Source organism: Coregonus clupeaformis, unplaced genomic scaffold (genome assembly GCF_020615455.1).
Source record: "Coregonus clupeaformis isolate EN_2021a unplaced genomic scaffold, ASM2061545v1 scaf2099, whole genome shotgun sequence".
NCBI lineage: Eukaryota > Metazoa > Chordata > Actinopteri > Salmoniformes > Salmonidae > Coregonus > Coregonus clupeaformis.
The window spans coordinates 16,198-88,286 of NW_025535553.1; the positions used below are offsets into that span (position 1 = coordinate 16,198).

A 72,089-nucleotide genomic window follows, 5' to 3' on the forward strand; every position below is an offset into this window, starting at 1 on the left:
CAGCATCAAAACACTGAGGCCGCCACAATGATGCTGCTGAGCTCTAGCTAGCTCCATGTGCAGAGCCAACCCACCCTTCCACAAGCGTTGCCAGGATAATGCCTCCACAGCCGCCTCCACCTCTGACTGTTCCTGATGGTCTTGGAACAGAGGAGCCAGTCCAGGTTATCCTAGAATCCTACCCTAGCTGCAGGTTTTCTGTCCAAACATTTTCATTTAATAGCAACTGCTTCATAGGAAGAGAGTGGTTGGAATACTCTGTTACTGCAGATGCTGTTATGGTTTTCTTGGTAGACTATTGGTTTCCGTTGCTGTAAATGAAACTGTACGTATTGGAAACTTGTTTATGCTATGCTGGCATTGCTTAATTGATTAGGTGGGTCGAATTTGATTCACAGAAGTGTATTGTGCCATATCACAACGTGTTGCTGAACTCATGAGCGAGTGGCATGATTTTCCATGTTTGAAGCGGGCCTGTATAGGCCTATTTATTTGGCATGACAACTGTACATGGCTCCATCTTACTGTAGTAGGCTGTGTTTTGGTTATTTGGATCTCCATTCAAATCAAATTTTATTTGCCACATGCGCCGAATACAACAGGTGTAGACATTACAGTGAAATGATTACTTACAAGCCCTTAACCAACAATGCCTTTTTTCCCTTCTTTTTTGAAGTGTTAAGTAAAAAAAAATAAAAGCAAATAACTAAAGAGCAGGAGTAAAATAAAATAACAGTAGGGAGGCTATATACGGTGGGGTACCGGTGCAGAGTCAATGTGCGGGGGCACCGGCTAGTCGAGGTAATTGAGGTAATATGTACATGTGGGTAGAATTAAAGTGACTATGCATAAATAATAGAGTAGCAGCAGCGTAAAATAGGGGGGGGCAGTGCAAATAGTCCAGGTAGCAATGAATAGCTGTTCAGGAGTCTTATGGTTCGGGGGTAGAAGCTGTTGAGAAGCTTTTTGGACCTAGACTTGGCACTCCGGTACAGCTTGCCGTGCGGTAGCAGAGAGAACAGTCTATGACTAGGGTGGCTGGAGTCTTTGATAATTTTTAGGACCTTCCTCTGACACCACCTGGTATAGAGGTCCTGGATGGCAGGAAGCTTGGCCCCAGTGATGTACTGGGCCGTACGCATTACCCTCTGTAGTGCCTTGCGGTTGGAGGCCGAGCAGTTGCCATACCAGGTGGTGATGCAACCAGTCAGGATGCTCTCGATGGTGCATCTGTATAACTTTTTGAGGATCTGTCTGAGGACCCATGCCAAATCTTTTCAGTCTCCTGAGGGGGAATAGGCTTTGTCGTGCCCTCTTCACGACTGTCTTGGTGTGTTTGGACCATGATAGTTCGTTGGTGATGTGGACACCAAGGAACTTGAAGCTCTCAACCTGTTCCACTACAGCCCCGTCGATGAGAATGGGGGCGTGCTCAGTCCTCTTTTTTTTCCTGTAGTCCACAATCATCTCCTTTGTCTTGATCACGTTGAGGGAGAGGTTAACCTGGCACCACACGGCCAGGTCTCTGACCTTAATGATGGTGTTGGAGTTGTGCCTGGCCATGCAGTCATGGGTGAACAGGGAGTACAGGAGGGGACTGAGCACGCACCCCTGAGAGGCCCCTGTGTTGAGGATCCGCGTGGCAGTTGTGTTGTTACCTACCCTTACCACCTGGGGGTGGTCCGTCAGGAAGTCCAGGATCCAGTTGCAGAGGGAGGTGTTTAGTCCCAGGATCCTTAGCTTAGTGATGAGCTTTGAGGGCACTATGGTGTTGAACGCTGAGCTGTAGTCAATGAACAGCATTCTCACTTAGGTGTTCCTCTTGTCCAGGTGGGAAAGGGCAGTGTGGAGTGCAATAGAGATTGCATAATCTGTGGATCTGTTGGGGCGGTATGCAAATTGGAGTGGGTCTAGGGTTTCTGGGATAATGTTGTTGATGTGAGCCATGACCAGCCTTTCAAAGCACTTCATGGCTACAGACGTGAGTGCTACGGGTCGGTAGTCATTTAGACAGGTTATCTTAGTGTCCTTGGGCACAGGGACTATGGTGGTCTGCTTGAAATTCACCTTTTGTTTACTGCATTTGTTTACTGTTAATGTAACTAGCCTAAATATAGATTGTGTCATGCCTTTATCGATCTGATATTTTGTTTTCTAGGCCTACTACTTGGTACCACTATTTTGTTCTGTTCGCATTCGCAGTTTTGTCGGTATTCTACACTCTTAGAAAAAAAGGTTCCTTATAGAACCAAAAATAAATATATTGCTTGCTTCGTATATGAGACCCCTAAAAGTTCGATATAGATCCCTTTTATAGGGCTCTTTGATCAGAACCCTAGAGGTTCTTCTTCACTGAACCAAAATGGTTATATATAGAAGCTGGCATAGTGCAATTTATGAAGCATGGCTACTACTATTAAATAGTAATATTTTTAGCTAAGATAATAATTTAATAAGCTATTAAATAATGGACAAAAGAATACCTGCATAGTTTTTAATATATGCACTGGTGGCCAAGGAGGCATCTCTTTGTCTGAATGATGGCCCACGTCAACTCTGGCTGACTTCTTTACAATACAATAGAACTTTGTCCATTACGGTGAACAACAAAAATGTGTCTTCTGCTTCGTCCACAACCCCCCCGAACACAAGACCTCACACATACAGTTGAGACGAGCACAGGTTCAAGCTGCAGTGCAGCACCCCTGGATGGAGAGCATGTTGTGGGGTTAAGGGCCTTGCTCAAGGGCCCAACAGTAGGGGAATGTTTTGAGGACGTGAACCCAGCAGCCCTCCAGTTGTCAGATCAATTCCGCCTATCTTTTTCAGCGCCCTGCCCAGGATTCGAACTGGCCACATTTCGGCCACAGGTCCAACTCCTGCCACAGGTCCAACTCCTTAGCCGCTGGGCTACCTACCGCCAGTACAGCATGAGTTGTTGTGTGACTGGTTCCAGAGAATAAGAAAAAAGGAGCAAAAACATGAGTTAATCTTCAGAAATAATCTGCCAAAATGAATACAAAATGCAATGCAGACATATAATTATTATTATGTAGAAGAACAACTTACATGCAGTTGTCAGCAGCAGCCGAAAGAGTCTCTGATAGTTGGGTTAGTGCCAGACTGAGCAAAACATATATAGGGTGTGAAAAGTCATGTAATGATTGACTAGGCTATTGAATCACCAAGAGTTGTTACACATAATTTATTATAAATCATTTATACATACCCCCTGTCCTGTTCTCAGTCAGCAATACCCTTTCCCTTTCCCTTTCATGAAACATAGTCCCCTCACTTGACTCCACACTGAAATACAGAAATAAAAGTAACAATTAGGTAATTGCTAATGTCTGTAGCTCTATTTGGCATATCCTATAATAAAACATATTGTTTATTTGAAAGAGTTAGCTGGCTAGCTTGTAAAGTGGCAAATTAAAGTAGCCTAGCTTTTTCTGTTTAGCTAGCTAAGTTAGCTAGCTAACTAGCTAGCTATCTAGCTTACAAATGTGCTCAAATTCTAATAAAGTTGTAACTTTATTTATCTAGCCTATAGTTTATCATATGAATTTGTACCTTTATATACTGTATTGAATTAAATAATCAACTTTGATTAAATAATCAACTTTGCTTACCTTAATGCACTGAAAAATAATGTGTTTATTGGTAGGCTACTTGCGAGTTGGTTCAACCACCGTTCTCTTGCGTGGTCATGCTAGAATGGCAGTTGGTTTTTGAATCGGAATGGCATTTACATTTTGAATTGACCAAAAGGATCTATATAGAAGCCCTTTTTCTTTATAAAAAAAGACTATTCTTTTATTTAACACATTATTTCCTCTTGTTTCTAGCTACCATTTAGTTTGCAACAGAACAGGTTTGTATGAACTTTGTTGTTTGCCAATCAGACCTCGGCAAAAACATTTCAAAATATGAATTCGGTCTTCCCCCTGCCATAAAGAGGACACATCAGCTAGCAATTTTTCTGACCAGGCGAAATCATGCGGCAGCAAAATTAATATGGATATAAATGTCAATGCAAAACAGCTGAAAAAATTTAAAAGGGAATGTTAGCTGTCATTTCAGAGTTTGATGTGACTGGGTAAGCTTTTGTAAGCTGTTGTTTTCTAAAATCCCCATTACACTCTGGGGTAGGAATATATATATATATATATATATATATATACAGCTCTGGAAAAAAAGTAAGAGACCACTGCAAAATTATCAGTTTCTCTGGTTTTACTATTTATAGGTATGTGTTTGGGTAAAAATACAATTTTTGTTTTAATCTATAAACTACTGACAACATTCCTCCCAAATTCCAAATAAAAATATTGTCATTTAGAGCATTTCTTTGCAGAAAATGACAACTGGTCAAAATAACAAAAAAGATGCAGTGTTGTCAGAACTCGAATAATGCAAAGAAAATAAGTTCATGTTAATTTTTAAACAACACAATACTATTGTTTTAACTTAGGAAGAGTTCAGAAATCTATATTTGGTGGAATAACCCTGATTTTCAATCACAGCTTTCATGCGTCTTGGCATGCTCTCCACCAGTCTTTCACATTGATGTTGGGTGACTTTATGCCACTCCTGGCGCAAAAATTCAAGCAGCTCGGCTTTGTTTGATGGCTTGTGACCTTCCATCTTCCTCTTGATCACATTCCAGAAGTTTTCAATGGGGTTCAGGTCTGGAGATTGGACTGGCCATGACAGGGTCTTGATCTGGTGGTCCTCCATCCACACCTTGATCGACCTGGCTGTGTGGCATGGCACATTGTCCTGCTGGAAAAACCAATCCTCAGAGTTGGGGAACAATGTCAGAGCAAAAGGAAGCAAGTTTTCTTCCAGGACAACCTTGTACGTGGCTTGATTCATGCGTCCTTCACAAAGACAAATCTGCCCGATTCCAGCCTTGCTGAAGCACCCCCAGATCCTCCACCAAATTTCACAGTGGGTGCGAGACACTGTGGCTTGTAGGCCTCTCCAGGTCTCTGTCTAACCATTAGACGACCAGGTGTTGGGCAAAGCTGAAAATTGGACTCATCAGAGAAGATGACCTTACTCCAGTCCTCTACGGTCCAATCCTTATGGTCTTTTGCAAACCTCAGCCTGGCTCTTCTTTGCTTCTCATTAATGAAGGGCTTTTTTCTAGCTTTGCACGACTTCAGCCCTGCCCCTAGGAGCCTGTTTCGAACTCGCCGTGCCGTGCACTTGACCCCAGCTGCCGTTTGCCATTCTTTTTGTAGGTCATTTGATGTCATCCTATGGTTGTTGAGTGACATTCAAATTAGTTGGCGGTCATCCCGGTCAGTAGAGTCGTTTTCGCCCTCTGCCGGTCTGTAGCTTTGTTGTCCCCAATGTCTGCTGCTTGACCTTGTTCTTATGAACCGCCGTCTTTGAAATTTTAAGGATGGAAGCAACCTGACGCTCACTGTATCCCTCTGCCAGTAAAGTCAGAATTGAACCCTTCTTTTCCTCACTCAAAACTTTCCTTTTCAACTCTTTTGGCATGGTCAATAGTTATTTTTTTATTATTATTACTTTTGAGGTACTATTAGCACTGTTTTGCCATCCAGCTGGTCTTATTGCAAGAGGATAGTGATGACCACAGCAGTGTTTTTTATACTTTTCCTCGTTAAATAAGATTTGGTTCAGGTGATCACCTAATCAGTACCTAATTCAGTAGAATGAGGTGTGCCTATGTTGGAATTCAACAGACACTGGAATGGAATGGCTGTCATACATGTAGAGATGCTGATTTAAGAAAATGTTGCAGTGGTCTCTTAATTTTTTCCACAGCTGTATATATATATATATATATATATATATACACTGTATATACAAAAGTATGTGGACACCCCTTCAAATTAGTGGATTCAGCTATTTCAGCCACACTCGTTGCTGACAGGTGTGTAAAATCGAGCACACAGTCATGCAATCTCCATAGACAAACATTGGCAGTAGAATGGGCTTACTGAAGAGCTCAGTGACTTTCAACGTGACACAGTCATAGGATGCCACCTTTCCAACAAGTCAGTTTCTGCCCTGCTGGAGCTGCCCCGGTCAACTGTAAGTGCTGTTATTATGAAGTGGAAACATCTAAGAGCAACAACAGCTCAGCCATGGTAGGCCACACAAGCTCACAAAACGGGACCGCCAAGTGCTGAAGCACGTAGCCCGTAAAAATCTTCTGTCCTCGGTTGCAACACTCACTATCGAGTTCCAAACTGCCTCTGGAAATAGCGTCAGCATAAGAACTGACTCTGGAGCGGTGGAAACGCGTTCTCTGGAGTGATGAATCACACTTCACCATCTGGCAGTCCGATGGACGAATCTGGGTTTGGTGGATGCCAGGAAAATGCTACCAGCCCCAATGCATAGTGCCAACTGTAAAGTTTGGTGGAGGAGGCATAATGGTCTGGGGCTTTTTTTCATGGTTCAGGCTAGAGCCCTTAGTTCCAGTGAAGGGAAATCTTAACGCCGCAGCATACAATGACATTCTAGACGATTCTGTGCTTCCAACTTTGTGGCAACAGTTTGGGGAAGGCCCTTTCCTGTTTCAGCATGACAATGCCCCCGTGAACAAAGCGAGGTCCAAACAGAAATGGTTTGTCGAGATCAGTGTGGAAGAATTTGACTGGCCTGCACATAGCCCACACCTCAACCCCATCGAACGCCTTTGGGATGAATTGGAACGCCGACTGCGGGCCTAACCACCCAACATCAGTGCCCGACCTCACTAATGCTCTTGTGGCTGAATGGAAGCAAGTCCCTGCAGCAATGTTCCAACAGCTAGTTGAAAGCCTTCCCAGAAGAGTGGAGGCTGTTATAGCAGCAAAGGGGGTACCAACTCCATATTAATGCCTATGACTTTGGAATGAGATGTTCGACGAGCAGGTGTCCACATACTTTTGGTCATATATTGTTTGTGTGTGTGTATATATAAACTTCGACTTCAACTGTTTTATATATATATATATATATATATATATATATATATATATATATATATATATATATATATATACAGTTGAAGTCGGAAGTTTACATACACTTAGGTTGGAGTCATTGAAACTCATTTTTCAACCACTCCACAAATTTCTTGATAAAAAACTATAGTTTTGGCAAGTCGGTTAGGACATCTAATTTTTCCAACAATTGTTTACAGACAGATTATTTCACTTATTCTTCACTGTATCACAATTCCAGTGGGTCAGAAGTTTACATACACTAAGTTGACAGTGGCTTTAAACAGCTTGGAAAATTCTAAAAAATTATGTCATGGCTTTAGAAGAGCCTGATAGGCTAATTGACATAGTTTGAGTCAATTGGAGGTGTACCTCTTCAGGTCAATGACCTGAAGAGAGCTGGGACCACAGTCTCAAAGAAAACCATTAGTAACACACTACGCCGTCATGGATTAAAATCCTGCAGCGCACGCAAGGTCCCCCTGCTCAAGCCAGCGAATGTCCAGGCCTGTCTGAAGTTTGACAATGACCATCCAGAAGAGGAATGGGAGAAGGTCATGTGGTATGATGAGACAAAAATAGAGCTTTTTGGTCTAAACTCCACTCGCCGTGTTTGGAGGAAGAAGAAGGATGAGTACAACCCCAAGAACACCATCCCAACCGTGAAGCATGGAGGTGGAAACATCATTCTTTGGGGATGCTTTTCTGCAAAGGGGACAGGACGACTGCACCGTATTGAGGGGAGGATGGATGGGGCCATGTATCGCGAGATCTTGGCCAACAACCTCCTTCCCTCAGTAAGAGCATTGAAGATGGGTCGTAGCTGGGTCTTCCAGCATGACAATGACCCAAAACACACAGTCAGGGCAACTAAGGAGTGGCTCCGTAAGAAGCATCTCAAGGTCCTGGAGTGGCCTAGCCAGTCTCCAGACCTGAACCCAATAGAAAATCTTTGGAGGGAGCTGAAAGTCCGTATTGCCCAGCGACAGTCCCGAAACCTGAAGGATCTGGAGAAGGTCTGTATGGAGGAGTGGGCCAAAATCCCTGCTGCAGTGTGTGCAAACCTGGTCAAGACCTACAGGAAACATATGATCTCTGTAATTGCAAACAAAGGTTTCTGTACCAAATATTAAGTTCTGCTATCAAATACTTATGTCATGCAATAAAATGCAAATTAATTACTTAAAAATCATACAATGTGATTTTCTGGATTTTTGTTTTAGATTCCGTCTCTCACTGTTGAAGTGTACCTATGATAAAAATTACAGACCTCTACATGCTTTGTAAGTAGGAAAACCTGAAAAATCGGCAGTGTATCAAATACTTGTTCTCCCCACTGTATAGAAGCAACATCTCAAGACATCAGTCAGGAAGTTAAAGCTTCGTCGCAAATGGGTCTTCCAAATGGACAATGACCCCAAGCATACTTCCAAAGTAAAAAAATAAGTATTTGGTCACCTACAAACAAGCAAGATTTCTGGCTCTCACAGACCTGTAACTTCTTCTTTAAGAGGCTCCTCTGTCCTCCACTCGTTACCTGTATTAATGGCACCTGTTTGAACTTGTTATCAGTATAAAAGACACCTGTCCACAACCTCAAACAGTCACACTCCAAACTCCACTATGGCCAAGACCAAAGAGCTGTCAAAGGACACCAGAAACAAAATTGTAGACCTGCACCAGGCTGGGAAGACTGAATCTGCAATAGGTAAGCAGCTTGGTTTGAAGAAATCAACTGTGGGAGCAATTATTAGGAAATGGAAGACATACAAGACCACTGATAATCTCCCTCGATCTGGGGCTCCACGCAAGATCTCACCCCGTGGGGTCAAAATGATCACAAGAACGGTGAGCAAAAATCCCAGAACCACACGGAGGGACCTAGTGAATGACCTGCAGAGAGCTGGGACCAAAGTAACAAAGCCTACCATCAGTAACACACTACGCCGCCAGGGACTCAAATCCTGCAGTGCCAGACGTGTCCCCCTGCTTAAGCCAGTACATGTCCAGGCCCGTCTGAAGTTTGCTAGAGTGCATTTGGATGATCCAGAAGAGGATTGGGAGAATGTCATATGGTCAGATGAAACCAAAATAGAACTTTTTGGTAAAAACTCAACTCGTCGTGTTTGGAGGACAAAGAATGCTGAGTTGCATCCAAAGAACACCATACCTACTGTGAAGCATGGGGGTGGAAACATCATGCTTTGGGGCTGTTTTTCTGCAAAGGGACCAGGACGACTGATCCGTGTGAAGGAAAGAATGAATGGGGCCATGTATCGTGAGATTTTGAGTGAAAAAGTGCCAAAATACCAGCAACAGTGTGTGAAAACCTTGTGAAGACGTACAGAAAACGTTTGACCTGTATCATTGCCAACAAAGGGTATATAACAAAGTATTGAGAAACTTTTGTTATTGACCAAATACTTATTTTCCACCATAATTTGCAAATAAATTCATTAAAAATCCTACAATGTGATTTTCTGGATATTTTTTTCTCATTTTGTCTGTGTACCTATGATGAAAATTACAGGCCTCTCTCATCGTTTTAAGTGGGAGAACTTGCACAATTGGTGGCTGACTAAATACTTTTTTCCCCCACTGTACATAAGTATTCAGACCCTTTACTCAGTAATTTGTTGAAGCACCTTTGGCAGTGATTACAGCCTTGAGTCTTCTTGAGTATGACACACCTGTATTTGGGGAGTTTCTCCCATTCTTCTCTGCAGATCCTCTCAAGCTCAGTCAAGCTGGATGGGGAGCGTGGCTGCACAGCTATTTCCAGGTCTCTCCAGAGATGTTCAATTGGGTTCAAGTCCTGGCTCTGGCTGGGCCACTCAAGGATATTCAGAGACTTGTCCCAAAGCCACTCCTGCATTGTCTTTGCTGTGTTCTTAGAGTCGTTGTCCTGTTGGAAGGTGAACCTTTGCTTTGGGACCTTATTTAGACAGGTGTGTGCCTTTCCAAATCATGTCCAATCAATTGAATTTACCACAGGTTGACTCCAATGAAGTTGTAGAAGCATCTCAAGGATGATCAATGGAAACAGGATGCACCTCAGCTCAATTTCGAGTCTCATAGCAAAGGGTCTGAATACCTATGTAAATAAGGTATTTCTGTTTTTTATTTTTACAAAATGTGCTAAACTTTCTAAAACCTGTTTTCGCTTTGTCATTACGGGGTATTGTACATAGATTGATGAGGATTTTATTTTATTTAATCAATTTTAGAATAAGGCTGGAACGTAACAAAATGTGGAAAAAGTCAAGGGGTCTGAAAACTTTCAGAATGCACTGTATATCCACTACGTTGTATTCTATTGTTTATTGTGCCAGAACCATAAAAGAGACAGAGAAAAATTTAACTTCTGTCACAAACATGTCTTAATTGGAATATTAGGGAGACATTGACATTATCGTGTGTTATAGAAAAGCCGCTATGTAAGTACATTGGTTGGTTTCAATGCCAATAGATTCTGTTAATCTAATATGTGCCATTTTTCTTCTGTAGAGTGAAACGCAGTAAACAACTTTATTAAACTTTGTTTGTGAAAACAAGTATTAAAAAGCACAGAAAATAGACATAATTTGAAGAAAGAAATCTACAATATCAAAACATTCAAAGAAAACAAAATACAAACAGAGTTCATTCAAAAGTTGTAGGCTCTTATAATTTTTTGGGTTGGTGCCTCTATCTTCAATACAGGTTTTATGCTAAACACAATTACACATACACTCTCGCACACACACACGCACACACACGCAAACAAACACACACACATACATCCCTTCATACAGGCACTGACTCCGACAGGCTAGTTGCTATACAGTAAAATACAGATATACTGAATGGCTGGGCTGGCTTCAACAGGTACTACAGAACTATACTGTACCAGAAAGTATGCATCATACCAGGCAGGTCTCTGTTAAAGCAGCAGATTATTTTTGCAGTAGAAAAGCAAAAATGTCCCCTCAAATGACCAGACATCATTAAAAATCTTTTTGATTTAAAAACAGGACTTGTCACTGCAGGGTGGTTGAGTAAATGGTTATAGAAGACATGGTCTCAAAAGCAGCACTTCTAGCCTTTCAGCCTCTTTGGCCCCCGCATGTGCTGTAAAACAAGGATATTGGTTTCAGTAAGATCAATCAATCAATCCATTACTAGTAGAAATTCTTACCTTTTTATTTTTCTTGGATTCAACTTCCAGCATCAGTTCATTCACCCACTTCTCTCTGGGGTCGGCACAGAACAACCTGCCTCTCTTCATGGAGAAACTGATGGGGAAAGGATTTGGAAAGGAAAGGTTAGACTGACTAACTCCAAAATACAAGGACGAACACTAGTGTAGCCTACTGCTTATATACTGTACTTTTAATTTCACGAAGTAACTGAATCTTGGGCCGTGCAGCGGTTGGATTTATCTGATACTCTGCAGTGCGCTTATACCAACATTGAATGTCAATATCTCTTTAACTGTTTACATTTTCTGCAAGACATGGAGCAGCCTGTCTAAGGCTCATATAAGACAGACTTACACTATAGCAGGGATGTTGCAGCCCCCATCCGTCTCCTGCCTCCTGTAGCTCGTCACCATCCTCCTAGCAGCTTTCTTCAACCCTCTGACATACTTCAAACAGCAGTCCTCATATGAGCCTGAGGCCACAGAGAGGATCATAGCTCAACATCGGTGTTTAAGATGAATAAGGCAAGGTCTTATTGACACAAATGAATCTGTGTATTCCATTTAAATGCAGATCTTCTCCTTTTTGTCATAATTGATCACTTTAGGTCTATGTACCACCTATTCAAATGTAATCACAAAGGTGTGCAGGTTTTTAAGTGTGCAAGTTTTTAAGTGTACAGGTTTTTTCAGCATCAATGAAGAACAGCATGTAGACATGGCTGAAAGCCTTTGACCCCTATGTTACTGTCAGTAAAGCAAAGCTAACACAGCACCATTTATTGAAAGGCTATCCAACAATCAGTGACCAAATAAAAACAGAATAGAATACAGGGTGGGGCTTATCTTTCTGGGAACAGGTGTCAGTTGGCAGTATCAAAGATTTCCTTTTATTTATATTTCCCTGTAAAATGCATCAAAGCCATGATCAACTCATGCCATGTTCATCATATTCAAAACCATATACCTTGTGCCAGGGTGACATATAGACATGCGAGGAGGAGAAAGAACAGAATGCTAAACCGCATGGCTGGATGTGTGGTCGTGTCTCTGTGAAGAGGTCCTGGTGCTGCAGAGTGCAATCAAACCCTGCAGTAATAACCATAAACCTTATCAATCTGTCTCTGCTTCAAACATCTTCCCATGTCTTACTCCCACACTATCTGCTTTCAAGTCTTGAACCTTGAAACTTCAGCACATCTTGCTAAACTCTCCCTTTGTTGAGGACATATACAGTACCAGTCAAAAGTTTGGACACACCTACTCATTCCAGGGTTTTTCTTTATTTTAACTATTTTCTACATTGTAGAATAATAGTGAAGATATCAAAACTATGAAATAACACATATGGAATCATGTAGTAACCAAAAAAGTGTTAAACAAATCAAAATATATTTATATTTGAGACTCTTCAAAGTCGCCACCCTTTGCCATGATGACAACTTTGCACACTCTTGGCATTCTCTCAACCAGCTTCATGAGGTAGTCACCTGGAATGCATTTCAATTAACAGGTTAAAAGATCATTTGTGGAATTTCTTTCCTAATAAATGCTTTTGAGCCAATCAGTTGTGTTGTGACAAGGTAGGGGTGGTATACAGAAGATAGCCCTATTTGGTAAAAGACCAAGTCCATATTATGGCAAGAACAGCTCAAATAAGCAAAGGGAAACGACAGTCCATCATTACTTTAAGAAACTTTGAAAGTTTCTTCAAGTGCAGTCACAAAAACCAACAAGCACTATGATGAAACTGGCTCTCATGAGGACCGCCACAGGAAAGGAAGACCCAGAGTTAACTCTGCTACAGAGAATAAGTTCATTAGAGTTTACTGCACCTCAGAAATTGTAGCCCAAATAAATGCTTCACAGAGTTCAGGTAACAGACACATCTCAACATCAACTGTTCAGAGGAGACTGCGTGAGTCAGGCCTTCATGGTCGAATTGCTGCAAATAAACCACTACTAAAGGACACCAATAATAAGAAGAGACTTGCTTGGGCCAGGAAACACAAGCAATGGACATTAGACCGGTGGAAATGTGTCCTTTGGTCTGGAGTCCAAATTGGAGATTTTTGGTTCCAACCGCTGTGTCTTTGTGAGACGAGGTGTGGGTGAACTGATGATCTCCGCATGTGTAGTTCTCACCGTAAAGCATGGAGGAGGAGGTGTTATGGTGTGGGGGTGCTTTGTTGGTGACTGTCTGTGATTTATTTAGAATTCAAGGCGCACTTAAACAGCATGGCTACCACAGCATTCTGGAGTGATACGCCATCCCATCTGGTTTGGGCTTAGTGGGACTATCATTTGTTTTTCAACAGGACAATGACCTAACACACCTTCAGGCTGTGTAAGGGTTATTTTACCAATAAGGAGAGTAATGGAGTGCTGCATCAGATGACCTGGCCTCCACAATCCCCCGACCTCAACCCAATTGAGATGGTTTGGAATGAGTCGGACGGCAGAGTGTAGGAAAAGCAGCCAACAAGTGCTCAGCATATGTGGGAACTCCTTCAAGACTGTTGGAAAAGCATTCCAGGTGAAGCTGGTTGAGAGAATGCCAAGAGTGTGCAAAGCTGTCATCAAGGCAAAGGGTGGCTATTTGAAGAATCTCAAATAGAAAATATATTTTGATTTGTTTAATACTTTTTTGGTTACTACATGATTCCATATGTGTTATTTCATAGTTTTGATGTCTTCACTATTATTCTACATTGTAGAAACCCTGGAATGAGTCGGTGTGTCCAAACTTTTGACTGGTACTCTATGTACGGGTACACTTTGTAATTGTAGCTTCATGATAACGATTGTATTCTGATACTGATATACATTTAAAACATTATTTTCATTTTCATTTTCAAACAGAGCCCTTAGTAAACTAATATAAATATGGACTTTTTTAATAAGTCCAGGTATGTAGCCAACTACTCTATAATGATTTATAAAATGTACATTTAAAAATCAATGGATATTTAACAGATAACACTTTTCATAATTATATAGCAACTATATAAAACATTTTAAACAAGAGTGCAAAATACCAAATGATAGTGAAACAGCATAACCTTTACATTTTAGAATGCTATCATCTACAATCACAGCTATTAAGACTACTCACACAATTCTGGAGAATATGCTGTCTTTAGTGCTGCTGTTTCCTTGATTCTGCTGGTTGTGCAGGGAAGGTACTCTTATGTAGTTAGCACCACACAGACAGAGCTCAGGTTATATTACCTGAGTATGCCACACCCCCTGTGCACCTGAGATACTCTGACCTTTACTTTTTATTGATGCATTACGATGATTGATACATGGAGCATTTTGCTCACATTCTTGCCAAAGCATTTATGGGATCTTGCTAAATCTGGGCACTCCTCCCAAATGATGGTTATACTTTCGGTTCACACAGTTTACTTGTCTTTGAATAGGGCCATCTCTGAGACATTGAACTGAAAATAACATTACCCAATCATATAGAACTATTAATCCAGTTCAAGTGTTTGACGTGCATTTCAAATGGACTATTTGACATTAAGGTTTTGAAATAATCTTCATTTACCAATGGCTTTGGCGATTAGGCCTAAAATGAAAGGGCTTACCTATGATAAGTATCAGTATTTATTTCTTACATAATGTGTACTTGGTTCATGCCCAAATGTTAAAGCACTTTTCACCAAACCCAAGTCTTATGTGACAAACCACATAAATGATGGAAAAAAAGACTACATCTTGTCTGCTTCTTCAAAACCCACACAAAAGCCTTTGTTGAAACTTGCCATGGTCTTCGCTACTTAAATGCTTTTAGGCAAGTTGTGTGAAGCACAAAAATATGCACATGTAACGCAGGAAATACACTACATGACCAAAAGTATGTGGTCACCTGCTCGTCGAACATCTCATTCCAAAATCATGGGCATTAATATGGAGTTGGTTCCCCCTTTGCTGCTATAACAGCCTCCACTATTCTGGGAAGGCTTTCCACTAGATGTTGGAACATTGCTGCGAGGACTTGCTTCTATTCAGCCACAAGCATTAGTGAGTTCGGGCACTGATGTTGGGCGATAGGCCTGGCTCGCAGTCAACGTTCCAATTCATCCCAAAGGTGTTCAATGGGGTTGAGGTCAGGGCTCTGTGCACGCCAGTCAAGTTCTTCTACACCGATCTCGACAAACCATTTCTGTATGGACCTCGCTTTGTGCACGGGGGCATTGTCATGCTGAAACAGGAAAGGGCCTTCACCAAACTGTTGCCACAAAGCTGGAAGCAGTCAGAATCGTCTAGAATGTCATTGTATGCTGCAGCGTACAAGATTTCCCTTCACTGGAACTAAGCGGCCTAGCCCGAACCACACTCCATATGCCAGTGTTTGTCTATGGAGATTGCATGGCTGTGTGCTCAATTTTATACACCTGTCAGCAACGGGTGTGGCTGAAATAGCCAAATCCACTAATTTGAAGGGGTGTTCACATACTTCTGTATATATAGTGTATGTCATGACTCAGTCACCCAAATTGCCATTCCTAAACAAATAGTCTTTGTCAGTGTGCCTGAGGGAGCAATTGTCCACATAGACTACCTAGACCACCTCCCCAGGGACAGACTGGACACTGAGATCAAAATTCCTGATGCCTTTATATAGTATATATAGTGTACATCCCACCATCATATTTGTCTGTTGTAACCGCAGATTATTTATTTCAGTCAAATTCATATTTGAGGCTCTTCTCTATGACTCTTTTACTACTGCTAAATGGTAGCAACAGTGTGGACGGTCACTGTTTTTATTTCTCCTTTAATTTGTTTTATTGTCAGTGAAAGTCTCCACTTTTTACTCTAACAGATATGATATAAGCATGTCATACAGAGCAATAATCTTCCCTTTATCAAGCAACACCTATCTCAGTGTTGTCAAGATAGTGAGCCTGACCTGACCTCTCCATTGTAAAATCATGTGGCTCCTTTCTGATGCTGGGAAGACTACAAGATACAGGCACTGTATGATTGAAATGATCGGATTCAGACCAGACAATCTCACCATACAACCTGATCTCAATCCATCCATGCAGAACTATCCATAAGAAAATAAATCAAGTATCCATAGGTTGCTATAACATGCTACACAAAGATTGATTATTCCCCACATCCTTTTCATAGAAACAGGAATGCACAGACATGCCAGCATGTAGGCATCCTATCCTTTCTCTCTATAAACTCAACCTAATCAACTTTTAGAGTGATATAGTGATTTAGTGAGAATAACTACATTAGCCCCAACATGGTATATCGACAGAAATAGTGTTTTGTGCTCACAAACCATTTTCCCTCTGGCCATATCATGTTCTGACAGTTGCACAAGGCTCTTATACATTAAGCAGAGCTATGCCTAAAGCAGAGCTATGCTTGCATCCCAAATGGTACCCTATTCCCTTTAGCGTGCACTACTTTTGACCAGTAGTGCACTGTATAGGGAATAAGGTGCCTTTTGTGATGCACACTTAAGTCTAACTCTGACATCAAAGAGCCTCTGTCAGCATAGTCTTATTCAGCATTTGGCCTCTCAGCTCCTCTTTCCATCTGATTTCCATTGGTTATTTAAAGCTTTAAAAACACCTACATATATCGATGGGAAAGTGTCAGCCCTGAGTGGACAGGACACCTGATAGCGTTGTTCAGTGTTGATGCTCTGTAATTTTCACAACCATGGTTGTGTCCCAAATGTCACAATATTCCCTATATAGTGCACTAATTCTGACCAGAGCTCTATGGACCCTGGTCAAAAGTAGTGTGCTACACAGGGAATAGGGTGCCATTTGGGACAAAACCATCCCATCATGACCCAGTGAGCCATGTCAACAGCCTGCCCTTTCTGTTGTGGTTGCCCTCAGGGACATAGTTCTTGTCAATGGTTTTGGTGTTTTGCTCCTGCATGCAAGTCAGGTTACTAATACTACTGTGGTCTCACTTTAAGTTGAACAAAACCCACATTTCCCCTTTCTGTTGCCTGGGTGGCAGGAGAAGAGATAGCAGGAGATGAGAGAGCTTGAAGTTCAGTTGTTGAAATGCCAAGGAGTTGTCAAACATTTTTCCTCGCGAAACAATAGTTACTATAAAATAAGATGCATCTGATTTGAAATGATTTACTTACACATTGTTTCCGTTCACTTTTAAATGTTGGACACACCGCTCTATTTTCCTTGTCAAACACAACTGTTTGCTTATTTCATGATCACCTGCCATAGTTAAGGCAGTCGTCTGGGCACAAATACAAATAATGGGGTACAAAGTTGGCTGAATTGTCCCATTTCCTGGTAATGGTTTCATAGTTATTGATCCTGGCAGATTAATGGCACTGAACTCTAACAATAGCTGAGAATTTTTTTTCCAAAAGATGATAGTCCACTGCCAAGAGGACATGGACTGCATCCCATATGGCACCCTATTCCCTATATAGTGCACTACTTTTGACCAGAGCCCACAATAGGGTGCCATTTGGGATGCACACCTGGACTCGGGTTGCATGAACAATATGTGCTTTATGTTTCTCTCCAACATTCCCAAAGACAATGTGGTCTGTTATCTTAGTCCTGTATAGCCGAGTTGTCGTCATGTTGCATGCATTTGAGAAAAGCAATATCCAAAGCCATTAATTAAACCTTTATTTTGGCACAGAGAGAAGCCTCAGTATAGGTTCACATACTGACCTTTGTATTAAAGAATAAACTGTCTGTTACTCTTCATGACATCAGTGAAGCATCAAGTTTGGCCTTGAATTTACAAGCATGTCTTGATTGACACTCCAAAACATTGCAAAACAGCGTGAAATATGAAAAAGTAAATATGAAATGTTTTCACTGTTCTTGATGTACTGTTTGGATTCTCCTACTGAAAATGCCGGGACAGGTATGATGGATAATGACACATGCAGAAATACAGTGCCTGTCCTGAAACATGTTACAGTAGTCGTACATCACACAGTCAACAAGCATTGTAAAAAAAATAATAATAATTGTATGTAGGTAGGCCTATTGTTTAATGTTTGAATATTTTCACAACATCAGGCTAGGGCCTATCTCCCATAACAGTGAAATTGACACTTTGAACTGGTGCTAATAAACTAAAAATCATAAGTTAATATTGAACATATTGAATAATGTTCTACATTACCAGTAGCAGTCCTACTGGTAATTGAGATAGGCAAATTTACACTGAACAAAAATAAAAAGTCAACATCAAAATCAAATCAAAATCAAATCAAATTGTATTTGTCACATGCGCCAAATACAACAGGTGTAGACCTTACAGTGAAACGCTTACTTAAAAGCCCTTAACCAACAATGTAGTTTTAAAACAAAATAAGTGTTAAGAAGGGGCTCCCGAGTGGCACAGTGGTCTAAGGCACTGCATCTCATTGCTACAGACCCTGGTTCAATTCCAGGCTGTATCACAATCCGGTCTTGATTGGGAGGCACATAGGGCGGTGCACAATTGGCCCAGCATCGTCCGGGTTTGGTAGGGGTAGGCCGTCATTGTAAATAAGAATTTGTTCTTAATTGAGTTGCCTAGTTAAATAAAGGTAAAACAAAAAAAATAGTAATAGAATAACAGTGATGAGGCTATACAGGGGGTACTGGTACAGAGTCAATATGTGGGGGCACAGGTTAGTCGAGATAGTCAAGGTAATATGTACATGTAGGTAAAGTGTCTATTCATAGATAATAAACAGAGAGTAGTAGCAGCAGCAGTGTAAAAATGGAGGGGGTCAATGCAAATAGTCTGGGTAGCCATTTGGTTAGCTGCTCAGGAGTCTTATGGCTTGGGGATAGAAGCTGTTAAGATGGGCCTCAGGATCTTGTCACGTTTTTTTTGTGCATTCAAATTGCCAGGAAATAAAACGCTATTGTGTTCGTTGTCCGTAGCTTATGCCTGCCCATACCATAACCCCACCACCACCATGGGACACTCTGTTCACAACATTGACATCAGGGAGCCGCTCGGCCACACGACGCCATACACATGGTCTGTGGTTGTGAGGCCAGTTGGACGTACTGCCAAATTCTCTAAAACGACGTGGCTTATGGTAGAGAAATCCTGGGACCACCCATACGTAAAAATTTATGCACACATGACTGTAAGTCACTTGGATAAAAGCGTCTGCGAAATGTCTTATTATTTATTTATTTATTTATTTATTTATTCAGTATTCTAATTCCGAATTATATGGACAGTACTCTGTGATTGGGGCCCAGCTATACAGTGAGGGAAAAATGAATTTGATCCCCTGCTGATTTTGTACATTTGCTCAATGACAAAGACATGATCAGTCTATAATTTTAATGGTAGGTTTAAAATTATAGACTGATAATTTCTTTGTCAGTGCGCAAACATACAAAATCAGCAGGGGATCAAATACTTTTTTCCCTCACTGTAGCACAGCCACAGTCAGAATTGGCTGTAGTAAAGATTCATGAAAACAAAAACGTGTTATGGTTAGAGTTAGGCAGAAGGTTAGCAGTGTGGTTTAGGTTAAGGTTAGGTTTAAAATCAGATTTTAAGAAGATAAACTGTAGAAATGGGCGGGGTTTATGTATTTTGCGCTGTGGGTTATGGGTGTGAGCAGAGAAGTAAAATGGAGCCCCTCTGTGGTTCTTCCTGCTATCCCACCTTGGTTTCTCCCTCAACCAGTGATACAGTGGGGGGAAAAAGTATTTAGTCAGCCACCAATTGTGCAAGTTCTCCCACTTAAAAAGATGAGAGAGGCCTGTAATTTTCATCATAGGCACACGTCAACTATGACAGACAAATTGAGATTTTTTTTCTCCAGAAAATCACATTGTAGGATTTTTTATGAATTTATTTGCAAATTATGGTGGAAAATAAGTATTTGGTCACCTACAAACAAGCAAGATTTCTGGCTCTCACAGACCTGTAACTTCTTCTTTAAGAGGCTCCTCTGTCCTCCACTCGTTACCTGTATTAATGGCACCTGTTTGAACTTGTTATCAGTATAAAAGACACCTGTCCACAACCTCAAACAGTCACACTCCAAACTCCACTATGGCCAAGACTGAAGAGCTGTCAAAGGACACCAGAAACAAAATTGTAGACCTGCACCAGGCTGGGAAGACTGAATCTGCAATAGGTTAGCAGCTTGGTTTGAAGAAATCAACTGTGGGAGCAATTATTAGGAAATGGAAGACATACAAGACCACTGATAATCTCCCTCGATCTGGGGCTCCACGCAAGATCTCACCCCGTGGGGTCAAAATGATCACAACAACGGTGAGCAAAAATCCCAGAACCACACGGGGGGACCTAGTGAATGACCTGCAGAGAGCTGGGACCAAAGTAACAAAGCCTACCATCAGTAACACACTACGCCGTCAGGGACTCAAATCCTGCAGTGCCAGACGTGTCCCCCTGCTTAAGCCAGTACATGTCCAGGCCCGTCTGAAGTTTGCTAGAGTGCATTTGGATGATCCAGAAGAGGATTGGGAGAATGTCATATGGTCAGATGAAACCAAAATAGAACTTTTTGGTAAAAACTCAACTCGTCGTGTTGGAGGACAAAGAATGCTGAGTTGCATCCAAAGAACACCATACCTACTGTGAAGCATGGGGGTGGAAACATCATGCTTTGGGGCTGTTTTTCTGCAAAGGGACCAGGACGACTGATCCGTGTAAAGGAAAGAATGAATGGGGCCATGTATCGTGAGATTTTCAGTGAAAACCTCCTTCCATCAGCAAGGGCATTGAAGATGAAACGTGGCAGGGTCTTTCAGCATGACAATGATCCCAAACACACCGCCCGGGCAACGAAGGAGTGGCTTCGCAAGAAGCATTTCAAGGTCCTGGAGTGGCCTAGCCAGTCTCTAGATCTCAACCCCATAGAAAATCTTTGGAGGGAGTTGAAAGTCCATGTTGCCCAGCGACAGCCCCAAAACATCACTGCTCTAGAGGAGATCTGCATGGAGGAATGGGCCAAAATACCAGCAACAGTGTGTGAAAACCTTGTGAAGACTTACAGAAAATGTTTGACCTGTGTCATTGCCAACAAAGGGTATATAACAAAGTATTGAGAAACTTTTGTTATTGACCAAATACTTATTTTCCACCATCATTTGCAAATAAATTCATTTAAAATCCTACAATGTGATTTTCTGGAGAAAAAAATTCTCATTTTGTCTGTCATACTTGACCTGTACCTATGATGAAAATTACAGGCCTCTCTCATCTTTTTAAGTGGGAGAACTTGCACAATTGGTGGCTGACTAAATACTTTTTTCCCCCACTGTATATCTAGGTTTGCTTGAGAGGGTAAGGGATGTTGAGGAAGGAGTAGATTCAGTTGTAAGTGAACATTTAAGAACACAATGCTATGCTTTCTTGAATATATATATATATTATTATACTGTATATAATATTCACAGGTGGATCTAAGGACCCTAAAACAGGGAGGACAGGAGCAGCTTTTAGTGTTCCTGAGTTTAAGGTGACAGTGTTGAAAAGAGCAACGGATCATTTATCTGTTTACACAATGGAGTTGTTGGCCATAGTATTGGGTGCAAAGTGAGTGGAGGAGGTGAGGCCAGATAGGGTAGTCATCTGCTTTACTCTTGTGCAGCACTGATGAGCTTAAATGCATGTGTGTCTCAGAGCAGACAGGATGTATTGTATGAGGTTTTGCTGTGCTTGTACATGGTGAAACAGAAGGGGATATTTGTTATGTTCCTCTGGGTACCAGCTCATGTGGGAGTAGAGGGGAATGAGTGGATATTATTGCCAAGCTCTTAAACATCGTAATGTTGAGATGGAATTGTCAATCAGTAAAACAGAAGGCAAGGGATTAATAAGAACAGTGGTTAAAAATAAGTGGCAAGAGTTGTGGAACAGGGAGAGTAAGGGAAAACACCTGTATAAGATCGGGGCAGGGAGGTCCTCAGGCCGAGAGGGAAGGAAGGAAAGCGTAGTCACAAGGCTGAGACTGGGACACACAAGGCTAAATAATACTTAGAAATTGGTGGGGAAATCACACCGACTGGGAGGTGTGATCATTGTCAGGAGGAGATGGAGACAGTGGAACATGTTCTATTTCAGTGCCAGAAATATGTGAGAGAAAGGGAGCGATTGTTATTAGATTTGAGGAGTAAAGAGCCTGGATTAAGTGAACTGCTGGGGAAATCTTCAGGGGATGTAGTATTTATTATGTATTTCGTTTCCTTAGGGAGGCGAGATTATTGGGTAGGATTTAGACCTTCACTGTCTCTGGTCCACACTCCAGTCCAGTTGGTGGCGGTAAGGCACCTTAAAGTTGGTTGCCAACCGCAATATATAAACTCCACAGTAGAAGAAGAAGAAGAAGGAAAATGGCGGAATTGGCAAACGAAGGTGAGCAGTGTCCGTGTGAAGCAAAACTGTTGAATTATTTGCATGGCCGTTGACTTATATATTTTTACATTACTGTGTAATAAAAGCAGTGGGTCACAGCCTTTCAATAAAATATTGTGTAATAAAAGTAGTGGGTTACAGCCTTTCAATAAAATAGTGAAACTAATGTTGTTTCAGTCCGGCTACATAAGAAAGCAAACGTTAGCTTTCACTATACAGGTAGCTAGCTACCATAGCAAGCCAGCCAGCCACATCTAACTTCGACTATTTAGGCGGGGATGGGAAGCTGGCTAACGTTAGCTAATCAGATATTTTTGGTAATGTTACTTTTAACTATATTTAGCAAGGTATATTGTAGCTAATCAGTTAGCTAGTAAATGCACATTAACGCACGTTTGCTACCTTGTTAGCTATACGGGTTGTTCATTTGTGACAGTCAGCTAGGTTGCTAACAATTTCCTCAGCTAACTACCGTTAGCCGGGGATATGACTCACTTCATGGGCTATGGCGAACTTAGTTAGCTAGCTACCATTTAAGGCTAACTTTCTTTATCATGCATTGGCATTAGTGCTAACTAGCTATTTGTCAAGGACGTTTAGTTAGCTAATAAAATCACGAACACTCTTGAAAGGTAGCTAGCTATGTGGTCACTCCACTTGCCCGCAATGTACCTTTAGCCAAGATAGCAAATGTTGCTAGCAATCTTAGCTAATGAATGTTGCACATTCTGAACTGGGTGGCTAATTTAGCAAGTCTGCTGGGTGCGCCTAATCTTACGACAAATCCTGTTAGCTAACTAGCTTTGTGGCTTGTAGTTGGCCAACGCTATATTGTGACCGCATTTATATTACCCAAACCATCCTAATTGTGTAGTTAACTAGCTAGTTAAGGTTGGATATATGGATTGGAAGCTAGGTCATGATGTCACTGCCGTACACAACTACTACTACTTTTAATCACTGTTATGACAACAGTTGTTTCAATCAAGCTACTCAAATTGTGTGAGTTGAGCTGGATCATATGCTTATATTTATTTACAAAGCATGACAGTCCTTTCTCTGATCCTGGCCTGTAGAGGTGCTAGTTGTCCTGGCAGTTTCCGTTGGCTACGCCATGAGTTTTGATGGTATAAATCCAATGCGCTTGTCAATGTGGTGTCCATACATGTAGCCTACGTTTAAAGAAGGTTTTGTTTGATGAACCGATTGACCTTTTTGAAATGGCTAATTTGATTTAGATACACATTTTTTTTTTAGTAAATATAATGTCTCTATTTTAGGCTAGTATGGTAGTTTTTGTTGACTGAACTGATTGGTGTTGTTTACTTTGACCGCTGAATGGAATAAAGGATTGTGTAATGCAAGTTGTTTATTCTCAAACCTTGCATCATGGCCATTTGGCATCTATTCAGAAGTATCTCAACTGAATGGGGAGAGTTGGTAGTCTGTGTGCTAGACCCAGTTAGCAGAAAGTTGGAGGAAGGACAAAACAAACAGTCTGAATCCATGTGTTGGGATTATTTTTGGCAGAAATACTTTGTCTGTCTAGGTGTATGGTTTAGCCTTAGCTAAATATTCCTGCATTTCCTCAAGTGGCACTTTCAGCATCTTTGTGGAATTAGAAGCACATGCCTATGTTAAACAGAGAATCAAGTGTGCCTGACTTGGAATTGCACAGATGTAGGCTTTCTGCAAAAACATTATGGCAGAACCTGCGTCAACTCTAAACTGCTAGTCATCTGCTTTACTCTTGTGCAGCACTGATGAGCTTAAATGCATGTGTGTCTCAGAGCAGACAGGATGTATTGTATGAGGTTTTGCTGTGCTTGTACATGGTGAAACAGATGGGGATTATTTGTTATGTTCCTCTGGGTACCAGCTCATGTGGGAGTAGAGGGGAATGAGTGGATATTATTGCCAAGCTCTTAAACATCATAATGTTGAGATGGAATTGTCAATCAGTAAAACAGAAGGCAAGGGATTAATAAGAACAGTGGTTAAAAATAAGTGGCAAGAGTTGTGGAACAGGGAGAGTAAGGGAAAACACCTGTATAAGATCGGGGCAGGGCGTTTGCTCATGACAGTTGATTTTGACAGTCACTGTGACAAGATGGTTTTCATTGTTGAAACAAACAACTGATTCACAGGCTGTGATGTCTTGATATTAGGCCTACACTTCACACACGTCACCTAAGTGTACTCTTCGGTATGGTAAAGCATGATTTCCCTCTTTTTCATTAAACAGAGAAGCCTGCCATAGCGCCACCAGTGTTTCTGTTCCAAAAAGAGAAAGCACAAAAGGTAAGCCAGATGGTAATCTATTCTTTCGATCCCCTCACATTCATGGAAATCAATGGGCCTTCTTCATGGAAATTCACTGTAAAGCTTCATAATTTGACTCTGTTGTTTCTAGTCTGAGAAACACAGTTGACCTAGTGCTGCTCTCTATTACAGCGATCAGCAGATGGATCGAGTGCAGAAGATGGAGAAGGTAGGCTAAACTTACATATGATCTGACTATCAGCCTATTTCATCATATGATTTCCATCTAATCTTATAATGTCCTTAATAATATTGTAGTTAATTTACCAGGGATAAAATTATACTGCATAGTAGGGCAGACCCCATTTAGTCCACTGGTTGATAGGCTGTTGATCGACCTAGATTGTTTTAGCCGAGCAGTCGCAAATAGATTTTATTTTTTTCATGGCACACAAGACACCTGTCTGATTCACACCTGTCTCAGTGGACTAATCCATTGCGGAGGCCGCGGGGATGCCATGGTCCAAGAAGAAGGGGAGTGTGGCTAAGATGCACAAGGCACGTCTCTCTCCAGAATGCGCTCTCTCCCACCATTTCGTGCGCATTCATTGTTTCATAACTTCATTGTGTGACTTGTTTGCCTTTTGATTGTTAGTGTCTTATCAATTCCCCATTACATATATCACCAGTAGTACTGTTAATTCCCATAATTTCTCATTTACAATGCTTGTTTGGTTATGGTTATTTCTGTTAATGCATTCAATATATTATTATCATTATTATTATTATTATTATTATTATAGTCTCATTGTTGGAGTGGACACGTTGTTTGCAAAGCTCAAAATCTATGCTACACTTGTGAGAAACAAGTTTTGATTTATTTCAAAATAAACCAAAACTTGATTACTTCTTATCCATTGCACAAATAGCCTACAGCTGTGTCTGTCCCGAGCTCACTGGAGCAGGAAACTCTGAGGGCGCAGAATATTGTATACAATTTTGCAAGTTTGCTAGTGCGAGCTTCGGGCCAGACCCAGTTTATACAATGTTTCAAGTTCATTGCTAACAGGCCATGCGTATCCAATGTGATTTGAAACCCCACCTCTTTAAGGAATACCTGGGATAGGATAAAGTATTCCTTCTAACCCCCCAAAGTGTAAAGTGGTTATCCCACTGGCTATAGGGTGAACGCACCAATTTGTGAGTCGCTCTGGCTAAGAGCGTCTGCTAAATGACGTTAATGTGCCCTTGAGCAAGGCACTTAACCCTAATTGCTCCTGTAAGTCGCTCTGGATAAGAGCGTCTGCTAAATGACTAAAATGTAAAATGTTATAGGATATTCATTTTTATCAGGATATTTTCTACCTGCAAGCTGCAGTGTTTTTATTTGTTGACTTTATGAAGGCTATATGTACGTAGTTGGCAATGGCAATAGAAGTTACTTTTAGATTTGTATCATTGTCATTAAATCAAATCAAAATGTATTTGCCACATGCGCCGAATACAACAGGTGTAGACATTACAGTCAAATGCTTACTTACAAGCCCATAACCAACAATGCAGTTTAAGAAAAAAATAGCAAATAGTCCGGGTAGCCATGATTAGCTGTTCAGGAGTCTTATGGCTTGGGGGTAGAAGCTGTTAAGAAGCCTTTTGGACCTAGACTTGGCGCTCCGGTACCGCTTGCCGTGCGGTAGCAGAGAGAACAGTCTATGACTAGGGTGGATGGAGTCTTTGATAATTTTTAGGGCCTTCCCTTGACACCGCCTGGTATAGAGGTCCTGGATGGCAGGAGGCTTGGCCGCAGTGATGTACTGGGCCGTACGCACTACCCTCTGTAGTGCCTTGCGGTTGGAGGTCGAGCAGTAGCCATACCAGGCGGTGATGCAACCAGTCAGGATGCTCTCGATGGTGCAGCTGTATACTTTTTTGAGGATCTGAGGACCCATGCCAAATCTTTTCAGTCTCCTGAGGGGGAATAGGCTTTGTTGTGCCCTCTTCACAACTGTCTTGGTGTGTTTGGAGCATGATAGTTTGTTGGTGATGTGGACACCAAGGAACTTGAAGCTCTCAACCTGTTCCACTACAGCCCCGTCGATGAGAATGGGGGCGTGCTCAGTCCTCTTTTTTCCCCCTGTAGTCCACAATCATCTCCTTTGTCTTGAGCACGTTGAGGGAGAGGTTGTTGATTTAGATAAAATGTTGATTAACCATATGACAATGATTTTGAAATACAAACATTTTATTATAAATTAAATGAAACAGTTCCACAAAAATGTGCATATGAAAATCATAACTGACACGCAGATCGGTAGAAATGGTAAGATAAATTGGCACTCCCAATGGGAAAGTTTGCTGACCCATGGTGTAGCCTATTACCAGCAACTTCAGGAGAAGCAGCAGGAGGAGGGGGGTCAGGAACAGGTTTTTTTATTCTGGTTAGGCCATCTTGATCTCTGGCTCCCTCCTTTAGTAATTTGTCTTAATTATTTAATCAAACAGTGTGCTTAAAGCCAAAGAACACCATCCCAACTGTGTAGCACGGGGGTGGCAGCATCATGCTGTGGGGGTGCTTTGCTGCAGGAGGGACAACAAAGTCAAGGTATTGGAGTGGCCATCACAAAGCCCTGACCTCAATCCTATAGAAAATTTGTGGGCAGAACTTAAAAAGCGTGTGCGAGGAAGGAGGCCTACAAACCTGACTCGGTTACATCAGCTCTGTCAGGAGGAATGGGCCAAAATTCACCCAACTTATTGTGGGAAGCTTGTGGAAGGCTACCCAAAACGTTTGACCCAAGTAAAACAATTTAAAGGCAATGCTACCAAATACTAATTGAGTGTATGTAAACTTCTGACCCACTGGGAATGTGATGAAAGAAATAAAAGCTGAAAGAAATAATTCTCTACTATTATTCTGACATTTCACATTTTTAAAATAAAGTGGTGATCCTAACTGACCTAAGACAGGGAATTTTTACTAGGATTAAATGTCAGGAATTGTGAAAAACTGAGTTTAAATGTATTTGGCTAAGGTGTATGTAAACTTCCGACTTCAACTATATATGGAAAAATACACGTTTAAAAATGTCAGCCAATCGATTAGTCGAAAGAACAGACTCTCAGTCGACCAGTAGGACAGCCCTACTGCATATCTTAGAGCCCAGCTAGAGCATTTTAATGGGATTTTTGAACGGAAGGCTAAAATAGGACAATTTGCTCATTTCCAGGTTCAGACAAAGACGATGGTGGCTACTGTCCTCCAGTGAAAAGAGAGAGGACTTCATCTTTAACACAGTTCCCACCTTCACATTCTGGTAATGAAACACATTAGAGAAGTATTTCCCTGCTGACTGTATTTTCCTTAAATTTTCCTTTATTTTTGGAAAATAATATAATATTGTCTAGATTTGGTCTTGTGTGTAATGCAGTGTCTCTCCTGCTCTCTGCAGGGTCTAGTAAGAACAATGTCTTCATGCCCTCAAGTTTCTGCCAGTCTCCAACTGGGAATTCAGAGGACTCAGAGCCAGGTGAGACTTGTCTACTTCTTCTAGTAACTCCTCATCATAAAGGCTTCACTCATGAAGTCTCCAGTGGTTGACTTGTATGTAAGATGGATTGTATGCTTGTAAACTGTAGTCCAGCCGTGTTTATTTAATGTGTTTATTTAATGATAAAATGTAGTGAGGATACAAAAATACTAGTGACCGCTGCCATTAGTGATTGATCTTTTTAACAATTCTACCTGTTCTGTTTTTTATTCCTCTCGCCAGAAGAGAAGCCTGTAGGGTTTCGTTTAAAACCACCAACTCTCATCCACGGCCAGGCACCTAGTTCAGGTGGGTATTGATGCCTGTGTATGTGTGGTTCAGTGGAGGCTGGTGGGAGGAGCTATAGGTGGACGGCCTCATTGTAATGGCTGAAATGGAATAAATGGAACTGAGTCAAACGTGGTTTCCATATATTTGATACCGCTCCATGTATACCATTCCAGCCATTACAATGAGTATCCTCCTATAGCTCCTCCCACCAGCCTCCACTGGTGTGGTCTGGTATGTGGTGTGCTGACCTGACTAGAAGGAGAAAAACTGGGCCCTTGTTATAGCCCATGACTAGGCCCCAGAAGTTTTCAGGAAAAACTCCTTGCCCTTGTAAATTATAAACGTAGATGGCAGTACAGCATGTTAATATGGATGGACGTGCATGGTGGTAGTTCTGATATAGTACATGGTAGTTGTGACATAGTGTTGATATAGTACATGGTGGTGTGTGGTAGTTCTGATATAGTACATGGTAGTGCATGTTAGTTGTGATATAGTGCTGATATAGTACATGGTGGTGCATGATAGTTGTGATATAGTACATGGTAGTTGTGACAGTGTTGATATAGTACATGGTGGTGTGTGGTAGTTCTGATATAGTACATGGTAGTGCATGTTAGTTGTGATATAGTACTGATATAGTACATGGTGGTGCATGATAGTTGTGATATAGTACATGGTGGTGCATGATAGTTGTGATATAGTACATGGTAGTTGTGACATAGTGTTGATATAGTACATGGTGGTGTGTGGTAGATCTGATATAGTACATGGTGGTGCATGATAGTTGTAATATAGTAAATGGTGGTGCATGGTAGTTGTGAAATAGTACATGGCATGGTGGTGTATGATATAGTATAGTACATGGTTGTGCATGGGGTAGTTCTGTAAGGCATTCAGATCCAATCCATTAGCAGATTGTGTTCCAGGCGTCCCCAGTCAGAAACCCAAGGAGCAGCAGCGCAGTGTGCTCCGGCCAGCCTTGCTCCAGGCCCCACCAGCCAAGACCAACTCAGAGTCCACTAACGGGGTGAAGAAGTCGTCCGACGGATCATCAGAAGGGTCGACCCTCTTCCAGAACAACACTGAGCACTCAGACGGCCTCGCTAAGTCACCGGTGAGGACTACATGGCGTCACTTGAGATTTGATTAGCTTGTAATTGCATAGACCTACTTTTTGGAAATCATTTAGGCCATCATATTACTGTCAGAATACTGCAGTTGTTGTTTATTTTCGGTTGCCCAATTATTTATTTTTATTTTTATATAATATAATATAATATGCCATTTAGCTTACGCCTTTATCCAAAGCGACTTACAGTCGTGTGCATAAATTTTTACGTATGGGTGGTCCCGGGGATCGAACCCACTACCCTGGCGTTACAAGCGCCATGCTCTACCAATTAAGCTACAGAGGACCACATATAAATGAAAGCTGAATTCTCCAAACCCATCATGATGACTGACTGCTGTATCTTGTCTCCTGTAGAAACATGAAAGGGAGGATGGAGCGAGCAGAGAGAAGAACGATTGTTCTGCAGAGTCCTCTTTCGTGTTTGGGCAAAATATCAAAGACAGAGCAAAGGTGGTTATTTCCCCTTTAAATTATCACTTCGAATTGTTCAAGGGTGATGTTTAAATATCCAATTTATTAAAAAATATATATATATTCTGACGTTTCTTGCGAACGGTTCTCTTTCTCTCTCTGTCCGCCTCTCTTTCTAGTTGGAAGAGAATACTAAAGATGGCAAGTTGTTACCCATGGATTCTCAGGAGGGAACAAACTATTTCTTACAGTACATCGCCACCCCCAGGTAACATTTTATGTCACTGGCTTTTCAGACCTCTCCTCTGGCAGAGAATCTGCTTCTTTGATTCCAGATCAGACTTGTGTTTTTTCCACTATTTTTAAGGTTTTACATGCAGTGATCGCAATATGATTGTTTTAGCTACCTTAGTTGAATGCATTAATTGTAAGTTGCTCTGGATAACAGTGTCTGCTAAATGACAAAAATGTACTAATCTTCTTGTTCTTCTCGATTCCTTTCAGTTCAAAGAACGCCATACACAATACCGACAAGGAGGCCAAATTTGTCTTTGGACAGAACATGTCAGAGAGAGTCCTTGTGAGTAGAGACTGTCCGTTTGATTAGTGAGGGCGTTGCCCTTTAGGCCATGACATAGACCGTAGAGATGGTGATTGAGCAAACCCAGTTGAACCCAAATCGAGATGGCTCCTGAGAAATGCAACAGCCTGGGACTGTTATGATAGCATACAGTAAATCCAAGCATGCAGTTGTCAGGACGATGCAAAGAGAATGTGATTGAATGGAGACTAGAAAACTGTGTGTGCACACTTATTTTGACTTTACATTTACGTCATTTAGCAGACGCTCTTATCCAGAGCGACTTACAAATTGGTGCATTCACCTTATAGCCAGTGGGATAACTTTTTTTTTGGGGGGGGTTAGAAGGATTACTTTATCCTATCCCAGGTGTTCCTTAAAGAGGTGGGGTTTCAAATGTCTCCGGAAGGTGGTGAGTGTCTCCGCTGTCCTGGCGTCGTGAGGGAGATTGTTCCACCATTGGGGTGCCAGAGCAGCGAACAGTTTTGACTGGGCTGAGCGGGAACTGTGCTTCAGCAGAGGTAGGGGAGCCAGCAGGCCAGAGGTGGATGAACGCAATGCCCTCGTTTGGGTGTAGGGACTGATCAGAGCCTGAAGGTACGGAGGTGCCGTTCCCCTCACAGCTCCGTGAGGCAAGCACCATGGTCTTGTAGCAGATGCGAGCTTCAACTGGAAGCCAGTGTAGTGTGCGGAGGAGCGGGGTGACGTGAGAGAACTTGGGAAGGTTGAACACCAGACGGGCTGCGGCATTCTGGATGAGTTGTAGGGGTTTAATGGCACAGGCAGGGAGCCCAGCCAACAGCGAGTTGCAGTAATCCAGACGGGAGATGACAAGTGCCTGGATTAGGACCTATGCCGCTTCCTGTGTAAGGCAGGGTCGTACTCTCCGAATGTTGTAGAGCATGAACCTACAGGGATCGGGTCACCGCCTTGATGTTAGCGGAGAACGACAGGGTGTTGTCCAGGGTCACGCCAAGGCTCTTCGCACTCTGGGAGGAGGACACAACGGAGTTGTCAACCGTGATGGCGAGATCATGGAACGGGCAGTCCTTCCCCGGGAGGAAGAGCAGCTCCGTCTTGCCAAGGTTCAGCTTGAGGTGGTGATCCGTCATCCATACTGATATGTCTGCCAGACATGCAGAGATGCGATTCGCCACCTGGTTATCAGAAGGGGGAAAGGAGAAGATTAGTTGTGTGTCGTCTGCGTAGCAATGATAGGAGAGGCCATGTGAGGATATGACAGAGCCAAGTGACTTGGTGTATAGCGAGAATAGGAGAGGGCCTAGAACTGAGCCCTGGGGGACACCAGTGGTGAGAGCACGTGGTGCGGAGACAGCTTCTCGCCACGCCACTTGGTAGGAGCGACCGGTCAGGTAGGACGCAATCCAAGAGTGAGCCGCGCCGGAGATGCCCAGCTCGGAGAGGAGGATCTGATGGTTCACAGTATCAAAGGCAGCAGACAGGTCTAGAAGGACAAGAGCAGAGGAGAGAGAGTTAGCTTTAGCAGTGCGGAGAGGCTCCGTGACACAGAGAAGAGCAGTCTCAGTTGAATGACCAGTCTTGAAACCTGACTGGTTTGGATCAAGAAGGTCATTCTGAGAGAGATAGCAAGAGAGTTGGCTAAAGACGGCACGCTCAATAGTTTTGGAGAGAAAAGAAAGAAGGGATACTGGTCTGTAGTTGTTGACATCAGAGGGATCGAGTGTTGGTTTTTTGAGAAGGGGTGCAACTCTCGCTCTCTTGAAGACGGAAGGGACATAGCCAGCGGTCAAGGATGAGTTGATCAGCGAGGTGAGGTAAGGGAGAAGGTCACCGGAGATGGTCTGGAGAAGAGAGGAGGGGATAGGGTCAAATGGGCAGGTTGTTGGGCGGCCGGCCGTCACAAGTCGCAAGATTTTATCTGGGGAGAAAGAAGTTAAAGCATAGGGTAGGGCAGTGTGAGCAGGACCAGCAGTGTCATTTGACTTAACAAACGAGGATCGGATGTCGTCAACCCTCTTTTCAAAATGGTTGACGAAGTCATCCACAGAGAGGGAGGGAGGAGGAGGGGGGGGGAGGATTCAGCAGGGAGGAGAAGGTGGCAAAGAGCTTCCTAGGGTTAGAGGCAGATGCTTGGAATTTAGAGTGGTAGAAAGTGGCCTTAGCAGCAGAAACAGATGAAGAAAATGTAGAGAGGAGGGAGTGAAAAGATGCCAGGTCCGCAGGGAGTCTAGTTTTCCTCCATTTCCGCTCGGCTGCCCGGAGCCCTGTTCTGTGAGCTCGCAATGAGTCATCAAGCCACGGAGCTGGAGGGGAGGACCGAGCCGGCCGGGAGGATAGGGGACATAGAGAGTCAAAGGATGCAGAAAGGGAGGAGAGGAGGGTTGAGGAGGCAGAATCAGGAGATTGGCGGGAGAAGGATTGAGCAGAGGGAAGAGATGATAGGATGGAAGAGGAGAGAGTAGCGGGAGAGAGCGAAGGTTGCGACGGCGCATTACCATCTGTGTAGGGGCAGAGTGAGTAGTGTTGGAGGAGAGCGAGAGAGAAAAGGATACAAAGTAGTGGTCGGAGACATGGAGGGGAGTTGCAGTGAGATTAGTAAAAGAACAGCATCTAGTAAAGATGAGGTCAAGCGTATTGCCTGTCTTGTGAGTAGGGGGGGATGGTGAGAGGGTGAGGTCAAAAGAGGAGAGGAGTGGAAAGAAGGAGGCAGAGAGAAATTAGTCAAAGGTAGACGTAGGGAGGTTGAAGTCCCCCAGAACTGAGGGGTGAGCCATCCTCAGGAAAGGAACTTATCAAGGCGTCAAGCTCATTGATGAACTCTCCAAGGGAACCTGGAGGGCGATAGATGACAAGGATATTAAGCTTAAATGGGCTAGTGACTGTGACAGCATGGAATTCAAATGAGGAGATCGACAGATGGGTCAGGGGAAAAATAGAGAATGTCCATTTGGGAGGGATGAGGATTCCTGTGCCACCACCCCGCTTACCAGATGCTCTCGGGGTATGCGAGAACACATGGTCAGACTTGCAGTGCATTCGGAAAGTATTCAGACCCCTTCACTTTTTCCACATTTTGTAACGTTACAGACTTATTCTAAAATGTATTAAATAAAAATCCTAATCAATCTACACACAATACCCCATAATGACAAAGCGAAAACAGGTTTTTAGAAATTTTGCAAATGTATTAAAAATAAAAAAACATGCCTTATTTACATAAGTATTCAGTCCCTTTGCTATGAGACTTGAAATTGAGCTCAGGTGCATCCTGTTTCCATTGATCATCCTTGAGATGTTTCTACAACTTGATTGGAGTCCACCTGTGGTAAATTCAATTGATTGGACATGATTTGGAAAGGCACACACCTGTCTATATAAGATCCCACAGTTGACAGTGCATGTCAGAAAAAAAAACCAAGCCATGAGGTTGAAGGAATTGTCCGTAAAGCTCCGAGACAGGATTGTGTCGAGGCACAGTGGCCTCCATCATTCTTAAATGGAAGAAGTTTGGAACTACCAAGACTCTTCCTAGAGGTGGCCACCTGGCCAATACCATCCCTATGGTGGTGGCAGCATTATGCTGTTGGGATGTTTTTCAGTGGCAGGGACTGGGAGACAGGATTGAGGGAAGGATGAATGGAGAAAAGTCCAGAGAGATCCTTGATGAAAACCTGCTCCAGAGCACTCAGGACCTCAGACTGGGGCGAAGGTTCACCTTCCAACAGTACAACGACCCCAAGCACACAGCCAAGACAACGCAGGAGTGGCTTCGTTACAAGTCTACGAATGTCCTTGAGTGGCCCAGCCAGAGCCCGGACATTAACCCAATCGAACATCTCTGGAGAGACCTGAAAATAGCTGTGCAGCGACGCTCCCCATCCAACATGACAGAGCTTGAGAGGATCTGCATAGACGAATGGGAGAAACTCCCCAAATACAGGTGTGCCAAGCTTGTAGCGTATACCCAAGAAGACTTGAGGCTGTAATCGCTGCCAAAGGTGCTAAAACAAAGTACTGAGTAAAGGGCCTGAATACTTATCTAAATGTAATAGTTGTTTTTAATTTTTAATACATTTGCAAAAATGTCTAAAAACCTGTTTTTGCTTTGTCATTATGGGGTATTGTGTGTAGATTGATGAGATGTTATTTAAAAAAAATCAATTTTAGAATACTTTCCGAATGCACTATATCAGGAGTGGACTGAATGAATGGACTTTATTATTGCACTGTGTCGTGATGTGACTTACTTTAATTTATGACTGTTATTTATCGAATCACCTATCTATGTTTAATTGTCACTCTATTAAATGTATCATGTAACAATTAACTCATTTGGAATTTGGGGCACCACGGAAGAAGTTGTTTAACGAGTTACCATCTCCCGAATTAAACTCTTAGAAGATATGTTATATATCGATAACAGTCACTTATTAAATATTTACCTCTTATCAGTCTCATTCTGAATGTCGCATAATCCTTGAACCTGGATGAACCCTAACCTTATTGATGAATCAGCAAATACACAAATTGCCTTAATTATTTATTTACTAACTAAATAATAACACAATACAAACACACACACACACACAGGTTATTGATTACTAACGTAAAACAATGAAAACAGGTCCCTAGTGGACTGAACTAACAATAGCATGACTGCTTGGGTAGAAGGAGGGTCAGAGTGGAAGGGAAAGACAGAGATTCAAACTATCGTGGTTACTTTGGAAACTATGCTCACGGAAATACAAAAATGCTTAAAACCCCACTAAATGCTCATTCGGATTAGAAATGCAACATGTATTTACGTGTAGCTGTCCTCGATAGTTGAGTTGATGATGTAGGACTCTGGTTTGCCCACCAGAGATCCCAATGTCCTATTAGTGGTTAGAATGGATACTTCAGATGTACCAGCGGTTGTCTGGGAGGGATTGTCCTCTCCTCTCGTGTCTTTAGTGAAAGTTCTCTAGACGACTATACATGCCAGCTGCAAACTGAAATGATAAGGTCTAGTGCATTGTCTTCTTCTTCACCTCGTGTAGAGGTTGAGAGTTTCAGAGTTTCTCCATTTCAAACGTGTGGACTAACGTCACGTTTTCTGGGCTTCCTGGTCTGGTAGAAATTCAGCCATTTGCAACGTTTAGCTCACGCTTCACTTCTGCTGGTCTTCTTGAAGAAATTCAACCATTTGCAACGTTTAGCGCACGCTTCACGTCTGCTGGTCTAATATTAAAATGTTTTTCAAGGCTTTTAATGCACTCTGGGTAAAAGGGGCGTTCCATCATGTTTGTGCTCATCTGGGCGTGGCCACTGACTGAGAACAAATCAATATGGAAAACAATCATCTCATCTAGAATGCTAAAATCACATTGTTATCTTCATGAAAGTATTATTATACTTAATCATTTGTTTTATACAACAATTAGATGCAAACCTCATAACTGGGAAGTGTACACCCCCAGAGATAGTTATGTTGTTCCACCATCTTTAATGACATCACAACATAGTAACGAATTTGACATGATTGTTCTTTAAGTCCCCACCAACCATTTCCCACATACTTTTAAGTAGGAATATTGTTTCATTATCCACTTTTGGATTTTTGAGTTTTCGCAGGAATACTTCCTTTTGTTAACAAAGGGGTCCTTTCTCCCAATACTTCATGGCAAGGAAGAGAAAGTCTACACGGTATTTACGACCGGTCATAAAACTGGCCCCCAGGAAAGGGGGTGTTCAAACCTTTGCTTTGCCGGCATGTTTGATCCTCAACCCATGAGGGCAAGTCATGACAACTGTAGAGACAATGCATGGTTGGCTGACAGTGTACTGTGTGTTTTCAGAGCCCTCCCAAGGGAGGGGAGGCATCAGTGGAGGACTGTACAGTCTTACCAGCTCCTTCTGTGTCTGAACCCTCTTCAAAGGATAACATACCAGGGAAGGGTAAGACGTAAACACACACAACCCACAGCCCAGTGCTGATCCCTGTGTATATTTCTAGTTAACAACTAGTGTCATTAACTTGTTACGTGTGTGTGTGTGTTTAATCACAGGTAACAACGTGACAGAGTCACTGGAGGAGTCTGCAGCAGCGTACACCAAAGCCACAGCCAAGAAGTGCATCTTGGAGAAGGTAGACGTCAAAACTGGAGAAGAATCAGAAAGTAACGTTTTGCAGGTCGGTGGCTGGTCTCTGTGGCTGACGATATACGAATACATCAGGGCCCATATTCACCTAGCGTCTCAGAGTAGGATTGCTGATGTAGGATTCGTTTTAAATATTACTATTACATGGATGGGGGGGATCCATGTAATAGTAATATTTAAAACTAATCCTACATCAGCAATCCTACTGATCCCCCCCCCCCGATAAGTAATGTGTGTGTGTGTCTCCCCCCTCAGGTCCAGTGCAAGTTGTTTGTGTTTGACAAGACAGCCCAGTCGTGGATAGAGCGGGGTCGAGGGCTGCTCAGGCTTAATGACATGGCATCCGCAGATGACGGATCACTACAATCACGTCTAGGTAGGTACACACTGGCCTGTATACTCACCTGTACACATTTTGACTGATTGTTTGTCTCAGTAACTAATATACTGAAAAAATATATAAACGCAACATTCAACAATTTCAAAGATTTTGCTGAGTTACAGTTCATATAAGGAAATCAGTCAATTGAAATAAATAAATTAGGCTCTAATCAATGGATTTCACATGACTGGGAATACAGATATGCATCTGTTGGTCACATGTACCTTAAAAAAAGGTAGGGGCATGGATCAGAAAACCAGTCAGCATCTCCTTCGCATAGAGTTGATGGCTGTTGATTGTGGCCTGTGGAATGTTGTCCCACTCCTCTTCAATGGCTGTGCGAAGTTGCTGGATATTGGCGGGAACTGGAATAAGCTGTCGTAAACAGTGATCCAGAGCATCCCAAACATGCTCAATGGGTGACGTCTGGTGAGTATGCAGGCTATGGACATTTTCAGCTTCCAGGAATTGTGGACAGATCCTTGCGACATGGGGCTGTAAATTATCATGCTGGAACATGAGATGATGGCTGCGGATGAATGGCACGGCAATGGGCCTCAGGATCTCGTCACGGTATCTCTGTGCATTTAAATTGCCATTGATAAAATTGTGTTCGTTCGTAGCTTATGCCTGCCCATACAATAACCCCAATGCCACCATGGGGCACTTTGTTCACAACGTTGACATCAGCAAACCGCGCCCACACTACACCATACACGTGGTCTGCGGTTGTGAGGCAGGTTATAAATTCCCTAAAACAACATTGGAGGTGGCTTATGGTAGAGAAATTAACATAAAATTCTGTGATAACAGCTCTGGTGGAAATTCCTGCATTCAGCATGCCAATTGCTAGCTCCCTCAAAACTCGAAACATCTGTGACATTGTGTTATGTGACAAAACTGCACATTTTAGAGTGGCCTTTTATTGTCCCCAGCAAAAGGTGCACCTGTTAGTGAGCATCATGCTGTTTAATCAGCTTCTTGAAATGCCATACATGTCAGGTAGATGGATTATCTTGGCATAGGAGAAATGCTCACTAACAGGGATGTAATAAAAATGTGTCCACAAAATTTGAGAGAAATAAGCTTTTTGTGCATATGGAAAGTTTCAGGTATCTTTTATTTCAGCTCATGAAACATGGGACCAACACTTTACATGTTGTGTTTATATTTTTGTTCAGTGTAGGTTAACTCACAAGCTCAAACTAAGAACATACCTGGCTTGACAGGTTTATGTGGATTGAATGGTCCAAAATGTATTGAACAAGTTTTTTTAGCAGTGGTTATAGACCTTTACCTTCTCTGTCAGAAACAGTTTGATCCAGTCCCACTGTATGCCTAACTGATTTCATGTATAATGTGTGCTAAAGCGTTTTTGCAATGGGTACACAAATGTACCTATTTTTTTCTGTTTACAATTTTTATCTAACGTCCTTGACCCATATACCTCTGTGTGTTCCCACAGTGATGCGGACCCAGGGCAGCCTTAGGTTGATCCTGAACACCAAGCTGTGGCCTCAAATGCAGGTGGACAAGGCCAGCGAGAAGAGCGTCCGTGTCACCGCCATGGACACAGAGGACCAGGGGGTCAAGGTCTTCCTAATATCGGTATGACATCACCATCGCCCAGCGTTTAGCCTGCTTCATGTTATTCATGTATTACACAGGGGGGGTCCTAACAAACCACACGGAAGCCAACAGAACGAAATGTGGAGGGACCTACCTGAATTCTTCCAATAGACTCTTGATTTCGTTACAGAACATTTTCTGTTTGGAGTAACCGGTTTCTGTTGCAAAACGTTTTGTAACTGTTTGCAACCGCTTGCTACGATCTTTGTCTAAATTAGTATACCCCTGTGTTTGTACCTGTCCCTATTCAAATAAATTGGTTTGAAATGTGGTGTAGTACTCAGTAGAGACACTAGAGGGAGTACAGGGATAAGGAAGTAGACAGGTGCTTGAAATAAACGCCTCATCAGACAACAGTGTTTCTGATGACTTCTGTGTCCCTGTCATTGTGGTTCAGTTGAGGCTAGTTTTTAGGACAGTGCAGCAGTTGTCTGTCTGATGTGTTGTTTATCCCTATTATTATTGTTGTGGTGTTTTTAACGACTTCCCTCTCTCCGTCCCTACTGTTATTGTCATGATCTCCAGGCTAGTTCTAGGGAGGACACAGGTCAGCTGGCTGCAGCGCTACACCATCGTATCCTGGCCCTGAAGAGCCGGGCGGACCAGGAGCCCCAGGAGGCCCCGGCTGCAGACTGCGCCCCCGAGGCTGACTTGCCCCACTCTGAAGGGGACAGCGATGAGGAAGATCAGGTCAACAATGCAGCAGCTGCAGGTCTGGTCAATAACTAGATCTCTAGTGGGATTACTGTGTGTGTGTGTGTGTGTGCGCGCAAGTGCATCAGTCTCTGGTTTAGACCAGAGATTGATGTATGTGAGTGGCTTTGGTATGCGTCTGTGGCATTCCAGCACTATTAGTGTGACTTCAAGGTTCAACTGCCTCTGTGGTATATTGTGAATAATTATTCCCAACGGTGCCCATTGATCTAATCGTTGTAGTCTTCTCCCTGCAGTTAGTAGCATGTCTTCATGTATCTTTCCAATCACTATTTCTGTACTACTAGTCTTCCTGTCCACCATATAGTAATACAGGTATTAACATTTGTTGTTGCTCTGACCCACAGTTAACTCAGAGGAAGGAGAGGCTCAAGCTGCTGGAAGCACATAGCGTTAGTCCCCCTAAAGGATTGCCTGCTAGGATACTGCTACTGATGTTTGGGCATTTTACTGCAGGCATCCCAACGAACACCCTACCCTGACCAACATGGGTCCTTCAGACCAGTACTTTGGGGTATCTAGAAGTCTAGCTCCAGTTAATTTTTTCTTTGCATTCAATCAACATAAAAACATCTGGAGTTGTATTTTTCTCTTTTCGTTTTGTTATATTTTCGTGTTTTCTATATTTTGTTCTCTCAGCTGCAAAAATAAATACTTATTGTTGCAGCCGAGACAGCTTTTTTGGTTAGGGACTTGGCTGCTCATCATATTGATGAGTGTGAGGGTGTTTTCCTCTCCAACATTTTAAGGTATGGCACATGTTTAAGACTGCAGTTTCTACCTTGGGACTTTTTTACTCACCAGACCACCACCACACCTCTGGGACCCAACCAACCACCCCAGGCTCCAGAGGAACTCCTGTCTGTCACCATATACTGACCTGTCTTATGGTCAGTTGTTTGACTGGTTTCTACATCATCCCCATCTATTCAGCTCTCACATGGGGGCTGATTCCGACCCGAGTTAAGCGTGCGTAAATGGAACGTAATTCCCTTTTTATGCACTTTTCTCTCTGACCTTGAACTTAATCCCCTAATAATTCCACCGCCTTTATGCGTGAGGAAACCATGAATATGGCAGCAAACTGAAGCAGATACAAATTTCCCACAGTAAAGTTTATGAAATGCTGTGTCATTATGCAAAATGTAAATTGTACGGCCTTTTAACTTGCAGGGATGGGCACTCTCGAATGTCTTAATTATAGGCTACCCCTACTTTCTCTGTTTCCTATTTCTATCATGTTAAATATTAGCCACTATCAGTATCGACCGTCAGTAGGCCTAATAACCACACTTATACCATGGCATTGTTAAACCCGTTTCTGATTGGCTTGAAGGGCATTCTAGAGCGTGCATTATTTCCTTATAACGCACGGTATATCAGCACAATGGCTATAGTTCATCCTTACATGTTCTATGTTTGAGCTGCATTGAAAGTGTCGAATTGAAAACATTATTGGCATTGTTGAATTCGATTTTCATAATCGCAAGCAAGGTCTGATGGTTTGGTTAGCTAAACTAGCAAGTCTGTTTGTTTGGTTACAAAGGTAACTACTGTTGCTATCTAGTTAAGTTGCTAGCTACCTTAGTGGATGTTGAACACATTTCTAGAGGCAAATGTGTTAAATTATTGCCATGGTATAAAAGGTATATTCAACTTGGGGCTCTATGCGATCTCTGGGAAATAATGCAACTTGGTGGAAGGTTAGGTCCATTACGCTAGTGCGTCGTGGAACATACCTTCCACGTCGTTCATTATTTTCCATAGAACGCATAGCCCCTCGTTGATTATCCCTTACATATTTGTTCTGCCAATTTACTGTTCCCTTTAGTTGGTGTAGCCTACTTTATCATTTCATTTCATTCAAATTGCCATCGATAAAATGCAATTGTGTTCATTGTCCGTAGCTTATGCCTGCCCATACCATAACCCCGCCGCCACCATGGGGCACTCTGTTCACAACGTTGACATCAGCAAACCGCTCGCCCACACGACGCCATACACGTGGTCTGCGGTTGTGAGGACTGTTGGATGTAAAGCAACGTTGGATGTGGCTTTCGGTAGAGAAATTCTCTGGCAACAGCTCTGGTGGACATTCCTGCAGTCAGCATGCCGATGACAAGCTCCCTCAACTTGAGACATCTTGTGGCATTGTGTTGTGTGACAAAACTGCACATTTTAGAGTGGCCTTTTATTGTCCCCAGCACAAGTTGCACCTGTGTAATGATCATACTGTTTAATCAGCTTCTTGATATGCCACATCTGTCAGGTGGATAGATGATCTTGGCAAAGGAGAAATGCTCACTAACAGGGATGTAAACAAATTTGTGCACAGCATTTGAGAGAAATAAGCTTTTTGTGCTTATGATCATTTATTTCAGCTCATGAAACATGGGACCAACACTTTACGTTTTGCATTTATATTTTTGTTCAGTATACATTCTGCATGTCATGGTTTTCATTTCTGACATCTTGAGGATTTATATTGTGATTATAACATATTTTTTTATTTGATATTATATGAATATTTTATCAATTGTCATTTGAGGAAAAAAAGAATGTTGGAATGAAGATTTATTTAGTTGTTTTTTTTGTGTGCGTTCAAACAACCGTGCTACCCTTGAACCGCATGTACATTTGAATATATTAACCTTTAGTAGAACACAATGTTTCTCAACTCCACTCCCTCTTTACAAAATAAAACAATTTGGACTGACTTTTGTATTTTCCATTATGAAACCTTTGATCCTTCATTAAATGCTCTAATCAATTTTCCCAGATTTAAAAGAGCTGAAATAGGGACTTTAGATTCAATTTACTACACTTGCAATGACATTCATTCACAACGGGCAGTGGGAAGGAAGGTTGAGAAGTTTCCACTAATTTGACAGAAGTTTGTGTTCAATTGTTTTTTGGTTCAAACTGAAATCTCGCTTTTGGTGAGATATAATTGGTTGTTAGTACACAGTAAGTAATCTGTGAGGACGACTACTACTATACACACACATTGTGTCCGGTGGGAATGTTCACACCAGGGCATCTTAATATATTTTAGGTGGGAATTCCGACCCAAGTTAAGCCCGCGTAAATAGAATGTAGTTTCCTTTTTTATGCACATACATTACCAGTCAAAAGTTTGGACACCCCTACTCATTCTAGGGTTATTATTTATTTTCTACATTGTAGAATAATAGTGAAGACATCAAAACTATGAAATAACACATGGAATCGTAGTAACCAAAAAAGTGTTTAAAAAATCTAAATATATTTGAGATTCTTCAAAGTAGCCACCCTTTGCCTTGATGACAGCTTTGCACACTCTTGGCATTCTCTCAACCAGGTTCATGAGGTATTCACCTGGAATGTATTTCAATTAACAGGTGTGCCTTGTCAAAAGTTAATTTGTGGAATTTCTTAATGTGTTTGAGCCAATCAGTTGTGTTGTGACAAGGTAGGGGTGGTATACAGAAGATAGCCCTATTTGGTGAAAGACCAAGTCCATATTATGGCAAGAACAGCTCAAATAAGCAAAGAGAAACGACAGTCCATCATTACTTTAAGACGTGAAAGTCAGTCAATCCGGAACATTTCAAAAACTTAGTAAAGTACAGTCGCAAAAATCATCTAGTGCTATGATGAAACTGGCTCTCATGAGGACCGCCACAGGAAAGGAAGACCCAGAGTTACCTCTGCTGCAGAGGATACGTTCAGTAGAGTTACCAGCCTCAGAAATTGCAGCCCAAATAAATGCTTCACAGAGTTCAGGTAACAGACACATCTCAACATCAACTGTTCAGAGGAGACTGCATGAATCAGGCCTTCATTGAAGAAACCACTACTAAAGGACACCAATAATAAGAAGAGACTTGCTTGGGCCAAGAAACATGAGCAATGGACATTAGACCGGTGGAAATCTGTCCTTTGGTCTGATGAGTCAAAATGTGAGATTTTTGGTTCCAATCGTCGTGTCTTGGTGAGATGCAGAGTAGGTGAACGGATGAACTTCGCATGTGTTGTTCCCACCGTGAAGCATGGAGGAGGAGGTGTGATGGTGGGGGGGTGCTTTGCTGGTGACACTGTCAGTGATTTATTTAGAATTCAAGGCACACTTAACCAGCATGGCTACCACAGCATTCTGCAGCGATACGCCATCCCATCTTGTATGCGCTTAGTGGGAGTGTCATTTGTTTTTCAACAGGACAATGACCCAAAACACACCTCCAGGCTGTGTAAGGGCTATTTGACCAAGAAGGAGAGTGATGGAGTGCTGCATCAGATGACCTGGCTCCACAATCAATCGACCTCAACCCAATTGAGATGGTTTGGGATGAGTTGGACCGCAGAGTGAAGGGAAAAGCAGCCAACAAGTGCTCAGCATATGTGGGAACTCCTTCAAGACTGTTGGAAAAGCATTCCTCATGAAGCTGGTTGCCAAGAGTGTGCAAAGCTGTCATCAAGGCAAAAGCTGGCTACTATGAAGAATCTCAAATATAAAATATATTTTGATTTGTTTAACACTTTTTTGGTTACTACATGATTCCATATGTGTTATTTCATCGTTTTGATATCTTCACTATTATTCTACAATGTAGAAAATAGTAAAAATAAAGAAAAACCCTTGAATGAGTAGGTGTGTCCAAACTTTTGACTGGTGCTGTATATGCTTAAATTCAAGGTCAGAATGAGAATAACATGCTATTTACCCGCTATTCGTTTTTGGTGGAGATAGAATAAATGAAGGTGTGGTGGTGGTGTGTCTACAGATATGCTGTATTCTGACCTTGACTTAATTCCTTAATAATTCCACCACCTTTAACGTACGAGTTTAACTGGTGTGAAATGGCTAGCTAGTTAGCGGTGCGCGCTAGTAGCGTTTCAACCGGTGACGTCACTCACTCTGAGCCCTCGAAGTAGTTGTTCCCCTTGCTCTGCAAGGGCTGTGGCTTTTGTGGAGCGATGGGTAACGGGTGCTTCGAGGGTGACTGTTGTCGATGGGTGCAGAGGGTCCCTGGATCAAGCCCAGGTTGGGGCGAGGAGAGGGACGGAAGCAAAACTGTTACGTTGATGCTGTTACATATCGACTGTTGTACTCGGGCTGCTAAAATCCTCGACCATTGCTGTTGATCACGCGGACTGGGATATGTTCCGGGTAGCTTGCGAAAATAATTTAGACGAATACACATATTCAATCCCTCCCTATCCCAGTCTGCTGTCCCCACATACTTCAAGATGGCCACAATTGTTCCTGTACCCAAGAAAGCAAAGGTAACTGAACAAAATGACTATCGCCCCGTAGCACTCACCTCTGTCATCATGAAGTGCTTTGAGAGACTAGTCAAGTATCATATCACCTCTACCTTACCTGTCACCCTAGACCCACTTCAATTTGCTTACCGCCCCAATAGATCCATAGACGATGCAATCGCCATCACACTGCACACTGCCCTATCCCATCTGGACAAGAGGAATACCTATGTAAGAATGCTGTTCATTGACTATAGTTCAGCATTCAATACCATAGTACCCTCCAAGATCATCAATAAGCTCGAGGCCCTGGGTCTGAACCCCGCCCTATGCAACTGGGTCCTGGACTTCCTGATGGGCCGCCCCCAGGTGGTGAAGGTAGGAAACAACATCTCCACTTCGCTGATCCTCAACACTGGGGCCCCACAAGGGTGCGTGCTCAGCCCCCTCCTGTACTCCCTGTTCACCCATGACTGCGTGGCCAAGCACGCCTCCAACTCAATCATCAAGTTTGCAGACGACACAATAGTAGTAGGCTTGATTACCAACAATTACGAGACAGCCTACAGGGAGGAGGTGAGGGCTCTGGGAGTGTGGTGCCAGGAAAGTAACCTCTCAGTCAACGTCAACAAAACAAAGGAGATGATCGTGGACTTCAGGAAACAGCAGAGGATGCACCCCCCCTATCCACATCGACGGGACCGCAGTGGAGAAGGTGGAAAGCTTCAAGTTCCTTGGCGTACACATCACTAACAAACTTAAATGGTACACCCACGCAGACAGTGTGGTGAAGAAGGCGCAACAGAGCCTCTTCAACCTCAGGAGGCTGAAGAAATTTGGCTTGGCACCTAAAACCCTCACAAACTTTTACAGATGCACAATTGAGAGCATCCTGTCGGACTGTATCACCGCCTGGTACGGCAACTGCACCGCCCGCAAACGCAGGGCTCTTCAGAGGGTGGTGCGGTCTGCCGAACGCATTACCAGGGGCAAACTACCCGCCCTCCAGAACACCTACAGCACCCGATGTCACAGGAAGGCCAAAAAGATAATCAAGGACATCAACCACCGAGCCACTGCCTGTTCACCCCGCTATCATCCAGAAGGCGAGGTCAGTACAGGTGCATCAAAGCTGGGACCGAGAGAATGAAAAACAGCTTCTCTCTCAAGGCCATCAGACTGTTAAAAAGCCATCACTAGCACACTAGAGGCTGCTGCTGCCTATTGAATTCACTGGCCACTTTAAGAAATGGAACACTAGTCACTTTAATAATGTTTACATATCTTGCATTACTCATCTCATATGTATATACTGTATTCTATTCTATAATATTCTACTTAGTCCATGCCGCTCTGTCATTACATTGTTTCGTTTACCTTCATTTGCTTCCTCTGTAAACACCATCACGGCCGTGTGGTTGTTGCCGAGGATCATTAGTAACAGTTGATAATATATTTTATAAAGTATAGGCTAATGAAATCGTTATGGAGCGAAGCGCAGACCAAGACATAACAGTTTGAACCTGACGCATGCCTAACGCTGTTCCTGCAATTCTACACATTACTTATTATGACTCTCTTGAGGGGTATTTTAAGGGGTATATGGAGTTTATTTATTTATTTTTACACAGTATAAGTGGAAGGATAAGTGGAAGCCCCCAATCCCCCAGGAAAACAGTTAACTTCCTGCATTTCAACGCATTTTGCCATGGGTCAAAGGAAAAATGTACAGTTTTATAATGCTATTCTACACATGCAGCTTTAAAGCAAATTTCCTGCAATTCTACACATTTTGTATTGGAACAAAAAGAAAAGAATGCTGTTTTATAGCTCGTCATGCTATTCTTCACATTTTGCTATGAGGATGAGAGAACATTTAGCAGTTTCACCCTCACCAGAAAAGCTGCTTTTTAACATAATTAATTACAATGTTTTGGAAGGAAAACTATTTCACTCATATTGTAATTACTTATAGGTCATATTTCATAGATATCTGGAAACACTGGACAGTTACTTTAAAGGGCGACTTTGGGCCAAAATGCAAAAATAACAGCTTTAAACTGTATAACTGATCAATGCGCCATCATACCAGGTCATTTAATGCATATTTTTTTTTATAAATGGATGAATAAGATATTTGGCTACAAATGTGCCATTTCTTACCGATCTCTACAGCTTCTGTCGAAAAACAAATCCTGTGAAATAACGTCAACACATACTGGAGGAATTGCTGGCTAGCTACAAGTGGCTAGCTTAGCTAACGAAATAGCTATGTCGGTCGCGGAGTGCATGACCAGAATGACACGTCGATGAACCACCAAAGGCACACCCCATTTCTGTTTGAAAATATAGAAAGAGGAGGAGTTGGACCGTTTTTTGTGCCCAAAGTCGACCGTTAAGGCTAATTTCCAGCAATTCTACACATTTTGCCATTGCTTATGACGTGTTCATATGCTATCTGAGGGTGCCCCCAACCCCACAAAAAATAAATTATTGGGGGTACGAATTGACCTGTTCTGAATATTGGGGGGGACATGCCCCTCCATCCTCTGTGGTAATTTCCCCTATGACGCAAGGTAGCCACATCTGCAGAGCGCCTTACACTACTGAATAAGGTAAGTATGAAAACCAAATACTGAGAAATGCGTAGGAAAGGTGTGTGTAGGATAGGCGTACTACTAAGTCTGAATCTGCCCCCTGGAGTTGAATTTATTTTTAATTGTGTATCCTGGATTGTCCCTGTTTTGAAATGTACTATTGTTATATTATTATTGTATTATTGTTGCTAATAATATATTTATTGAAGTTTACACCAGGGCAACAAGTGGATAAGGTGGGGACGTAAGACAGCTGGATATCCTGTGCGCCCATTTCCGTCTGTGTATACCAAACGGATGTTTGCATCCAGAGATATTTATATCCCTTCTTAGAATATATTTCTGTTGTATCTGTGCAGTATCTGTAGAACATTGTTAATGCGGGAGGCAACACGTGTGCTTAGGAAGACTACCTAAAGTCTGCTCACTAACATAAGGTTTACCAAAGAAAGAGGACAAACTGACTTGGTAACACAGTGATGGTGGGTTGGGTCCTATACCGGGTTGTAACACACAAGATGATGAAGATATTCTTTATCATTGCTTTCCAGCGTATGATATGCAAAGATGCAGATAATGGTTAGCAGCTATACAAAAGGATGTCAATTTACCGGTGGAAAGGCATAAACATTTCGTAGTGTGTGAACACCACGAGCCACCTAAGAACCCACAGCAACCTGAATAGAAACATCTGTCACTTGTTACAAATAATTTTCTAACAACCATCTCGAGAGGCACATGCTTATTCACACAAGGCAGAAGCCCCACATGTGCCAGGTGTGCCAACAGTCCTTCAACCAGAAGAGCCACCTCAAGTTTCACATGCACCTCCACACATGGGAGCGGCCCTTCAAGTGCCAGCAGTGTGAGAAGTGCTTCAATCACGTCAGTATGAAGAACCACGTCCAACGCCATCATGGCCCCGGCTCTGAGGTGCAGGGAGAGAGAGAGAAGGAACTGGAGAGTCAGGTGCCAAACTCTGGGACAGAGCAGGTGAGAGAGGGAGCAGGGGAAGAGTAGCAGCTGCAGTGACTCAGACTTTGACCCAGAAGAGGAGGAGGAGGAGACCTCGGACCGCTGCGAAGAGAGATGTAGCTGTAGAAGATTTAGACTGATCACACACCAGTGTCATGTTTATTAGGGCACATCATAGCAAAACCTTTTTCAACAGGAATTGAAAATGAGCTAATTACTACTACTTTAACCAGTACAAAGTTTGTGTTGCTGTTGAGTTATATAACATTAATTGATGACTTTCTACATCTGTTAACTATTTGGAATTCCAGTTTGTTCTAATAGTCGGGCCAGGTCATGCTACAGTATATATACAGTACAATGAGAAAGGGCGTTTTGTAGTTTCTGGAGTACACTTCATTATGTTTGTAACTGTATCCTATCAAATGTTATGATAATTTAAACATAGTGTTACTTAGTACAACATCAAGCATGACTGTGTTGCAAGTTTTAATTGTTTTCCACAGCAATCTCCAGTATGTACATAAAAAATTATTTTTAGTTAATGATTGGACAGTACTTTAAAAGGTTTAATGTGTAAATATTATTTGTTCATGGATTTAATTAATGTAAATCAGGTTTTAGAATTGGGTGTGTGGTACCTCCGTTACCGAAAATCCAAAAAGTTTTTTTTTTTTTTTTTAAGTATCGAACTGAAAACCTTGGAAATATCTGAAAGAAAGCATATTAAAACGTAGTTTAAATGCAAAAATATGTTTTAATTTAATGGACACTGAGCATCTACAGGTAACTGACTAAATAACGGAAACACTTGAGTAAATGAGGGATACAAAGTGTATTGAATGCAGATGTGGTTCCTGAGTTAATTAAGCAATTAACATCCCATCATGCTTAGGGTCATGTATAAAAATGCCTGGCAGGGAGGTGCATGTGTGTACCGATAGGACGCATGGGGTGTGAGTAGCTCCGATTTGTACCGACAAAACTGTGGTTATATGTAGAAACCAGACAACAAAGTTTAAATCAAGCCTCTAAACTTGATAAATCAACATATCACCAAGCAACTGGGAGAATGGGAGAGATTAATTTTGTACAACAGCGAACCAATCAGTTTGTAAAACAGCGCGGCGACACGAATCCAACAGACCGCCTTCAAAGGAAAGGGCATCTTGGAGACACAAACGGGAGAAATTAACATTTAAATGCTATCCAGGAAAACATCGCTAAAATACTCTTAATGCACACCAAAACCAATAAACTGCTACAATCTGTTGTTAAAAAAGAGGGAGGAAAACTGGAAGGGGGAGGTGGAGAGGGACAAGCTTGGCTTGGGAAGGAAGGATTTATCTATACTACAGTGCAATTGTATTTATTTTTGTGACTTGCAAACCTGCTTTAAAATGAGGAGTTATGGTCAAATTAGGAGAGGATGTCAAGTCATTGTTATTCCTTGTTTGTCATTATAAAAAGGTGCTATCTAGAACCTTAAAGGGTTCATCGGCTGTCCCCATAGGAGAACCATTTTGGTTCCAGGTAGAACCCTTTCTACAGCGGGTTCTACATGGAACCCAAAAGGGTTCTACCTTGAACCAAAAGAGGTTCTCTTATGGGGACAGCCGAAGAACCCTTTTGGAACCCTTTTTAGTGTACCTAAGATCCATTGGTGGTTATTGGTGAGAGTGGAGATGGGCTCTATCCGAAGGATCGGGAGGAGGGGCTGGAAGGCCATCAAACCCTTCCCTGAAGTATGTGTGGTGCCTTCACTCATCTCACTTCGGTCTATAGGTGGACCCACTCTCCCCAAGTAGAGCCCCACCAGCCACTATAATTTAATTTAATTCACAAGGTATTACAAACTGACCAAAGTATTTAAGTAGCGGCCTTTCTCCAATATATTTAAAATGACATAATCCACAGACTTTAGGTACATTAGGAGAGGAGTTGGAGCTTAAAAGCCCTAAAAAGGCATAGTGTCTCAAAGTACAAAGTACTTGCTTTATGTTTTTGGGATGTTCTCTGTTAAATGTTTGCTCAGCCTACATGTTCACACCTTCTAAATATGTAATGTACACAATAACTAAGTATACATACTATGGCTCTTCCATATACATGGGATGTCCACCGCCCTCATGTGACATGTCTGCTAAAATATTTTATCTGGTTCTTCAATGACAGACGGTGAAAGTTGACCGAGGCCACAGCGGTGTTTGTCGGACCATGAGACATCCCCCAAAAATCACTCTTCTCCCGAAAACGTCTTCAGTGTCCGAACGGTTTGGCCAAAAACTAATATGACCACTCTGTGGAAAGATGAGACTCTCACGAGCACGTACGTATCTAGGATGCCCACAAGCCTTACAAGACTCACCCGAAGGCAGCCCGGTACCAGTAAAAAATGTTTATGGAAGTATATATGGAAGTAGTTTAGTGCCTAAAAAAAGGGGTTAAATACTGTATGAGGTCCCGCTTTAAATGACACGCAGCTTATAGAGGCTTCATAAAGCCTTCATAAAGCCATCATAAACACTACATAAATGTGTTACAAACCATCTATAACCAGTATGTCATGCTTTATAAAGGGGTTCATAAATGTGGCATAACTGTGTGACATAACCACCAATGTCAATGTGACATAACCCACTATGTCAAATATGACAAACTTGTGCATTATAAAGGGGGGCATTACCACTGCTTAATAAAGGCCTTATGAATCATATTAAATTGAGGCTTCACAAAGCATTTTAAACCCTGTCATGCATCTTGGTAGAGCATTGCAATGCCAGGATATTGGGTTTGATTCCCGGACCACCCATACGTAAAAATATATTCACGCATGACTGTAAGTCGCTTTGGATAAAAGCGTCTGCTAAATTTGATATATTATATTTCACAAAATATTTATAGGATGGCCCAACCTCTTTCCCTCTTGGGTGCATAGTCAATATTGGACCTGAACTCAACTTCCCCCCCAAAAAAACGTTGGTAGGGCCTTTTAAAATCGGTTTATTTTTTGGCCTACTTCTGTTTTTTTTCCCAAATTCCGTTTTCTTGGTTTGGTTTTTCCAGTTTTTTCTGGTTTCCCCCAGTTTTCTCTAAACTTGATAAATCAACATATCACCAAGCAACTGGGAGAATGGGAGAGATTAATTTTGTACAACAGCGAACCAATCAGTTTGTAAAACAGCGCGGCGACACGAATCCAACAGACCGCCTTCAAAGGAAAGGGCATCTTGGAGACACAAACGGGAGAAATTAACATTTAAATGCTATCCAGGAAAACATCGCTAAAATACTCTTAATGCACACCAAAACCAATAAACTGCTACAATCTGTTGTTAAAAAAGAGGGAGGAAAACTGGAAGGGGGAGGTGGAGAGGGACAAGCTTGGCTTGGGAAGGAAGGATTTATCTATACTACAGTGCAATTGTATTTATTTTTGTGACTTGCAAAACCTGCTTTTAAAATGAGGAGTTATGGTCAAATTAGGAGAGGATGTCAAGTCATTGTTATTCCTTGTTTGTCATTATAAAAAGGTGCTATCTAGAACCTTAAAGGGTTCATCGGCTGTCCCCATAGGAGAACCATTTTGGTTCCAGGTAGAACCCTTTCTACAGCGGGTTCTACATGGAACCCAAAAGGGTTCTACCTTGAACCAAAAGAGGTTCTCTTATGGGGACAGCCGAAGAACCCTTTTGGAACCCTTTTTAGTGTACCTAAGATCCATTGGTGGTTATTGGTGAGAGTGGAGATGGGCTCTATCCGAAGGATCGGGAGGAGGGGCTGGAAGGCCATCAAACCCTTCCCTGAAGTATGTGTGGTGCCTTCACTCATCTCACTTCGGTCTATAGGTGGACCCACTCTCCCCAAGTAGAGCCCCACCAGCCACTATAATTTAATTTAATTCACAAGGTATTACAAACTGACCAAAGTATTTAAGTAGCGGCCTTTCTCCAATATATTTAAATGACATAATCCACAGACTTTAGGTACATTAGGAGAGGAGTTGGAGCTTAAAAGCCCTAAAAAGGCATAGTGTCTCAAAGTACAAAGTACTTGCTTTATGTTTTTGGGATGTTCTCTGTTAAATGTTTGCTCAGCCTACATGTTCACACCTTCTAAATATGTAATGTACACAATAACTAAGTATACATACTATGGCTCTTCCATATACATGGGATGTCCACCGCCCTCATGTGACATGTCTGCTAAAATATTTTATCTGGTTCTTCAATGACAGACGGTGAAAGTTGACCGAGCTACAGCGGTGTTTGTCAGACCATGAGACATCCCCCAAAAATCACTCTTCTCCCGAAAACGTCTTCAGTGTCCGAACGGTTTGGCCAAAAACTAATATGACCACTCTGTGGAAAGATGAGACTCTCACGAGCACGTACGTATCTAGGATGCCCACAAGCCTTACAAGACTCACCCGAAGGCAGCCCGGTACCAGTAAAAAATGTTTATGGAAGTATATATGGAAGTAGTTTAGTGCCTAAAAAAAGGGGTTAAATACTGTATGAGGTCCCGCTTTAAATGACACGCAGCTTATAGAGGCTTCATAAAGCCTTCATAAAGCCATCATAAACACTACATAAATGTGTTACAAACCATCTATAACCGTATGTCATGCTTTATAAAGGGTTCATAAATGTGGCATAACTGTGTGACATAACCACCAATGTCAAATGTGACATAACCCACTATGTCAAATATGACAAACTTGTGCATTATAAAGGGGGGCATTACCACTGCTTAATAAAGGCCTTATGAATCATATTAAATTGAGGCTTCACAAAGCATTTTAAACCCTGTCATGCATCTTGGTAGAGCATTGCAATGCCAGGATATTGGGTTTGATTCCCGGACCACCCATACGTAAAAATATATTCACGCATGACTGTAAGTCGCTTTGGATAAAAGCGTCTGCTAAATTTGATATATTATATTTCACAAAATATTTATAGGATGGCCCAACCTCTTTCCCTCTTGGGTGCATAGTCAATATTGGACCTGAACTCAACTTCCCCCCCAAAAAAACGTTGGTAGGGCCTTTTAAAATCGGTTTATTTTTGGCCTACTTCTGTTTTTTTCCCAAATTCCGTTTTCTTGGTTTGGTTTTTCCAGTTTTTTCTGGTTTCCCCCAGTTTTTTCACACTTTTTTAATAGAAAAATTAGATTTTCTGTGTTCATAACAATGCTTAAACCACATCTGGGGATGACTTTTGAGGTCTGTGAAAAAATGATTTTTGAGTGTAGTTGCCCTGCACTGTTGTTTAGTTAGCGGGTTTTCTGTAGTGCAGTAAGAGCACGTGATGTGATTTGGCCGCCAATGGAATGGGTGGGGTAAAAGGCCAGCAAAAAGACCCCTTCACTTTTTCCACATTTTGTTACTTTACAGCCTTATTCTAAAATGGATTAAAAATATATATTTCTCATCAATATACACACAATACCCGATAATGACAAAGCGAAAACAGGTTTTTAGAAATTGTTGCACCTTTATAAAAAATTAAAAACAGAAATACCTTATTTACATAAGTATTCAGACCCTTTGCTATGAGACTCCAAATTGAGCTCAGGTGCATCCTGTTTCCATTGATCATGCTTGAGATGTTTCTGCAACTTGATTGGAGTCCACCTGTGGTAAATTCAATTGATTGGACATGATTTGGAAAGGCACACACCTGTCCATATAAGGTCCCACAGTTGACAGTGCGTGTCAGAGCAAAAACCAAGCCATGACGTCGTAGGAATTGTCCGTAGCGCTCCGAGACAGGATTGTGTCGAGGCACAGATCTGGGGAAGGGTACCAAAAAATTTCTGCAGCATTCTTAAATGGAAGAAGTTTGGAACCACCTAAAATCTTCCTAGAGCTGGCCCCCTGGCCAAACTGAGCAATCGGGGGAGAAGGTCATTGGTCAGGGAGGTGACCAAGAACCCAATGGTCACTCTGACAGAGCTCCAGAGTTCCTCTGTGGAGATGGAAGAACCTTCCAGAAGGACAACCATCTCTGCAGCACTCCACCAATCAGGCCTTTATGGTAGAGTGGCCAGACAGAAGCCACTCCTCAGTAAAAGGCACATGACAGCCCGCTTGGAGTTTTCCAAAAGGCACCTAAAGGACAAGATTCTCTGGTCTGATGAAACCAAGATTGAACTATTTGGCCTGAATGCCAAGCATCACGTCTGGAGGAAACCTGGTACCATCCCTGGTGTGAAGCATGGTGGTGGCAGCATCATATTGTGGGGATGTTTTTCAGCGGCAGGGACGGGGATACTAGTCAAGATGAAGGGAAAGATGAACTGAGCAAAGTACAGAGAAACCTGCACCAGAGCGCTCAGGACCGCAGACTGGGGCGAAGGTTCACCTTCTAACAGGACAACGACCCTAAGCACACAGCCAAGACAACGCAGGAGAGGCTTCGAGACAAGTCTTTGAATGTCCCAGCCAGAGCCCGGACTTGAACCCGATCGAACATCTCTGGAGAGACCTGAAAATAGCTGTGCAGCGACACTCCCCATCCAACCTGACAGAGCTTGAGAGGATCTGCAGAGAAGAATGGGAGAAACTCCCCAAATACAGGTGTGCTAAACATGTAGCGTCATACCCAAGAAGACTTGAGGCTGTGATCGCTGCCAAAGGTTCTTCAACAAAGTACTGAGTAAAGGGTCTGAAATCTTATGTAAATATGATATTTCAGTTTTTTTATTTTTTCTACATTTGCATAGTCATTATGGGGTATTGTGTGTAGATTCATGAGAAGAAAAAAAAACAATTTAATCAATTTTAGAATAAGGCTGTAACGTAACAAAATGTGGAAAAAGTGAAGGGGTCTGAATACTTTCCGAATACAGACCTTACTGAGTATTCCCTGCAATAATTTTACTGCGGCACCCGGAATAGTTCTTGCTCTAAGCCAATGTTGTTGACCTTGGAACATGTTTCAAAACCCACATTTTATGCAAATATCACTTAAATATGAACACATATGAATCATTGTTAATTTTTTGACTATTATTTGTCATATATCATGAAGGGTTATTGACACTTTTCTACTATTACGTGGACTTTTATTTAGAAAATGTCTGAAATTCCATGACCCGGAAGTCCTTTTTATGTGTTGCTGAAGATCATGTGTGTCAAAGTGCGACGTGAATGTGGTAGGCGAAGTCAAACGCAGGACACCAAGCTACTGGAAACGATACTTTACTAACAAAGTAACCAGAATACAAAACAACCTCCAAACAGGGAGGGGAATACCCGCACACTAGCAACTGCCGAAAATGACGAGAACAATCACACACAACACACAATGAACGACAGAGGGTTAAATAGGGAATACAATACAACATAATAGGAAACAGGTGTACACAATCAAGACAAAACAAGTCAAACACAGAAACATAGATCGGTGGCAGCTAGTACTCCGGGGACGACGAAAGCCGAAGCCTGCCCGAGCAAGGAGGAGGAGCAGACTCGGCTGATTCCGTGACAATGTGATGAGTTTGCAAATCAAATGCTCACTTGTGCTGCAGGTGGACAGCAAACAAGTATGTTCACCTTTATTTATTGTAATTTAAATTAGTTTGTAGTAGTTAAGTGTTGAGTTAGATTGCATACTGTAGCTACTGTAGTTATGTCAAATAATTTTGGTGAATTCATAGCCATTGTTAGCTAGCCGAAATTTAGCTAGCTAACAGGCTCAGCTAAATACAAATCCCCCTAGATACAGCCACGTTGCATAGTCACGTCATGAGATTTGTAAATGAAAGAGGAATATAATAATACGAATTGAATGGTTTCCCATCTTCCCATTTAGAGGTTCTGGCGCAGCACAGAAATGCCCTCATCCAGATGGTGTTACAAAGCATTTCCTAACTGACCTGCTAACTTTCTTTGTTGTTACTTTTAAGGTTGGAACCAACATGCAGTACCTCCAGCAGGAAGAGAGGCAAGAACCATTCGTCCGCCATCTCAGGGACAAGCTACACTATTCACAGCCCTGTGTAATGTTCAATGTAATTGCATTGCTAGACTTTTTGAAACGTAATGTATTGTTTTAGAAATTTAAAAATAAAAGGAAATGTATAGTTTAAACATGTCTTTAATGTTGATTTGTTTTAGCTGTTAGTGATAATTCCCTAAGTGTGTTTACACATTTGTGTTTACAACATTAAGCCTTTATGTACACTACCATTCAAATGTTTGGGGTCACTTAGAAATGTCCTTGTTTTCGAAAAAGAAAAGCATTTTCTTTGTCCATTAAAATAACATCAAATTGATCAGAAATACAGTGTAGACACTGTTAATGTTGTAAATGGTTATTGTAGCTGGAAACGGCTGATTGTTTATGGAATATCTACATAGGCATACAGAGGCCCATTATCAGCAACCATCAGTCCTGTGTTCCAATGGCACGTTGTTTGCTAATCCAAGTTTATCATTTTAAAAGGATAATTGATTGAGTATCTGGAGCATCAGTAATTGTGGGTTCGATTACAGGCTCAAAATGGCCAGAAACAAATAACTTTAATCTGAAACTCGTCAGTCTATTCTTGTTCTGAGAAATTAAGGCTATTCCATGCGAGAAATTGCCAAGAAACTGAAAATCTCATACTACGCTGTGTACTACTCCCTTCACAGAACAGTGCAAACTGGCTCTAACCAGAATAGAAAGAGGAGTGGGAGGCCCCGGTGCACAACTGAGCAAGAGGACAAATACATTAGAGTTTCTAGTTTGAGAAACAGGCGCCTCACAGGTCCTCAACTGGCAGCTTCATTAAATAGTACCCGCAAAACCAGTCTCAACGTCAACAGTGAAGAGGTGACTCCGTGATGCTGACCTTCTAGGCAGAGTTGCAAAGAAAAAGCCATATTTCAGACTGCCCCATCTTAATCATTTATTTTTATTGGCCAGTCTGAGATATGGCTTTTTCTTTGCAACTCTGCCTAGAAAGTCAGCATCCCGGAGTCGCCTCTTCACTGTTGACGTTGAGACTTGTATATATGTGTATTTGTTTAACACTTTTTTGGTTACTACATGATTCCATATGTGTTATTTCATAGGTTTGATGTCTTCACTATTATTTTACAATGTAGGAAATAATACAAATAAAGAAAAACCCTTGAATGAGTTGGTGTTCTAAAACTTTTTACCGGTAGTGTACACACAGCTGCCCCTTTTCTTTTTCTTATTGTATATCTCTGTGCCAAGCCGTAGAGGGCGTATCAAGCCTATCTAGCTTCGGTTTGAAATGGAGAGCACACGTCCCCTTTTTCTTCAGCTTAAAATCTTAGTTGTTTGGTGACAATATTCACATCAACATTTGTTTACTTTAATGCAATTCGTTTCTTGAGACATGGTCAATTATTTTATTCAGACTTGTGTCTAGCACTTCCTATCTTGTCACTGCAAATGAGGGTTTAGTCACAATTCTAACAATTCAATAGGGAAATGCCCCCCTTTATTAGTCACCCAAGCGAAGATGGAGGTTTACACCCCCTTCCAGCGAATGTGACTGGGTAAATGTTTACTGATGACATCTCACGTTCAACAACTTTGGCTCAAATCTGCCAGCAATATACTATAAATTGGAAAACGCAATTTATATATTGATTCATCAACTATCGACTGATTTTCCCGGAAATGGTGGTATTAGTCAGAGCGCTTAGTTCGAAAGTGGGAAAACTTCACCTTTACCTACAGCCTTTAGGAAAGGGAGTCAATGTCCTATTATACTAGCCACACCGCTAGGCTATATAGCTATGAAAAATACTATTCTCATTAGGACCATAAATCTGCTTAAATTCTCCAAGCAAACTACAATCTTGACTATGCCAGTTAGATTGCAACACATACAAACAATCTCCTTAATTTTCTATATGGGAACCACGGAATTCAATTCACTGATCAACCCTAAGTTATGAACCATGAATTACAGTGTAACCATTTGTGCCATAAAGTTCAAAACGAGGGAACAACTCTCTATTAGTTTCTCGACGGGGCACCAAAATACAGTATGTTGTGACTTGGCATGGATATTTCAGATCACTTATTGATTAATTTCTAGAAAAATTAAATGATCTAATTTATCCTAATTAATTTGGTCTATACAAATTAATCAAGTAGGGGCACCATTAAGGGTTTTGAAATAAAAAGGCCCCTTGAATTGACTATATCAATATTTATCATTAACCGTTATACTATTAATACTTATATTAATAGTAGTCTCAATCAATAGTCAATTTCTCTATTCTCATTCTGAAAAATCATCGAGCTTTCAGACTTCAAGAATCAAATTGCTTGTTTAAGGACTTCCAATGCAAAAAAGGATTCACTTCAAGGTTTTGTTACTAGACTAACATAGGTGGAAAATGTGCTAAAGTTGTCTTAATAGACAAGATACAAATGAAATGAGGGACAATCATTGACATGAGAAACACTACAGATCAATGGAACAGGCTTACGGACTCATCGGGCAGATATGACAACACATGACTTTGGAGAGTTGGAAATACTTAACTTGTGAAAACAGGAGGAGTGAAGGAGAGGCTACATCAGTCAATTTCCACAGCCGTGAAACTCTAGGCTCATCCACCATGAGTGGCTAAGCTATCTGTTTGCGTCTGAATGTAGACAATGCAGTGACAGTCTTAATCATGATGTGTAATTAAGACCGACAACAATCAGTTACTGACACCACTTTTACACAGACACAGTGCCACACAAAAGGGAAATTCAATACAACGAGGTATTTACGTGAATCTGAGTGTTGTCTGTTCAATTGAGTTTTGTTATGATGGAGTGATTGACAGGGAAAGGGTTTCTGGTCCTGCCGTTGGAGCTTGTGGTAAAAGTAAGCAACTCCCCATCGGGGCTGATGCATGGCTCGTCGTTCTTTCTCGGTTCAATTCTCAATTCGTTCAGTCCAAAGAGACAAAGCTTGTTAAGGCACAGGGTGCAATATAATGTTGGTTCGGGTCCCCTTTTGGGAGTGATAAAACTCAACGTCATGAGTGAGCAGAGTGTGTTGTTCGGTAATGTCCCTCTTAGATGATTGTTCGGTCTGAGTTGGATAAGGCTTCCTCAATCTGCGTTTTGGTTGGGACGGGGAGACTAGTCAAGATGAAGGGAACGATGAACTGAGCAAAGTACAGAGAAACCTGCACCAGAGCGCTCAGGACCGCAGACTGGGGCGAAGGTTCACCTTCTAACAGGACAACGACCCTAAGCACACAGCCAAGACAACGCAGGAGAGGCTTCGAGACAAGTCTTTGAACGTCCCAGCCAGAGCCCGGATTGAACCCGATCGAACATCTCTGGAGAGACCTGAAAATAGCTGTGCAGCGACACTCCCCATCCAACCTGACAGAGCTTGAGAGGATCTGCAGAAAAGAATGGGAGAAACTCCCCAAATACAGGTGTGCTAAACATGTAGCGTCATACCCAAGAAGACTTGAGGCTGTGATCGCTGCCAAAGGTTCTTCAACAAAGTACTGAGTAAAGGGTCTGAAATCTTATGTAAATATGATATTTCAGTTTTTTTTATTTTTTCTACATTTGCATTGTCATTATGGGGTATTGTGTGTAGATTCATGAGAAGAAAACAAAACAATTTAATCAATTTTAGAATAAGGCTGTAACGTAACAAAATGTGGAAAACGTATACAGACCCTACTGAGTATTCCCTGCAATAATTTTACTGCGGCACCAGGAATAGTTCTTGCTCTAAGTCAATATGTATTTGCATTTAGTTGACATTGGAACATGTTTCAAAACCCACATTTTATGGAAATATCACTTAAATATGAACACATATGAATAATTGTTAATTTTTTGACAATTATTTGTCATATATCATGAAGGGTTATTGACACTTTTCTACTATTACGTGGTGGACTTTTATTTAGAAAATGTCTGAAATTCCATGACCCGGAAGTCCTTTTTATGTGTTGCTGAAGATCATGTGTGTCAAAGTGCGACGTGAATGCGGTAGGCGAAGTCAAACGCAGGACACCAAGCTACTGGAAACGATACTTTACTAACAAAGTAACCAGAATACAAAACAACCTCCAAACAGGGAGGGGAATACCCGCACACTAGCAACTGCCGAAAATGACGAGAACAATCACACACAACACACAATGAACGACAGAGGGTTAAATAGGGAATACAATACAACATAATAGGAAACAGGTGTACACAATCAAGACAAAACAAGTCAAACACAGAAGCATAGATCGGTGGCAGCTAGTACTCCGGGACGACGGCGCCGAAGCCAGCCCGAGCAAGGAGGAGGAGCAGCCTCGGCTGATGCCGAACAGTAACCCCCCCACGAGCCGTGCGCCGACCGGGACGGCCAGGAGGATGCGGAGCAGGGCGAGTCGGATGACTCCGGTGGAAGTCCTCAACATGGAGGGATCTAGGATGTCCCTCCTGGGGGACCAGCACTGTTCCTCCGGACCGTACCTCCCACTCCACGAGATACTGCAGGCCCCCCCGTCCGACGCCTCGAATCCAAGATGGAACGGACTAAGTACGCCGGAGCCCCCTCGATGTCCAACGGGGGCGGAGGAGGCTCTCGTACCTCACTCTTCTGGAGTGGACCAGCCACCACCGGGCTGAGGAGAGACACATGGAACGAGGGGTTAATGCGGTAATTAATGGGCAGTTGTAACCTATAGCATACCTCGTTCAGTCTCCTCAGGACTTTAAATGGCCCACAAACCACTGACCCAGCTTCCGGCAGGGCAGGCGAGGGCAGGTTTCGGTCGAGAGCCAGACCGATCTCCGGTGCATACACCGGAGCCTCACTGCGGTGGCGATCGGCGCCGCCTTTTGCCGCCTGATAGCCCGCTGCAGATGGACATGTGCAGCCGCCTTGATGCTGTGTTGAACCTCCTCAGCAGTCTCTCGTTCCACTCCCATGGAATTTGCTTGTAAGATCCCTCTCAAATGCCAGTTGAATCAGTTGCGCTTTCCTCTGTCCTCTGCAACATGCTCCGTCTGTGCTCACTGAATACGTTTTCAATGTTGAAAAGAGTTCACGAGTTGCCGTGGATGCTCCAAATGTTAATCCCAGCTTCAATGCCATCATCACAGCACAACAGTAAACTCAGCTTCCACAAAGTGGAACTTAACTTTTCCACATCCATAAAGGTTTCATTCTCTGGGTGCAAGGCACAAAGGGCCTCAACAAGTTGGCTGTTTCGGTTCGTTAAATCATGTTGATATTTCTCCCAGTACAGCATCCAGAGTGCTGAAAAACAGTATTTTGCACTCATTTTACATTTTCATTTTAGTCATTTACAGTGGGGAAAAAAAGTATTTAATCAGCCACCAATTGTGCAAGTTCTCCCACTTAAAAAGATGAGAGAGGCCTGTAATTTTCATCATAGGTACACGTCAACTATGACAGACAAATTGAGAAAAATAAATCCAGAAAATCACATTGTAGGATTTTTAATGAATTTATTTGCAAATTATGATGGAAAAAAAGTATTTGGTCACCTACAAACAAGCAAGATTTCTGGCTCTCACAGACCTGTAACTTCTTCTTTAAGAGGCTCCTCTGTCCTCCACTCGTTACCTGTATTAATGGCACCTGTTTGAACTTGTTATCAGTATAAAAGACACCTGTCCACAACCTCAAACAGTCACACTCCAAACTCCACTATGGCCACGACCAAAGAGCTGTCAAAGGACACCAGAAACAAAATTGTAGACCTGCACCAGGCTGGGAAGACTGAATCTGCAATAGGTAAGCAGCTTGGTTTGAAGAAATCAACTGTGGGAGAAATTATTAGGAAATGGAAGACATACAAGACCACTGATAATCTCCCTCGATCTGGGGCTCCACGCAAGATCTCACCCTGTGGGGTCAAAATGATCACAAGGACGGTGAGCAAAAATCCCAGAACCACACGGGGGGACCTAGTGAATGACCTGCAGAGAGCTGGGACCAAAGTAACAAAGCCTACCATCAGTAACACACTACGCCGCCAGGGACTCAAATCCTGCAGTGGCAGACGTGTCCCCCTGCTTAAGCCAGTACATGTCCAGGCCCGTCTGAAGTTTGCTAGAGTGCATTTGGATGATCCAGAAGAGGATTGGGAGAATTTCATCTGACCATATGACACCAAAATAGAACTTTTTGGTAAAAACTCAACTCGTCGTGTTTGGAGGACAAAGAATGCTGAGTTGCATCCAAAGAACACCATACCTACTGTGAAGCATGGGGGTGGAAACATCATGCTTTGGGGCTGTTTTTCTGCAAAGGGACCAGGACGACTGATCCGTGTAAAGGAAAGAATGAATGGGGCCATGTATCGGAGATTTTGATTGAAAACCTCCTTCCATCAGCAAGGGCATTGAAGATGAAACGTGGCTGGGTCTTTCAGCATGACAATGATCCCAAACACACCGCCCGGGCAACGAAGGAGTGGCTTCGTAAGAAGCATTTCAAGGTCCTGGAGTGGCTTAGCCAGTCTCCAAATCTCAACCCCATAGAAAATCTTGGAGGGAGTTGAAAGTCCGTGTTGCCCAGCTGACAGCCCCAAAACATCACTGCTCTAGAGGAGATCTGCATGGAGGAATGGGCCAAAAATACCAGCAACAGTGTGTGAAAACCTTACAGAAAACGTTTGACCTGTGTCATTGCCAACAAAGGGTATATAACAAAGTATTGAGAAACTTTTGTTATTGACCAAATACTTATTTTTCACCATAATTTGCAAATAAATTCATAAAAAATCCTACAATGTGATTTTCTGGAAAAAAAAAATCTCATTTTGCCTGTCATAGTTGACGATGTACCTATGATGAAAATTACAGGCCTCTCTCATCTTTTTAGTGGGAGAACTTGCACAATTGGTGGCTGACTAAATACTTTTTTTCCCACTGTAGCAGATGCTCTTATCCAGAGCGACTTACAGTTAGTGAGTGCATACATTTTCATACATTTTTCGACTCCCTCTCATTATCCTCTTCTTGCTGGCCCATTGTTGTTTCACCACATATTCTTTCAGATTACTACTCACTACTCTTTGCATTTGCTTGGAGCGGGGTTTCCGTGTGCTTGTATTTCTCCCATAACTCATCAAGGTGCATCTGCCTTGCAGGAATATTCCAGTCACTCTCTGCCTTTGAACCACGCGCTACAAAATGCCCTTTTTCTCCCACAATAGAGGCTGGTTGGGTATTTCCCGCAGACACACCTGCGATGGCTCCTCATCACCGAGGTCGTCAGGCACTAACGGAGGCGTCGGTGCTTGTAATTTCCTGGCGGTACTGCTGCTAGGGTTCAGTCTTGGTGGCTGCAGGCCTCTCTCGGGTTGGTTACCTCCTATGTCACTAGGCTGCAAGACGATTGCGCAGGTGCCTTTGCCTTGCTGGGCTCAGCGGCCTTGGCCTCTGTGATTAGCATCGGCTCAGCGGCCCTAGCTTGGCTCTCTGTGGCAGGCTTCTCCCCTGCCCCGCCGCTTTGATCCGATGCTGCCGTTGTGCCCTGGCGAAGCCACTTTCTAATATCCATCATACTATCAGCTACCTACCTACAGTGCCTTGCAAAAGTATTCATCCCCCTTGGTGTTTTTCCTGTTTTGTTGCATTACAACCTGTAATTGAAATGGATTTTTATTTAGATTTCATGTAATGGACATACACAAAATAGTCCAAATTGGTGACGTGAAATGAAAAGAAAAACGTTCAACAAATCCAAAAAAATTAATAATGGAAAAGTGGTGCGTGCATATGTATTCACCCCCTTTGCTATGAAGCCCCTAAATAAGATCTGGTGCAACCAATTACCTTCAGAAGTCACATAATTAGTTAAATAGTCCACCTGTGTGCAATCTAAGTGTCACATGATCTGTCACATGATCTCAGTATATATACACCTGTTCTTAAAGGCCCCAGAGTCTGCAACACCACTAAGTTAGGGGCACCACCAAGTAAGCGGCACCATGAAGACCAAGGAGCTCTCCAAACAGGTCAGGGACAAAGTTGTGGAGAAGTACAGATCAGGGTTGGGTTATAAAAAAATATCAGAAACTTTGAACATCCCAGGGAGCACCATTAAATCCATTATTAAAAATTGAAAGAATATGGCACCACAACAAACCTGCCAAGAGAGGGTCGCCCACCAAAACTCACGGACCAGGCAAGGAGGGCATTAATCAGAGAGGCAACAAAGAGACCAAAGATAACCCTGAAGGAGCTGCAGACCTGTTTCAGTCTTCCAGAGATTTGAGACTGGGACGGAGGTTCACCTTCTAGCAGGACAATGACCCTAAGCATACTGCTAAAGCAACACTTGAGTGGTTTAAGGGGGAAACATTTAAATGTCTTGGAATGGCTAGATGTGCCAAGCTTATAGAGACATACCCCAAGAGACTTGCAGCTGTAATTGCTGCAAAAGGTGGCTCTACAAGTTTTCTGTTTTTTTGTCTTATTTCTTGTTTGTTTCACAATAAAAAATATTTTACATCTTCAAAGTGGTAGGCATGTTGTTCGTAAATCAAATGATACAAACTCCCAAAAATCCATTTTAATTTCAGGTTGTAAGGCAACAAAATAGGAAAAATGCCAAGGGGGGTGAATACTTTCTGAAGCCACTGTAACTGTTAAAATTAGCTACATTTCATCCAGCTGCATGGTGAAACCAATTTTTTTGTAGTAGGTAACTTTGAAAGTAAACTTAAACGGTCAAATTGACCCCGCCCTTCTACTGTGAAGGCCAATAATTTTTTTTTTTTCTTCATCAGATTAAATATGTGTTTGATGTACAAATGATGCGTGCAAGGGGAGTTGCATGAATGAAGCATACACAACAAATTGGTTGGGCATGATGGAGGCTGATTGTGGGACAGAATAGGGATACAAAACTGAGGGGGCACAACATTCCAACCAAGGGGGCATTTCCCCTTTTGCACCCTCGTCCGCTTGGCCTGTCACCTGTAATCTTTTAATTGACAACAGACAACAAATATATAAAGATAACTTTATCCCATTATTCAACAATATGAAAGTAGATATAATTAAATGTAACAATCATCCCATAAACATTGCATGGCTACCAATGTTTTTATATTTATTTTCAGTAATACCAATTACCCCACCGAAGACATTCTTTAAAAAAGTATACTCGGTCATAACACAACTTTATACTGTATGTACAATTAAGTGATAATGACCAAGAAGTCGGTATTTGGAGGATATATTGGCTTTGAGGGCATTATCACTTTTTATACAACGGGTTACCAACATATTCAAATAATGATTGACATATTTTCATTAAAAATGTTATTTTTATGAATTTATTCATACTATTTCATCCATCCACAAGATATAGTCCCAACACAAATCTAGGTTGCTACCAGCCGGCTGGTCATTCGTTCTATCGGTTCGGTTGCCAGAAACGCGACCCAGTCGTTCAGTCTTTTTGTTCTGTATCTATGGACGCGACCCAGTCGTTCGTTCTAAATGTTCAATTGCCGTACTGGCTGGCAACATTCTTATCCCTTGCTTGCTAGCTAGCTAACTACAGCTAATTTACAGTCACGTCACACAGTGCAGCCCGAATAACAACTGTAGCTGCATTTGCATTTGTTGAAGCTGTTTTCTGGTTACATTTATTTGGACACATCCATTACAATGAGCTAATGAATTAATGATTAGACCCACCCGTTGTATAAATAATAATAACTCATAGAATAAATAGGAACGTTTTACATGTCCCTAAGTCTGAGTGTGGTTTAAACGTCCAGACATGGAATTGTATCAACTCGCCACGCAAGGTTTTTACTTGCGACATATTGTTAAATGCACTAAAGAGGAACAATGGCTACATATTAAAGATGCGCATGCTCAATCCCCAGAATATTTTTATGTGTTTTGTCAAAGGATGGAGCTAAGAAAATTAACAACTTCATAGTTAAGAACACTATAAGAATGTGGAAGAAAATGAAACGGATTCTACAAGAACCGATATCACTCCTGAAAAACACACCCCTATATATGAAGGTAAAATAGTGCCTTAACCTTTTCACGCTTGAGTTCCAAATATCTATAGGTCGCGCCAGCATGAGATTTTCTTATGCGTGTGATGTCAGAATTCACTGTTCCAAAATGTGATTGTTACTCAACAGGACAGTTTCACACACACACCTGGTACATATCCCCTCATCAGTCTCTGTATAATTATTCCCTCTGCTCCCCCAAGTCTTTGTGTGTTATTGTTCCATGTGGAGGTGTTACTAGCTTGTTATGTTACTTTTATCGCCGGGATATTCACCCGTGTGTTTTGTTTTCCCAGTACGCATTTAAGTCGCACTGTATTTGGTTTACGCATTGCTGCGGACAGCTGTATTGGCCAAAACACCATATTCTTTGATTCACACCTCCTGCGCCTGGCTCTGTCCTACTCACCTTGTTGCAGCTTTATTATGTTATAATTATTGTTTCTGTATACTGTGTTGTCATTTCTAAAGTAGCGCACCGTATGTACTGTATGTATGGAGTATAATGTATTTACTGTTTATTCACGTTTTCAAGTACTAGTAACAAATCATGCATTCCGATTCTTGAATAGATTGTAATGGACACATATGATGTGTGTAAAATACTTTTTTGAAGGTTGTACTGATTATGATGAGCTAAGCTAATTGCCAGCTTTGTTTGGCGCCGTGTTTGTTGACATCATACAATGCATTCTGGTTGTCACGTAAATGTCTGTCAGACTACAGATGTTATAACAAAACGACGTGAAGGGCTGGTTCACTCATCATTCGAGTGAACTTCCAGAAGTGAATGATGGTTGATGACACACACTCTTCAACATGCATACTATCTTTGGTTGACACGAAAAAACAAACATGGTGGTGCTCAAAAACGACCCATCGTCAGATTACTTTAGATTTTTAGAAAGTGTTTTAGAGTGTTACAGAATAAAAAGGTGAGATCTCTCAGATTCTATCTTGATTAGCTAGCTTGATGTCAATGTCGAACCAATGCAATGATATTCATTTTATTGGCTTGCAGTATTAGCTGCTTTTCCTAAAAATGGATATCTGAAATAACTAGTTGTTGTTGTTCTATTGTCTGTTAAATGTTACAGCCACAACATCATGATCATTTTGTCATGCATCAGCAGACTAGCTCGGAGGAGAAAAGCCTGCTTTGGGTGAGCTATCTAGGACAACATCAACTAGCTAGCTGCAGTATCAGATAAACATGTTCAGGAAAAGCATGGATAGAGCTAGCTACCTGTAGTATTGTATTATTTTAAACCACCTCGTGCACATCATCTGTGTCTGTGTTACATTCCATATGATGTTTTGATATATCTGTACTTTATCGCTATCTTTCTCAAGTTGTACAACTCATCAGCATGAAGACATTGATTTCTGTATGAATTGTCAAGTGGACTGAATTCCTATAATTCCATAGTCCTCTATGTCTGATGTGCTGGCGTCCTGAGTCGGGGCCTTTTTAAACTCTACTCCCATCTTTGTCACTGGCTCAGAGGGCATCTCTCACTCTTTAGACCAGTCAGCATTTAACTCTTCTGAGCTCTGGCTAAGTTCTTCACTTTGCTGCTCCACATATTTTGATTGATTTAGGCGGGACCAGAATTGAACTTCTGCATGCTAAATCGATGAGGAAAAGTGTTGTTTGTGATGGGATTCGCAAGATATTTAATTGAATACCAGTAATCCCAATTTGTGAATTGAAAGACAATCCATCAAATGCATATTCAACACTAACATCAAAACCAACATTTATTTTCAAAAGTTTTTTACGTACTTATTTTAAATGTTTACATTTACAGCTAAAATTGGTGTACGTCCTTTAGTGGTATGGCCATCTGGGATGTGACCAATAAAATAAAACGTATCTCCCTCATCTGTCTTCTTGAAAACATTATCCAAAAGTACATCTACAGTTCATGTAAAGTTCATGTAAAGACCTCGGGCATACTGGCCGTAGTACAAGGACTGGGATAGAGCTGTTTGTGTTTGTGTCATAGCCATCTGAATCTGGGACTGCGAACTTGAGTTGATGACATCGGTCTTCTTCAAATCGATGAATTCCGGGGTGTTTCTCCTCTCGTTGCCATCCTTTGAGTCCTCCTTTTTGTATTTACCGTCTTGAGGGGTGGAGGCCATATGGAAAGCAGCTGTGTTTGACTGGCCTGTCTGCATGTAATTTTGGATATAGTAGTGGTCATATCTGTGGTAAAAAGGAGACTGGGGGTCTTTGACAGGCCCTGCAGGAATAGATGCAGCCGGAGGAGTCTTGGAATTTGGATTGTTGTTTGAGTTCATCTCAGAGGCCGAGCTAAACCTTGGACTTTTAGACCTTGTGCCTGAACGGCAGTCTGATACCCCATCATCACCTGCATCCGATATGTCTGAGTATGCAGGACTGGTAGTCTTGGTGGTGGTGCCATCTCCACTTCCAAGGGAGCCACAATCCAGTCTTGAAGAGCTACCTATGAAAGGACTAGGAGCGTTGTCAGTGAACGTGTACACTTTGTCAGCTTCGGCTCTGATGCTGGCCATTCTACTCCTCTTGAGACTCTTTTAGACCGTTCACAACGTCTTGTTTGCTCAACTGTTCTTTCAGAAGGCTTCCAGAAGGTTCCTTTTCCAACATCTTTGCCTCTTCCATCTTTTGGCTGAATGCTATCGCCATTAGAGGTCCTTGTGTCTTCATTATGTTTGTCTTTTAATCTTTGTTTTTCTTTTTCCTGGTCTCTTTGCAAGTGACTAGGTTGCTTTCACCAGACTTGTCTCTACCATAATATTACATTTTGGCTTGATGGGTTTAAGTGAGAGGTTCTTTGTTGTGGTGACACTAACAGCTGCTGATGTGCGGGACTGCTGGGTAGTGGCCTCTGTTGTGTTGAGTTGAGAACAAAGTGCTGGGGATTGCAATGAGCTTTGGGGGAGCAGGAGCAGGAGCAGGAGCTATAGGCCTGTTGGTCCTAGATTGAGAAAACACTTCTCAACTTTCCCATTAGCCTTTTTCCCTTTATCACACACTCCCTTCTTATCGATCAAACCCTCGGCTTCAAGCTTAGGCATCTCCACATAGGAGTTCCTATCAGTAACAAGGCAATTCTCCAGCACCACTGTCATGTTCGAGATGATTGGCAAGTTACTCAAGTCATCAATGAGTCCCTCTTTGATCAACGAATTCCTCCTCGCTTTAGAATTCACAGTGGGACTATAGTCAGCTATTGAGCATTAATCGCCTGCTCTTTGGAGACCCCTATTGTAGAAACCTTATGTAGAGGGCTGGGCTTCTTTGATAAGCTATTGGTCATTTCGGAGCAGTCAAACATCACGTTAATGAGGGACTCCTCACAGTCAGACAGTTTGTCCTCACTCTCAGCCTCAAGCTCTGGCTTTCGGTCCACATCTAAGTGTGCATGTGTCTGGTGGTCCCGCAGCCCATTGATAAGGTTGTATTTCTTGTTACAGGTCGGATGGGGGCAGTCTATCAGTATGGGAGAGGTGCACACCGGCTCCATAAATGTAGGTTCCGACATTCCCTGTGGTGTGGAAGGAGCACTCTGGGACTTGGCACGGATCCTCTTCCCATTTCCATTCTTCATGTCCTCGGCGACTAAAGTCAAATCCAGATCAGCCGGTGGTTTGTTTTCCCTCTTCCCAGACGGGAGGAAGTTAGGCTTGATCTCCTCCACTGTGAAGAAAGGGGGTGTCCTGCAGTTATTAATCAGATTGAGACTCCTCTTCTGCCCTTGCTGCGAATGCCCCGCTGCAGCTCTTATGTGGCAGCCCTCTGACCTTGGCGAGCACAGGTTCAACACAGGTCGATCTGGGATGGCCAGGCGCATTCTTTACTACGGCCACATCCACCTGGTAGATCAGAGTCACTGGACGGTGACTCACAAAATCTATTAAAAAAATATATATATACTGTATATATAGTCAACCATACAAAATGTTAATAATATAACTACTCATTATTGAATACTTACAATGGTAATGGCATGCAAGTAATACAGTCACTAACAGCTTTCTTGGAAACAGCAAAATAGCATAGTCATATTGTCATCATATACTATTTTTTTGAATTATGAATATTTACTGTCTCCCGTCAATATTACCTGGGTGGTGCCCAGTCATGCTTGGTACAGTCCAAAAGAGTTCCCACGTAGGTTCTTTTTCTCCATGTTACATTGACTACAAGGACACCTACAATTCAAACAGCAAATGAGTAGTATGTTACATTAAAGAAATGTTACAATGATGTGTTTTGAACTGTGGCATGCTACTAATGACCATCAGCAGCATCAGAGCTTGGAGAATCTAATTACCGTGACTAAATGGTCACGTGGAATTTGACTGCCGTCTTGACTCGTGACCGGGTGTGGCAATACGGTCACTGTAACAGTCTAGGCATGGATGGAGGTGCAGTAGACAACCACGATTGCATTGTGATTACATCGAACTAAGAGATGGGATCTTCTTTTGGGGCTTTTACGGAGGCTTGAATATGCGTCCCAAATGGCAACCTATTCCCATATAGTGCAATACATTCGACCAGGAACCATGTAATGCACTAAATAGGGAACAGGTTACCATTTGGGACATAGTCTTGTTTTTACCACAGCAACAACAAGGCTGAATGATGTAGTACTGTTTTTTTTACACCAAGAATGGATGGCATTTTAAAAACAAGTCCCCCACTGTGATTTCTCCAAGACAACTGAGAGTCGAGAATAAAGATAATCGAGAATCAAATAGTTATTGCACATTATTATTTTACTCTGTCGTATATTCAAATGCTTTCATAGCATTTGATTTGTCAGACTTTTTTAAAAACAAAAATAATATCACATTTTGCCTTATGAAAATGTATCTTAGAGGAAAATGGCTGTATGAATTACTTTGAATTCTGTCCCATTGTCTTTAAAGTAAAAACTAAAAGCTGTGAACCACAGATACAAATGTATTTGTTTGCTGTGACAATGTTAAGGAGCTCTGCAATTGCATTTTGATATGCATTCATCAAAAGCTAGCTTTCAGTCTGGGATGTGAAGTTGGTGGTCTGCAATTAACATTTGCTTAATCAATATGCACTCGGCTGTCACACCTGATCGGTTTCACTCTGTCTTGTGCTTGTCTCCACCCCCCACCAGGTGACTCTCCCATTTGTCCCCCATTGATCCCCTGTGTATTTATACCAGTGTTCTCTGTTTGTCTGTTGCCAGTTCGTCTCGTCAAGCTTACCCGCGGTTTTCCCGTACTCCTGTTTTGCTCTAGTCCCTGTTTTCCGGTTTTGACCATTCTGCCTGCCCTAACCCTGAGCCTGCCGGCCGTTCTGTACCTTGTGACACTGTTCTGGATTACCGACCTCTGCCTGCCCCGACCCTGAGCCGCTTGCCATTTCTGTACCTTTCAGACCCTGCTTACCTCTACCGGAACTGCTTTGCTGGAGAGTTGGGAACCTGTCGGGTATTTCTCGCTCAGTGTTCCCTCATCTTTGAGCTGCAGCCCTCCCCCTTCCCGTTGGACTGGTCGAAGATAGCATACCTCATCACGCTGATGTCCGGAAGGGCTCTCGCCTGGGCTAAGGCAATGTGGGAACAACAGTCTTCCATGTGCTTCAGTCTGGAGGAGTTGTGGGACGAGGTGAATAAGGTTTTGATTCTG

The 72,089-nt window shown here is 42.2% G+C and overlaps 2 protein-coding genes, 1 long non-coding RNA gene and 1 pseudogene across 3 annotated transcripts; 1 reads left to right on the top strand and 3 right to left on the bottom strand.

The window, feature by feature from the left end:
• Window positions 1-2,684: 2,684 nt before the first annotated feature.
• Window positions 2,685-3,707, bottom strand: LOC121581602. Its single transcript, XR_006003237.1, has 4 exons — window positions 3,633-3,707; window positions 3,230-3,306; window positions 3,070-3,123; window positions 2,685-2,946 (listed from the first exon to the last, which is right to left on the bottom strand). It is a non-coding gene; the product is annotated as an uncharacterized LOC121581602 (long non-coding RNA).
• A 6,778-nt stretch (window positions 3,708-10,485) lies between these two features.
• On the bottom strand, window positions 10,486-14,354 carry LOC121581601 (C-C motif chemokine 25). Its single transcript, XM_041897094.2, has 5 exons — window positions 14,267-14,354; window positions 12,119-12,240; window positions 11,507-11,624; window positions 11,149-11,245; window positions 10,486-11,081 (listed from the first exon to the last, which is right to left on the bottom strand). Exons 2-5 carry the CDS (start codon window positions 12,177-12,179, stop codon window positions 11,049-11,051), a joined length of 309 nt encoding a protein of 102 aa, XP_041753028.1. The 5' UTR covers window positions 12,180-12,240; window positions 14,267-14,354; the 3' UTR covers window positions 10,486-11,048.
• An 8,157-nt stretch (window positions 14,355-22,511) lies between these two features.
• LOC121581267 (ran-binding protein 3) lies at window positions 22,512-40,821 on the top strand. Its single transcript, XM_041896776.2, has 16 exons — window positions 22,512-22,533; window positions 24,779-24,834; window positions 24,988-25,024; window positions 28,023-28,109; window positions 28,245-28,322; window positions 28,566-28,631; window positions 29,543-29,730; window positions 30,103-30,198; window positions 30,339-30,427; window positions 30,664-30,739; window positions 36,559-36,658; window positions 36,769-36,893; window positions 37,118-37,238; window positions 38,710-38,852; window positions 39,399-39,585; window positions 39,935-40,821. Exons 1-16 carry the CDS (start codon window positions 22,512-22,514, stop codon window positions 39,976-39,978), a joined length of 1,515 nt encoding a protein of 504 aa, XP_041752710.1. The 3' UTR covers window positions 39,979-40,821.
• A 27,380-nt stretch (window positions 40,822-68,201) lies between these two features.
• Window positions 68,202-71,823, bottom strand: LOC123488255 (annotated as a pseudogene).
• Between the last annotated feature and the right edge of the window lie 266 nt (window positions 71,824-72,089).

Bases quoted from the DNA above. Each gene is read 5' to 3' on its own strand.
- LOC121581601 (XM_041897094.2), bottom strand. From the start codon at position 12,179: ATGCGGTTTAGCATTCTGTTCTTTCTCCTCCTCGCATGTCTATATGTC. The intron at 11,625-12,118 runs GTATATGGTTTT...CTGTGGCCTCAG, and splicing joins ATATGTCACCCTGGCACAAG to GCTCATATGAGGACTGCTGT. The intron at 11,082-11,148 runs GTAAGAATTTCT...CTTGTTTTACAG, and splicing joins AATCCAAGAAAAATAAAAAG to CACATGCGGGGGCCAAAGAG.
- LOC121581267 (XM_041896776.2), top strand. From the start codon at position 22,512: ATGGCGGAATTGGCAAACGAAG. The intron at 29,731-30,102 runs GTGAGGACTACA...TGTCTCCTGTAG, and splicing joins ACGGCCTCGCTAAGTCACCG to AAACATGAAAGGGAGGATGG. The intron at 30,740-36,558 runs GTGAGTAGAGAC...GTGTGTTTTCAG, and splicing joins ACATGTCAGAGAGAGTCCTT to AGCCCTCCCAAGGGAGGGGA.